The 71,613-nt window shown below is 39.1% G+C and overlaps 3 protein-coding genes and 1 non-coding gene across 4 annotated transcripts; 2 read left to right on the top strand and 2 right to left on the bottom strand.

Moving 5' to 3' along the window:
- Nucleotides 1–11,422: 11,422 nt before the first annotated feature.
- LOC133858208 (small nucleolar RNA snoR74) lies at nucleotides 11,423–11,554 on the bottom strand. The gene has a single exon (XR_009898486.1). It is a non-coding gene; the product is annotated as a small nucleolar RNA snoR74 (small nucleolar RNA).
- A 2,621-nt stretch (nucleotides 11,555–14,175) lies between these two features.
- Nucleotides 14,176–49,731, top strand: LOC133857507 (RNA cytidine acetyltransferase 1). The gene is made up of 26 exons (XM_062292775.1): nucleotides 14,176–14,441; nucleotides 18,302–18,393; nucleotides 19,013–19,184; nucleotides 19,368–19,490; nucleotides 25,302–25,475; nucleotides 25,738–25,848; nucleotides 25,939–26,072; nucleotides 26,190–26,283; nucleotides 26,524–26,622; nucleotides 36,046–36,182; nucleotides 36,600–36,697; nucleotides 37,709–37,832; nucleotides 37,923–38,010; nucleotides 38,098–38,197; nucleotides 38,321–38,373; nucleotides 39,728–39,904; nucleotides 40,000–40,037; nucleotides 42,742–42,838; nucleotides 43,594–43,773; nucleotides 43,921–44,029; nucleotides 44,140–44,209; nucleotides 44,276–44,423; nucleotides 48,159–48,287; nucleotides 48,525–48,650; nucleotides 49,036–49,101; nucleotides 49,229–49,731. The coding sequence occupies exons 1-26, from the start codon at nucleotides 14,337–14,339 to the stop codon at nucleotides 49,481–49,483; spliced, it is 3,099 nt and encodes a 1,032-aa protein (XP_062148759.1). The 5' UTR covers nucleotides 14,176–14,336; the 3' UTR covers nucleotides 49,484–49,731.
- Nucleotides 49,732–54,972: 5,241 nt separating this feature from the next.
- Nucleotides 54,973–64,528, bottom strand: LOC133857600 (probable ATP synthase 24 kDa subunit, mitochondrial). The gene is made up of 7 exons (XM_062292867.1): nucleotides 64,370–64,528; nucleotides 63,138–63,231; nucleotides 62,227–62,371; nucleotides 60,235–60,345; nucleotides 59,927–60,073; nucleotides 56,642–56,764; nucleotides 54,973–55,268 (listed from the first exon to the last, which is right to left on the bottom strand). The coding sequence occupies exons 1-7, from the start codon at nucleotides 64,406–64,408 to the stop codon at nucleotides 55,205–55,207; spliced, it is 723 nt and encodes a 240-aa protein (XP_062148851.1). The 5' UTR covers nucleotides 64,409–64,528; the 3' UTR covers nucleotides 54,973–55,204.
- Nucleotides 64,529–67,205: 2,677 nt separating this feature from the next.
- LOC133856762 (glutathione S-transferase T3-like) lies at nucleotides 67,206–68,297 on the top strand. Its single transcript, XM_062291812.1, has 2 exons — nucleotides 67,206–67,625; nucleotides 67,764–68,297. Exons 1-2 carry the CDS (start codon nucleotides 67,206–67,208, stop codon nucleotides 68,295–68,297), a joined length of 954 nt encoding a protein of 317 aa, XP_062147796.1.
- Nucleotides 68,298–71,613: the final 3,316 nt, after the last annotated feature.

The raw sequence follows: 71,613 nt of genomic DNA on the forward strand, positions 1-71,613 counted from the left end.
TAAGTTAAAGCATTTTCGGTTACCTTCACTCGGATAGGGGGGTAATCCGGCAAAAAATTTCTTATCCTCCTTCGGTTAAGGGGGGGTAAGTTAAAGCATTTTCGGTTACCCTCACTCGGATAGGGGGGTAACCCGGCATAAAACTTTTTCGGTTACCCTCACTCGGATAGGGGGGTAACCCGGCAAAAATTTCTTATCCTCCTTCGGATAAGGGGGGTAAGATAAAACTTTTTCGGTTACCCTCACTCGGATAGGGGGGTAACCCGGCAAAAAATTTCTTATCCTCCTTCGGATAAGGGGGTAAGTTAAAGCATTTTCGGTTACCCTCACTCGGATAGGGGGGTAACCCGGCATAAAACTTTTTCGGTTACCCTCACTCGGATAGGGGGGTAACCCGGCAAAAATTTCTTATCCTCCTTCGGATAAGGGGGGTAAGTTAAAGCATTTTCGGTTACCTTCACTCGGATAGGGGGGTAACCCGGCAAAAAATTTCTTATCCTCCTTCGGTTAAGGGGGGGTAAGTTAAAGCATTTTCGGTTACCCTCACTCGTATAGGGGGGTAACCCGGCATAAAACTTTTTCGGTTACCCTCACTCGGATAGGGGGGTAACCCGGCAACAATTTCTTATCCTCCTTCGGATAAGGGGGGTAAGATAAAACTTTTTCGGTTACCCTCACTCGGATAGGGGGGTAACCCGGCAAAAAATTTCTTATCCTCCTTCGGTTAAGGGGTGGTAAGTTAAAGCATTTTCGGTTACCCTCACTCGGATAGGGGGGTAACCCGGCATAAAACTTTTTCGGTTACCCTCACTCGGATAGGGGGGTAACCCGGCAAAAAATTTCTTATCCTCCTTCGGATAAGGGGGGTAAGTTAAAGCATTTTCGGTTACCCTCACTCGGATAGGGGGGTAACCCGGCATAAAACTTTTTCGGTTACCCTCACTCGGATAGGGGGGTAACCCGGCAAAAATTTCTTATCCTCCTTCGGATAAGGGGGGTAAGTTAAAGCATTTTCGGTTACCTTCACTCAGATAGGGGGGTAACCCGGCAAAAAATTTCTTATCCTCCTTCGGTTAAGGGGGGGTAAGTTAAAGCATTTTCGGTTACCCTCACTCGGATAGGGGGTAACCCGGCATAAAACTTTTTCGGTTACCCTCACTCGGATAGGGGGGTAACCCGGCAAAAATTTCTTATCCTCCTTCGGATAAGGGGGGTAAGTTAAAGCATTTTCGGTTACCTTCACTCGGATAGGGGGGTAACCCGGCAAAAAATTTCTTATCCTCCTTCGGTTAAGGGGGGGTAAGTTAAAGCATTTTCGGTTACCCTCACTCGGATAGGGGGGTAACCCGGCATAAAACTTTTTCGGTTACCCTCACTCGGATAGGGGGGTAACCCGGCAAAAATTTCTTATCCTCCTTCGGATAAGGGGGGTAAGATAAAACTTTTTCGGTTACCCTCACTCGGATAGGGGGGTAACCCGGCAAAAAATTTCTTATCCTCCTTCGGTTAAGGGGTGGTAAGTTAAAGCATTTTCGGTTACCCTCACTCGGATAGGGGGGTAACCCGGCATAAAACTTTTTCGGTTACCCTCACTCGGATAGGGGGGTAACCCGGCAAAAATTTATTATCCTCCTTCGGATAAGGGGGGTAAGTTAAAGCATTTTCGGTTACCCTCACTCGGATAGGGGGGTAACCCGGCATAAAATTTTTTCTTACCCTCCCTCGGATAGGGGGGTAAGCTAAAAGAATTTTCTATTACCCTCGCTCGGATAGGGGGGTAACTCGGTTTAGCGTAAAGATTGCGGAAAAAGACTTGTGAGGCTTGTTCTAATCTTCTTTGTTCTCAGCAATCTCTAGAAAGTGTTAAGCCATCTTTGAAGCAAAATTCGGTTGTCTGAAACAGGAAATTTAGATTTATTGTTGCACCCTTGATAAATAACTTAGACAATTTTCTACAAATTGCCACAGTTATTTAGGGGGGTATATTAGCTAAAGACTTGCTTATCTCAGGCTAACTTGCTAGTTTTCCCTTTGGAAAAAGCACATGTATATATATATATATATATATATATATATATATATATATATATATATATATATATATATATATATATATATATATATATATATATATATATATATATATATACATGCATTATTGGAAATTTGCAGATTCTACGAAAATTTATGCGCCGATATTTCAGCTCCTTTGGTGCCGAGGCAAATTTGCTCAAGAAGTGAAGCTCCATTCAAGCACACCACCTTCTGTGGCTAGGAGGTGGCACTAGAGTTGCAGAGGGGACTAATTGCCCCTGCAAAGTGTCGCACAAACTACCAGTTATGGGACTACTTACAGACATCTCGGCAATTTCTGCTCAGACAATCATTATGCACACAATAGGTTGTTCTCTCTATCGGGTGGAAGCTAAGCAGTCATCCAGCTCTGTGATATCCTAGGGAACCTCACAGGAACCCAGATCAATCACCCTCCCGTGGACCAGGACGATTCTCGTTCGGAAACCTTCCTCGCAAGGCATAAAAAATCAATGAGGAGCATAACCTCGGTAAAAAATCAATGATGAGCTTAACCTCGGTAAAAAAAAAAAAAGAAGAGCACAATAAGGAGCCCAACCTCTGTGACGGACCATCATGGGAAGATGTCCCCTATGGTAAAATTTGAAGACCAGGCACCATTGACATTCAGGCTTTAGTTGTAAAAGCGGCAAAAGGGAGTCTCCCTTAGAGGGGGAGGCGGAAAAACTTCTCCTCGAGTGAGGAGATCTTTGTTGGATAAGAAAAGTGACATGGCCTTCGAAAGACACTTCATGAGGTGATTAACGGAATTGTTCATCCTTGAAAATCTATCACCTCGCTTTGGAACTGCAAATTCTTCTCTCTCGGATAGAAAGGTAACCTCGGGAACTATCCCCTTTTGGGTAAAAAAGGGGGGTGGTTGTGGATCTGGACAGTTATTCCCTCATAGATAAAGAAATAATTTAAACACCTTCCCTCCTCGGACATGGGGGGTAGAGAGGAGATCCGCATGGCATTTCGAGACCACGACAACACTTCGGATTTCTAGTAGCACAGATGATAGGCCGCCCTTGGCCTAAACCGGTGCAGACGAAATCAGCTTGGCTTGATTGTCTCCTTCGGATAAGGGACGGCTCGGATAGGCTAGTCAGCCTCTCCCTCGAATCTCAACTCGCCGAAACTTTTGTTAAAGACGCAAACATTCTCGGAATCAGCAACTTTGGTGTCGGTCGAAAGTCCACAAGACAAGAGACATGGTGGAGGACGCACATTTCCTGATGATAGAAAAACTCTGCGTACTCCCTTAATCATATCAGGACCGAGAGTTGGAGATCACATGTACGTCGGATCCTTGAGCCTGGCATTCTCGAGATGTCCTCTTAACCCGAGGTTATAAAAACGGTTGGGAGTGGTCGAGTAGGGTGGTCGGTCAAGAAGCACACTCAGAGCTCAAGGCACCCCCCCCTTCTACCTAGTGAGAGCGAGCTGATAATAATTTTTCAAGCATTCATGAAGACCACGATAAGCTCTATGCATTCAGCACCCATAAGTCGGTGGATTATCACGAGAAATCTGGGGGAGTTTACAGAAACTGGGGAGACCTGACCAAAGCTCAACAAAAGTCACTTCATCACAAGAGGGACAAGAAGTGCGAAAAGTTGAGATTTTAGAATTTCAAAGCATCGATTTCCGTGATCCCCATGCTTAATTCTCTTTATCTCGAGTAAGAGATAAGCGAATTAGGGGGGTAACTGTTGGGGAATTATTATTCCCCACTCGGGTAGTGCACGTGTCGGACTATACTCAGTCGGGAGTAATTACTCGGGTTGTACGTGTGGTCAGAAATGACCAAGGTCTCGGGAACATATGGGAGGTCGGGATTTTGTGCCATGTCGGTAATGACCACTCGGATTATATGCTTGGTCGGGAGTGACCAAGGTCTCGGGAACATATGGTTGGTCGGGAGTCATCAGGATCCTTAGTATTTATTAGGATCTTAGCACTTGTCAAATCAGGTCAGAAATCGGCAGGTAGCACCATGCCTAGCATCTTCGCACCTTACCGGTCACTGTTCACACTGTACAATAACAAGACTTTTTGCTATTCATCAACAGTAAAGTGGAGTATAAATATATACCTATCATCTAAGAGGTAGGGATGGAACATTTTTTAAGCATTATACCCTCTCCCACAGACACAAAAAACTAACTTGGGCGTCGGAGGAGGCACCGCCGGCCAACCCCCGGCGGGTCTTTGTCTTGTTGCAGGCTACAGGCTAAGGGGCGAATCTGGGGCTGCCACGTCACCGGGATGAAAATCATCATCAACAGACAGCATGTTAGAAAAGATATCATCTTGATTCTGCAATGCTATGGATACATTGTTACAATAACATCAATAAGGAATTATTAAAGAAATGCTAAGATTGGATTATACCCTTTAAGATCTTTTCTTGTATGCTCCATAAAACCTGCTTCTTTTCTTAGTCTTCTAGATGAAACATTCCTCAAATTTTAGATGAAAAATTGCATATCACAAGCATAAACCTTGAGAAAAAAAAAAAAAAAAAAACAACAACAACAACAACGACAACAATAATAGTGACTTTTTATAATTATCATCCTTAAATTTTAATATGAAATTTTATTCATAATAGAAATTTCTTATAAGTTGGGTTATGGAAAAATTCCTTAAATCTAGTCTTTAATAATTTAGTGTGTCGCATGTTTTTTTTAATAGGATGTGCTTTTCACATACTTTTTTAATAATATTAATACAAAAATATGTGTTTCTTACGTACTTAAGGAACACATTACACTTTTAAAGACCGAGTTTGAGGAATTCATACAACACAGTTGGTAAAAAAAATTATATCCTACTTTTATACTTACAAATCGTGAGGAAAATAACATTTTTCTTTTATAATTGATTATTAAATTTTAATGAATTTAATTTTAAAAATGATGTTGTTAGTCCTATCTATTAAAGTTACAAAGTTACCTGTAGTTTCAATCTCTTACTCAAGTCATCACATCTCGACCTCATCTTTTCCATCCCTTGACATTTTGTAGAGAAAATACTTTTGTGACATTTGATTCGTTAAATTTAACTACTAAACTCATGTTTTGTAATGATTAAAAATCTAATACGATTATTTACACAATTAATCACACCTCGACTTCATCTTCTCCCTCCCTTGACAATTGGTAGAGAGAATACTTTTATGGCATTTGATTAGTGGAATTTAACTAAACTTACGTTTGAGAATGATTAGAAATCTAATAGGAGGAGAATGTGATATTCTCTTGTTTGGTTCATTCCTAAGCATTTAATTACTTTGATGTCATAGTCATCTCTTGCTTTATGACAACCCAAATAGAATAAGGCCCCCAATAATTAATACATAATTAAGGTCCCTACTTGTAACGCCCTAAGGAAAACTAAAAAATAATTGATCCCACGACGGGTCACTCCATTCCCATCCGAATGAGCTGGAAATAAAGGGGGACATTGTATTGTGAGTGCACTTGTGAGGTGTCCCACATTGCTAACATGTAAGAAGAGTGAGTGGTTTATATAGCGTAGTTGGGCCCAAACCTATAGGCTTAAGTTTTTGGGTTGTGTGGTGTCTTAACATGTTATATTATGTGTTATGTGAATGCGTAACGGATCTAGTAACTTGACCTTTGGGAAGAATAAAAGCAGAATCCCACTTCTTGTTCTTATCTATTTTGCTAATTTGGGGAAACTAGTGGTAGGAAATTAGAGGATCCTATGACTCTTTGTCAAAAACAAGGTTTGGATTAATTCTTTGATAACCTATTATTCAAGAGTTCATCTCTTTAAATAGATGACATGACCTTTGTAGGATTGATCCATATGCAAGGAGAAGTTGAGTCAACAAGTGTGTATAAACATCCACTCAAACCTATCTATTAGAAAGCATTAACATAGGACTCAAACTAACCTAATTGAGAAAGCAATAGCAGCTAATATAATAGAAAGCAATAATATAACTCTACAAATAATGATAATATATTGCATATATCTTAACCTTCTTAGAGAAAGACTCCTAACTACATATAATGAAATAGACCTAGACTCACTACACTTATCCATAACACACTCATATCCTCCATCACACGTCCATATCATAACATTATGGGCTCACTTAAAAGGACTTCCCTAACAGCTGGTATCAGAGCCATGGTTAGTTTTTTGGGACGAGTGTCTGGACGCTTCTAGTTTGGAGTTGTGCTCAATGGTTCTCGGGACAACTCTTGTACGTGTGACACTCTTGGAAATGTAAAAATATTCATATGCAAGGAGGAGTTGAGTCAATGTGGAGGAAAACTCACAAGTGATGAGGAGATTGTTGTGAGTGCACTTATGAGGTATCCCACATTGTTAAGATGTAAGAAGAGTGAGACGTTTAGATAGCATAGTTGGGCCCAAACCCATAGGCTTAAGTTTTTGAGTTCTGTTGGTGTCTCAACATGTTATATTATGAGCTTACTAAAAAGGACTTCCCTAGGTATTTCCCCAACACATTGAACCTTCAATCAGAGGGTACACATGCCATAGAAGACTTTATTAACAAGTGAATCAAGATAACCACTAATTAAACCACAATATATAATCACCATAATTAAAGTAAAACATCAAAACATAACATAGATATCCATCTAGTGCTACGATCTAAGATCAATCATTAAGTCAGGGAGAAATATTACAAGGCAAGACTAAAGGTACTAAAGCATTAAATAAGTTCAACTAAACCAAAAGTTAAGCTCATCAACCTACACTCTAAACCCATTGAATTATATAAACATCAAGCATATACTCTAAGAAACGATCAATTTCCTCTCCCCGTAGTTGCCTTGACATCAAAAGATCAGGCAAATTAGGATCCAACTCCTCAAAAATAAGAAGGGCCAAGTCCTCTAGAACTCTCGGGAAAAAAGGGTTTTGTCACCTCTATAACCGTCATCCTCAAGCAAACGAGTAATTCTACATGGAGATCAAAATTCCATCAACTGTCCATTAGTGCTAACGTGGCGTGGTGCCGTGTCAGTACTTACTTTTTTTATATAAAAAAAAAAAACACAAAATTATTGAAAAAACCAGTGTTGAAAAGTAAAAGGCCTCCCCTCCCTCTCTCAATCATTTTCCCCCAAAAAACCTTCATCTCTCAATCTCTCGATCTCCTCCCTCAACGCCACCGTTAACCACCTACGAAGCCGCCATTGGTACGTCCAGCTCCATCTCCGGCCAAAAGTGACAGGATCTCCGCCATTATCCATCTCCGGTTCGACTCCGACGATTCTCCATCTCCGGGACGTCCAAGCTCCATCTCCGGCCAAAAGTGACAGGATCTTCGGCTATTCTCCGCACTTTATCACAATGTGCTTCCACACTTTACTGGGTATAAATTTTCTTTAGTTGAATCATACCTAGTATTAGGTTGATTATTGTTTGAAACCCATTTTCCTTTGGAAATCTCTAATTCTTTTGAAACTTGTTCTACTAATTCTTGAAAAAATAAGTTCTTCAGAAAAATTGTCACTTCCTAGCTCAATTCAAACTACCCCGACAATGGTTAAGTTATGTTTGGAAGATATAACTTGTTTCCAAAACAGGAATGCTGAACTGATATGCTAATGTTAATAGTACGAATATTATGGCGAGACTTAGCTCCTTCAGGTAGCAAGAAATATCCTTGTAGGAAAGCACCATTAGAACATTGGAAATAATAGAGTAAATACAGAATACGAAATTAGAGTATATGCAAAAAAATTTCATGAATTGCAAGGAGGAACAAACAAATAAGGTGAACAATTACCTTTTCCATAGTGTATATATAAGTTGGTTCAAAGGCTTTGATTCTCTTCTCAAGCCATTGCACTGAAACAGATGCAAAAACCATTATCAGAAAACAAAGAAATATATATCACAACTAGGAAAATTAGAAGAACAGGAAACTATTCTCATAAGCTCATGAATTCTACAATGACATATATGGTTACATAAACATGTAAAAGAAGAGGGGCAAAAATACAGGCACTTGTGTAGTCAAAAAGACAATGTTCAATGGGGTATATTTAGGACACTACTTTGGAAATCTCTAATACTAAGTCAGCTTTATGCATTTTTTTTTTTTTTATTGTTTTACTTTCCATTCAAATACCATTAATTACAAATCAAATTCGAGTAAAATCCAAGGCAGCCTTTTTTCCCTTAGCAAAGTACCGTATCAAAACAAACCGAAAGCAATATACAAAAGTTTGAAAGCTTTATTTTGTGCAGGAGTTTCTTCTTGTTGAATTGTTCACCCTTACAAAACAAACTCCTTTTTGGCAACTTGTCATAAAGTTTGTATTTTAATTTATTTACTATTTTTTATATTAACTAGTTAGATGTTTCTGTGGAATAACTCCTAAATGGACTTGTCGCCATCTGTATTGAGGAATGAATGTGAAGATGATCATTCATTGACACAACTTTCAATTGATGATGTTTTGCCCCTTGAAATTGACTTTTAAAATGGTATGTTAGGCGTTTCATTCTTCCTTTAATCTTGCTTCAAATATTAATGCATGTTATTATTCATAGTTGTTTCTCTTAACTTTGTTTTATTCATTTTGATATAGATTGAAATGAAACTGCAAATGATATAGAATCTGAAGATAATGATGTCAATTGATGTCAATCTAGGTTGGGCTATTTGTACTTTATAGGAGCATTTTTATGGTTTAGGGTTTAACCTTCATAAAACTAAAAAAGGCGTTCTTGTGTTGTATTTCCATTTACTTGTTAGATATAATTGATATTGGTCCCTATATTGCCCATTCTGATTGGTAAAATGTACTAGCTTTAAGGTGAAATTTTTTCTGACTTGTTATCTTTGCTTTCATTTTCTCTTTTAGGAATAATAATACTCATGACATTCTTTTTTTGTCCAGCATTGGGCGTGTTTATGCCAATCTATATGCTTTAGGTGCTGGTACATTGAACTTGGAGGTGCTGATCCACGGGAAAGAAGAAAAGAGATGTTGTTGTGTTGTGTTGTGAATGTGGATAGATTTTTTATTTTGTGTCATCTTTTGAAACTAATGTATTCACCTTTTGAAACTATGTGCTTGTGGTATAGCTTGAGCTTTTAGTCAAGTGAGCTTTTAGGCAAGTTTGATGTTTGAATCGTTGTTAGGAGGAAGATAAAGATTATCCTTATCTTGCAGTTGAGAATGTTCTCAATTGTAATTTTTATTTGCTGCATAGATGCATAGATGTAAGCTTATTGCATAGACGCATGGATGTAAGCTTTTGATGTCTTATATCTAACTTATAAGCATAGAGGCATGGATGTAAGCTTTTAATGTCTAGCTCATCTTAATATATGTAATTTGATGTTCTTGTTATCAAAGATTTTGATCATGGATATAAGCTTTTGATGATTCATTTCATTAAAAAATCCATTTATTTTTCTTGTTGCATAGATACTTGTATTCTTGCTTGATTGAAATGTCATCTATTATCAGCTATGTGCAGTTTGGAGAGGCTTTGAGATCAATGAAATTTAAGGATATGTTGTTTTCCCTGTAGGGGAATGTACTAATGCTTCTTTTTCGCAGCATGATGGCCACACAATAGAGTAACATATTTTGCCATTGAAAACATATCATTTTCATGTTATGTTTCCCTTTTATTGTAAAAAGTATCTTCCCTTTTGATGGCATTAATATTTTTGGGTTAATTATGCAACATTATATATAATGTCAAGGTGTGCCATTAGTCCAGTGCTTTTGATAATATGTAACAGGGAGCTTCCTGAGAATTGCTTACTTTCCTAAATATTAAGCGTTGTGTTCTTCATCGTCAAAAAAAAAAAGGAACATTCAATCAGTTTTTGTACGTGCTTTTCTCAACTAATACAAATTTCCTCTACTTCCTTCCTAGATTAATTAAATATGTAAAATAGCACAAACCAAATTCGTGCACAAGAACATCACATAAAAACAAGTTCCTAGGTAAGGTAGAAATCAAGTTAGCCATACTTTTACATCTTCCAAAATACATGAATTTAATGGCTTTTTCCTAGAGTAAAAGCTCAAAAATAGCTCATTCCAAAACAATTTTACAATTTTTTGACCCTCTAGAGAGCTCTATCAGCTATTCCCAGTGGTTCTCTTGCTTCTCTATGTTCCAGTTAAAATGATCTTGCTCCTCTATGTACCATGCAAAATATTCTTTGCAGGTTATAACCATTTCTTCCAAGACAACAGAATTCTGGAGCAAAATTTTTATTGCAGAAAGCTCCTTAGATCCATTATACCTACCAACTTTAATGCGCTTGAGGTGTGACAAGAAACATGAAGGCACTGGGTCCAATATCCGATCATCTTCTTCACAATTTGAGGAGAGACTAATACCCTATATGATCATTTCAAAATAAATGTTATATGCATTTTGAAAATCAGCAATAAGATGAAAGATATACAAGATTGAAGACAATGTAGATCAAATGAGATTACCCCAAAAAATTCCAAACTCTCAAGACATGGAGATCCTTGTAACATATTTAGCAGTGCTTCCCAGTCAAGATCTACTGACGAATCGAAAAGTGCCAAATTCGTCAGGTTATTGAACATAGGCAGTGGGAGTTTTGATGCATATTTTAGATTCTACACACAGGATAAAGAAATGAATCATAAGCAGTTGAATTGGGACAAGGTCTCTGCTCTTTTTGCCTCCTATTGTATTTTCAAACGGAGGACAACTGCAACATGAAAACAACATTTTCATCTTGGCTGATCATGCAAATTCATATTTTATGCATAAGTTCAAAGAACACAAATTTTAGCTGAACGAAAAATTAGTAATAATCAAAATAAATAAAAAGGCAGCTTGTTATGCAGTACCAATAAAACAAGCAAAAGAAGAGGATGTCAATGGCAATAAGTGACAGTCAAATCCAAAATTCTGAGCAGCCAATCTTGCTTACATTTACCCTAATTAAGTCAAAACCCACCCATATGATGACCCATTCCTAAAATAACTTTTAGGTTTAGGACAAGTTATTTTATATCAGCCATTTATTATTGCGACTACTCAACCAATCACACTCAAAGTGTGTATACTCCAACAATCCCATGATCAGAATGAAGTAATTTGCTTTACTTTAGGACTGGAGATCGACAAGCATATCTTCCAAAAATAGGGATAACAAAACATAAAAGAAAATAACAAAAACAAATGTAAGCATTTAGTCATTCTGTTTGTCAAAATTTAAACCAAGTAAAAGTTGATTTTTTTTTCTTTATCTTTTCCTGCATTTTCTCCGCAGCCAAACGGAAAACCCTCAAAGAATTTTCCTACATTTTCAGTAATGTGATGTGGCATCATTTATTGAACCTTCAAGTCACAAACAAGTACAAAGATTCACCCAAAAATAATGCAAGAAATTTTCCTGACATTTACGGGAGCCCTCTTCACAAAAAATGCAAAAGGGCACTGCTTTTTAATCAGGTTCAATTTATCATATTATAAAATCCTTTATTTACTAGTGAATCCAAATTCCCAGCATTAAATCTTCAATTCAAGTCAACAAATCAACCTAAGAAAACACTTGTAAAAAAAAAAAAGCAAACAAACTTCTGCTAATTAAATCGAACTTAGTTCAAAGTGTCAGATCTCATCTAAAAAGAAGCACACTCAATAGAAGATGCACACACAGACTATGGCAGCTATCAGAAAAATAGGACTAGCAGATTCATACCCAAAAATCTCATCTAAAAAGAAGCACACTCAAAGATTTGAACCAACGGAAAAATAGTACTAGCAGATTCATACCCAAAAAGGAAAATCAAAAGAACAAGATAAGCAGATTTCAACAAATAAGAGAGAGACAGATAAAGAAACTGATGACGAGAGTTGAGAAGGGCCCAAATCTCACCCAAAAACAACTAAAAAAACCGGATCTGTAGAGAAAATCAAAAGGAAGATCGAAAAAAAAAAAAACTAAGAAAACCTTATGGTGGATGGGCTCGTCGGCAGTGGTGGTGTTTCGGCTAGGGCTACTCGTGGCGGTATGGTGGTTGGGTCGTCGGATCCATCAGAGCCGAATCGGAGATGGAGAACGCACGATGACTTTTGGCCGGAGATGGAGCTGGATGTATCGATGGTGGGCTTGCATGGTTGATTTCACGGTGGGGTTGAGGGAGGAGATGGAGTGAGGGAGGGAAAGATTTTGGGGGGGGGGGGGGGGAATGATTTTGGGGAAGAAAATGGCTCGGTTCACTCCATTTCAACACTGGTTTTTCAATTTTTTTTTTTTAAGTGCTGATGTGGCACCACGCCACATCAGCACTGATGGACAAGTGATGGACTTTTGATCGCCGTGTAGAATTACTCCAAGCAAACCGAATATAAAAGGACACATGTTTCATAGGTGGCTCACACGGAAAATTAGCAATTTTTTATTTTATTTTTATTTTTTATATAAATATTATCATTCAAATTAACCTATAACTATCAACTTTTATTCACAATATAAAACAACTAAAAAAACAACCTAGAAATTATATTTAATTAAAATATACCCACTGTAACTAAGGATGACCAATAAAAAATTATAAATATATAAACCTATAAACCATATAGTTATTAGATTGCATGTATTTTTATTTTTTTATGAATAAAGTTATTGAATTGCATGTATGGAAGAACATATGATTATTTTGGCAAATCTTGATTATAATATTTTATGGTTGAACTTGAATAATAATGTAATTATAATTGAATTTTTATTGGTCATCATTAGTTAATATAAGAAACATTGTATTTAATACTCCGTTTGTTTCGGCGTAAAATGTTTTCTATTGTAAAATATTTTTAGAAACATCATTTTTTTCGGGCGTTTGGCGCGTACGGAAAATCACAGATATTTTTTATTTTTTATTTTGTTATATTTTCATTCAATTATATTAACCTATAGAAATAAATTTTTATTTATAACATAAAAATATTAATATAAAATAATGCTTCATGGTGGTTCGAGGGTGGTCTAGGGGTGTCTCAGTAGTGGTACATTGGTGGTCTGGGGATCGCTTGGTGGTGGCCCAACGGTGGTTTAGGGGTGGCTCAGTGATGGTCCGACGTGGCTCGGTAGTGGTCCGGGGGTGGTTTGGCAGTGGTTCAGGGGTGTCTCTGTGGTGGTCTGGGGTGGCTCGACAAGTGGTCTAGGGGTGGCTTGGCGGCGGTTCAGTGGTGGCTTGTTGATGGTCTAGGGTGGCTCAAGAGTGGTCCGGGGGTGGCTCGGTAATGGTCCGGGGGTGGCTCGATGATGGTCCAGGGTGGCTTGGTGATGGTCCGAGGGTGGCTCGGTGATGGTCTAGGGTGGCTTAACTGTGGTTCAGGAGTGACTCGATGATGTTCTGAGGGTGGCTCGGTGATAGTCCAATGTGGCTCGGTAGTGGTCCGAGTTGGTTTGGCGATGGTTCAAGGTGGCTTGATGGTAGTTCAGGGGTTGCTCAATGATGGTCTGGTGGTAGTTCGGGGTGGCTTTGGTGATGGTCTAAGGTGGCTTGACTGTTGTCCATCCGTGGGTGGCTCGAAGGTGGTCATGGGGTGACTCGATGGTGGTCATGGGGTGGCTTGGTGGTAGTTTGGGGGTGGCTTTGTGATGGTCCAGAGTAGCTCGATAGTGGTTTGGGGTGGCTCGATGGTGGTTTGGGAATGGCTGAGTGGTGGTCTGGGGAGGCTCGATGGTGGTATGTTGGTAGTCCAACGGTAATCCAATGGTGGCTCAGTGATGGTTCGGAGTGATTTGGTAGTAACCCAGTGGTGGCCCAGGTCTATCTTGGTGGTGGTCCAATAATGATCTAGCGGTTTGAATAGGAGAAACTTAAATTGGAAAAATAATTTATGAAATTTAAAAATGTAAATCATTTTCTGAAACTAAAAGAATCTTTTTAGTCAAAACAAAAATATTTTTAATTTGACTATTATTTTTGATCGCACCACCAAACACTAAAAAATGCGATGGGTACAGTTTGATAGGCAGCAAAACAGAACCTTGCTATTCATCCTCGAACACTGCAAAGTTACTTGCTCAAAACGATATCGCTTCATTAAAAACATTACTGTCAGTGTCTGTTACATTTCATAACCCCTCAGATAAACCCTAGGCAAAGCTCAGAAAAGCAACATAAACCCTAGCCAAGAGCAGAGAGGGAGTAGCCAACCAAGCCTTGCTGCAACTGAGAAGGAAACTGATCAAACAGTAGCGCAAAAGCAAAAAGAGAATGAGGAAGAAGGTAGACGAGCGCATCAGAACCCTCATCGAAAATGGCGTCAAAACCCGCCATCGCTCCATGTTCGTCATCATCGGCGACAAGTCACGCGACCAGGCACTATTTCTTCTCTTTCCTCTCATATATAGATATATGAGTTTATATAATTAGCAATTGGAGGTTTGCTTTGACCTTTCCTTAATTATTGTTTGGCTGCTGAGAAATATAAGGGAGGGAAAAAAGTGAAGTGAAATTTTCAGCCTTGTTTTAGTATCAATTTTTTTTTTTTTATTTTTTTGGGTGGGAAAGCGGAAAGTTTGTTCTGAATTGAGCCAAATTGTATTCTGGAAACGGTCTTACATTTAAGTTTTCGAGGAAGAATTAGGGGGAATCAGTACTAGGATTCTCGTTTTTGTTGGATAATAGGCTCAGACAGTGTTCTCTTACTCTTATAAATCTTCTTTATTTATTTTTTTGTAAGTTTTAATTTCTTTGCCCTCTGGTTGGTTGCTGAGTAAAACTGAGGGAAAGAAGAAAGTAGAAAGTTAAGAATTAGGGTTAATTACCTTTTTCCCCATATGCTATTTTAAGTTGCGCGGTAAACTAACAATTGTCACACTAAGCCACATTAAACTATCATTTTGTTACAAGAACTCCATAGTCAGAATCGTTAAAAAAAAATGTAAAATGACGACAATACCATAAGTTTAGATATTAAATTTACATAAATACCCTTAAAATTATTGTTTTTTTAAAAAATAAAAATAAAAAAGTTTTTAAAAAATAGATACAAAAAAAATAAAATCATGGGGTGGCCAAACCACCCCCACGGGGTGGCTTGGCCACACCTGAAACTCACAGGGGGTGGTTCGACGACCACCCCTTCTCTCTCTCTAATTTTAATTTTGTAAGTTCAAGTTTTTTTTTTGGTATTTTTTTATTGAGTAATGCTATATACCACACAAACATCCTACAAATATCCCATAAAGTTGATGTCACAAGGTCTAATAGTCATTGGATATATATATATATATATATATATATATATATATATATATATATATATATATATATATATTATTTCGGCTAGAGCTCCCGTTTGAGGAGATGGAGGTTTTAGAGGTGGTTAAGGGTATGAATAGAGATAAGTCCCTAGGCCTTGATGGCTTCTCTATGGCTTTTCTTCAAGACTGCTAGGATGTAATCAAATCTAATCTCATGAAGGTTTTCCTAGATTTCCATGCTCACAGCTATTTCGAGAAAAGCCTTAATGCCTCCTTCAAAACTTTAGTTTTGAAGAAAGCTGGGGCGATCGATATCTCTGACTTTCGGCCTATTAGTCTTATTAGTGGGGTTTATAAGATCATCGCTAAAGTCCTGTTGATAGAATGAGTTCTATTATGGAAAATATTGTCTCTAAGCCTCAGAACACTTTTGTTAAAGGTAGGCAAATTCTGGATTCGGTCCTCATAGCTAGTGAATGTTTGGACAGTCGTCTCAAGCCCGGCGATCCTGGGTTACTTTGCAAGCTGGATATTGCAAAGGCTTTTGACAATGTCAACTGGAATTTCCTTTTGTACATGATGAGGAGGTGTGGTTTCGGGGAGAAATAGTGCTCTTGGATAGCGCATTGTATATCTTCGGTTCGCTTCTCCGTTTTGGTAAATGGCTCTCCAGTTGGCTTTTCAGTAGCTCTTGTGGGTTGAGGCAGGGTGACTCACTATCTCTTTTTCTCTTCGTTATAGTCATGGAGGCTTTGTGCAAAATGATCACTGCTACTGTTGATAGAGGCTTCTTTGTGGGTTCTAGGCCTCCAGCCGTAAATATCTCACACTTGTTGTTTGTGGATGATACTTTGATTTTTTGTGGGCCCAATCCTAGTTATCTCCGTCATCTCTGAGTTTTACTCTTAATTTTCGAAGCTGTTTCTGGTTTAAAGGTTAATCTGGCAAAGTTTGTTTTGGTTCCTATGGGTAATGTGGACAACATGGGTGAGTTGATTGGCATTTTAGGTTGTGGGACCTCCTCTTTGCTCCTGAAGTATCTTGGCCTCCCGCTATGGGCTTCTTACAAGGCAAAGTCTATTTGGATTGTCATTGTGGAAAAGATGGAGCGTCAGTTAGCCAGTTGGAAACGGATGTATCTTTCCAAAGGCGGCAGGGTCACCCCTATTAAGAGCACAATTTCCAACCTACCTACGTACTTTTTGTCCCTCTTCCCCATCTTTGCTAGTGTGGCTAATTGCATTGAGAAGCTCCTACGAGACTTTCTATGGGGAGGTATTGGTGAAGAATTTAAATATCACCTTGTTAGTTGGGCTAAGGTTCGCTCTCCGATCTCTGAGGGAGGGTTGGGTATCCGTAGCGCTTTGGTATTGAGAGTGATGCTTGGTGGAGAACTGTGGTGGAATCCAAATTTGGCTGTTTGCAGGGCGGATGGTGCTCCCACGTTCCTACAGGATCTTTTGAGTGGGATTATGTAAGAATGTTAGAAAACGTTAGGAGACTTTTTCAGGCTACACCAGATTTGAAGTGGGAGATGGGACCATGTGGGTCGGGAATATGACTCTCAAGGCAGCTTTTCCAGCTCTGTTTGGTATAGCCACTGCGAAGGACGCCTTTGTTGTAAATAACCTAGAGTTATTGGGTGGTTCCAACCATAGAGAAGCGTATGATTGAACGGTGAATATTTTTGCTTCTTTCTTCCAAATGCTGCATTCAGTTATAGTTAGAAGAGGCGGCGAAGACAAGTTTTGTTGGGTCCCTTTCGAAAAAGGCCTTTTCAAGGTCAAGTCTTTTTTCCACTCCTTGACTTGTCCTATAAGTACTTGCTTTCCCTGGAAGTGCGTGTGGTGGACCCAAGCCCTCTCAAGGGCGGCCTTCTTTTCGTGGTCGGTGGCTCTTGGGAAGATCCTCACCTTGGACAATCTCAGGAAGCGCCATGTTATTGTGATAAACAGATGCTACATGTGCAAGAAGACAAAGGAGTTCGTGGACCACCATCTTCTTCTCCATTGCGATGTGGCTTTTGCCTTGTAGTACTATCTTTTCAGTCGCTTTGGGTTGTCTTGGATTATGCCACGACGGGTTATTGATCTGCTTGCTTGTTGGTGGTCTTCGAGCCGGTCGAGGAGTGCTACGGTGTGGAAAATGACACCCACTTGCCTCTTTTGGTGCTTATGGAGGGAAATAAATAACCGTAGCTTTGAGGACGTGGAGAAGACCCCTGAGGAACTTTTATCCTCTTTCTATCATACTCTGTATCTTTGGACTACGGATTATGTATTTTCCTTATCTTTTAGCTTTCTTGATTTGCTTACTCGTTTCTTTAGTTAGGCGTTTCCTTTTGTATACTCCTAGTGTACTAAAGGGCGCTTCACGCTTTTAATGAAATTGGCTTATATATATATATATATATATATATTTATTTATTTATTTTTTTTAACAAGGTCTATGAGACCTTGTCGTGTTATCTTGTAGGATATTTGTGAGATGTTTATAACTTTATATGTATGTAGCATTACCTTTATTATTTGAGGGTATTTCTGTCCTTTAACGAGATTTAACGTCTAAAATGAATATTTTATCTGATTTAACGAGATTACCTAACTGCTGGTTTTTTTTTTGGTAACAAAATGAGAGTTCAATGCAGTTGAGTGTGACAGTTGTCAGTTCATGGGGTAGCTTATAAATGAGTGCTAGTTCATGGGGAAAAATGTAATTAACCAAAGAATTACTATGAGTTTTGGTTTGGGTTCAAAGAGTGAAAATTTAACACGAAATCTTGTTAGGTGTGGTGGAATGGAGGCTTTTTTTTTTTTTTTTTTTTTTTTTTTGGTCCTTTCATTTTCCTGTTGGACACAAGTAAGATAAAATTTGGATTTTTTTTTTGTTTTGTTTTTTGTGCAAATTGAAAACTTTATCCACAGTCAAATAATGCCTAATTGGTTGCTAATCCCATGTTTTAATGTTGTGCAGATTGTGAATCTCCATTACATGCTAAGTAAGGCAGTTATTAAAGCGAAGCCTACTGTTTTGTGGTGCTACAAGGATAAACTTGAACTCAGCAGGTTAGTTTTACCCATTCCTTTTATTTTTTTGTTCCCATGGGGGGTGGGGGACTGTTAAATAAATGTTACTCGTTAGCAGATTTCCAATGCATTGGATACCGTCTTGAGTTCATGTTTATGTGTTTCTTACAGCAGTACACAATGCAATCATTGATATCCCATGTACCATATGGGGAAAGTTCATACATTGATACTCAATGTTGCTGCGTGGTTTAATTACCCTATTGGGAAGTAGATTTATGTGTACATGCTTTCTCATAGGATGTGGATGTTGTCTGAGAGCATATGATGAGCACTCTCAAAAGTGACATTTACTTCTTAAAGAAATGTATATTTGGTTTTCAGAATGGGACATTTGCTGCGTGCATGCACCTCCACATATCTACCCACAGAAATTGTAATCATTGGACCAAAATTTTAATACCTTATTATATTTCCCCTTTACATTGGTTGACAAGCATCGAGTCTTTAAGAAGTTTGACTTATTGATGAAATATACTTCCGTTTTACACAAGTTCAGTCTTGTGTTTGCAGTAGGTTTTTCTCTTGTATTTTCTCTATTGGGAGAGTTTCTTAGAGGTGCCTGCAGAATTTTTGCTGAGTTAATTATTTAATGCAGTCACAAGAAAAAACGTGCAAAGCAGATAAAAAAGCTAATGCAGAGGGGGCTTCTGGATCCTGAGAAGGTTGATCCTTTTTCACTTTTTGTTGAAACCGGAGGATTGACATATTGCTTGTATAAGGATTCAGAAAGAGTTCTTGGTAATACCTTTGGGATGTGTGTGCTTCAGGTAAGCTTGCCTATTGTATTGCCATGTAATTGAATTGTAGTTCAAACCTTTTAGTGGTTAATTATTGGTACCTTCATGGTTTCTCTCTCTCTCTCTCTCTCTCTCTCTCTCTCTCACACACACACACACACACACACACACGCACAGACATATGTTAAAGTTTACTCTTTGTATTTTTATCAGGATTTTGAAGCTTTGACGCCAAATCTACTAGCAAGAACAATTGAAACAGTAGAGGGTGGTGGGTTAATTGTTTTGCTGCTTCGTTCTCTGTCCTCACTGACCAATCTGTATACCATGGTTATGGTATGAAATATAAGCCCAATTGCTATAATAGCTTGTTTCTATTATCTTTCTCTTTTCACGTTTGTCTGAAATTAGCCATCAACTCTCTCTCTCTCTCTCTCTCTCTCTCTCTCTCTCTCTCTCTCTCCATATATATATATACATCTTTTATCTGTATGCTAGTAATATATCTTGTATTTGTAACTTATAACCCTTATGACGTTATTTTAAGTCTACCTGACTTGTCTGATAAGTTGCCTTATGGGAGCCAATCTAGCTAATGGTCATGTTTTTTGATCTATGGTCAGCTTGGGTTGGGGTGACAAATAATTTGAGCCCCTAATTGATTTGGCTGACATGCCAAACTGTACCTGCTTTTTAGATAATAATTGCCACCCCCAGGTTGCCCTTGAATGAAACATAATTTATACCTTGTGAACAGTGAAACACGTAAAACGTTTTCAAATGAACTGAGTCTTAAGGCTAAAATTGCCGACCTTACTATTCTCTCACTTGATTTGATTTCGTTTTTTATGGTATTGGATGTTTTAAGTACTGAAGTGGTAAGATTTTCTGTTTGAATTAATTGATTAGGGCTTGTTGAATGAATAAGGGATAAATTTGCTTGCTTATATTACTGTGAGGTACAAGATGAGTTTTTGTAATTTTTAAAGGTAAAGCCCCTCTGGTTCACCCCAACTTTCGGCTCAAGCTCATTTTTAAAGCAAAGGTTCGTTCGGGCCCTGTTTCTTGCGACCCAGGGGCTTCTTCTTCCTCTCTGGATTCATCTTCTCTGCCCCTTGCCGGTCGAGCGCCCATGTCACCCTGGCCCGACTCTTCTCTCCCTAACTCAGATGGCTCTTCTCTGGAGATTCCTTCACCAGAACCTCTCTCCGGTCCGGGGACCCCAGTCAGTTGTGCTCCTTGTTTAGCTCCGGCCCCCTCTGTGTTGCCGCCTCTTGCTTCTCCGGTGGTCTTCCCTTTGACGTGTCTTCAACACCTCTTCTCCCCCTTGGAGGCGCCGTTGGCTGGGTCTCTCAAGTTCCAGCTCAGGAGTTCACCCTCTTCCTTTGATGGCTCCCCCTCTCCCCTTTGGGTCCTCCGGTGCTGCTTCTGCTGTTCCTGGCCCTGGCCCTCTCCCTCTTGCACTGATCTCTGAGGAGGCAGCCCCCCCCTCCCTTTCGGTGGCTGGTGGATTAGAGTTGGATTTCCCTGCAGAGGTCTATCCCACCCCTCTGGCTTGCTGCCCTCCATCATAGCCCATGCGGAAGACTGGGAACAGCTCTCTAGACTGGCTTTCGCAGATGTTAGAGGATTCCTGGTACTCTGTGGGCCTCTCTTGTGATGGTTCTGATCACAATATTATGCCCCTGTTTTCAAATTTGCTGTCCAAACATGAAGATCAAGGGAAGTGCTCCAGTTCGAAGGTGGATAAAAAAGGTGTTAGAGAAATTAATGGCCTTTTTTGCTCTATAAACTACGATACTCGCAGCGGCAGTGTCTCTCGTGGTAGGAACAAGAGGAGGTTTCTTAGTGATTCCTCATGAATCCCAGGTTGATCTCTTGGAATGTTAGAGGGCTAAATCAAAGAAGCAAGCGGTTAAAAATCAGGAACCTCCTCAAACAGTGGAAGGCTGACATCATTTGTTTGCAAGAAACCAAATTAGATCTTATCTCTATCCATATTGTGAAAGCTTGTGGGGTTCTCAGTTTGCAGATTGGTGCTATCTTCCTTCTAGCGGGGCCTCTGGTGGTATCTTATTGATGTGGGATAGGAGGGTTGTGGAAAAACTTGAGGCTCACGTGGGGGAATACGTCGTGGCTTGCAGCTTTAGAAATTGTGCAGATAACTTCATTTGGGCTCTTGCTGGGGTATATGGCCCCAACCTCGATCCCTTTCAGAGGAGTTTATGGGATGAATTGGCTGGTTTGCTCAGTTTGTAGGATCTCCCTTGGTGCATTGGTGGCGACTTCAATGTCATCCGCTTTCCCTGTGAGCGTTCAGGTGCCGCGCGTATTTCTTCCGCGATGACGGAATTCTCGGACTTTATCTTAGAGCATGAGCTCATGGATCTTCCCCTTACAGGAGGGTTGTTCACTTGGACCAATCTCTCCTCTTGGTCTAGGCTTGACAGATTTCTAGTCTCTCCGGGTTGGGAAGCTAAATATCCTGGTCTCATCCAGAAGAGGCTTCCTCGCTTGTGCTCTGATCACTTCCCCATCCTCCTTGTTTGAGGAGGAATTCTTAGGGGGAAAAGACCTTTTAAGTTTGAGAATATGTGGCTTCAAGAAGATGGCTTCGTGGAGAGGGTGAGGCTTTGGTGGGAGTCTTACTCCTTTCAAGGCTCCCCTAGCATTGTCGTTGCTCATGAGTTGAAGGCTTTAAAGGTTGATCTCAATTCTTGGAACGAACAAGTGTTTGGAAATGTGGAATCCCTTAAATTGGCTTGTCTTGAAGAATTGCGTGCGCTTGACAGTCTTGAGGTAGAGAGAGGCTTAGACTCTGAGGATCTTTTGAGGAGAAACTCAATTGCTAGTGAGCTGGAAAGAACTATTCTCCAAGAAGAAATCAGCTGGAGACAAAAATCCAGGGTCCTTTGGCTTAAAGCGGGCGACAAATGCACTAAGTTCTTTCATCAGATCGCTAACTCGAATAGAAGATCCAACTCCATTGAATCCTTGTCTATTAATGGCTCAGTCACTTTTGACCATCAGGCCATCAGAGACCACATTGTTCAATTCTGTGAGTATCTTTTTTCTGAGCAACACAATTGGAGGCCCAAGTTGGATGGTATTACTTTCAACTCCTTATCCTCAGAGGAGGCTGCTCAGTTGGAGCTTCCTTTTGAGGAAAGGGAGGTTCTAGAGGTGATAAAATCTATGAACCGAGACAAGGCTCCTGGTCCTGATGGCTACCCCTTGGCCTTTTTTCAAGACTGCTGGGATGTGTTCAAAGTTGATATCATGGGGGTCTTCATAGATTTTCATGCTCATAGCAAATTTGTGAAAAGCCTCAACGCCTCTTTCATTGCATTAATCCCCTGGGGCAACCGATCTTGCAAACTTTCGGCCCATTAGCCTGGTGAGTGGTATTTACAAGATCATTGCTAAAGTTCTCGCTAATAGGATGAGCCGTATTTTGGAGAAGATTATTTCAGTGCCTCAGAACGCTTTTGTCAAAGGTAGACACATTTTGGATTCGGTCCTCATAGCCAGTGAATGCTTGGATAGCCGTATCAAGTCTGGTATCCCAGGGATTCTTTGCAAACTGGATATTACGAAGGCTTTTGACCACGTTAACTGGAAGTTCTTATTGTACATGCTGAAAAGATGCGGCTTTGGGGATAAATGGGTCTCTTGGATTTCTCATTGCATCTCTTCGGCGCGCCACTCTGTGTTGGTCAATGGTTCGCCGGCTGGCTTCTTCAATAGTTCTAGAGGGCTGAGACAGGGTGATCCTCTTTTTCCCCTCCTGTTTATAGTTGTCATGGAGGCTTTGAGCAAAATGCTCTCTGGTGCTGTTGATTGTGGTCGCCTCGCAGGCTTTTCGGTGGGTTCTAGGCCTACCGTGATCAACATTTCTCACTTGTTGTTTGCAGATGACATCTTGGTCTTTTGTGAGGCTAATCCTGACCATCTTCGCTATCTGCGTGTTCTCCTAGTTTGTTTTGAAGCTGTCTCTGGTTTAAAGGTCAATTTGGCTAAATCTCTCTTGGTCCCTATTGGCAATGTGGACAATGTTGCCGAGTTGGCTTTTATCTTGGGTTGCGGGACTTCCTCTCTACCCTTGAAGTATCTTGGCATGCCGCTTGGGGCGCGCCACAAGGCTACATCTTCTTGGGATGATATCGTGGTTAATATAGAGCGTCGTTTGGCTAGTTGGCAAAGGATGTATTTGTCCAAGGGTGATAGAGTTACCCTTATCAAGATTGCACTTTCCAACCTCCCTACGTACTTCCTGTCTCTCTTCCCCATTCCTATTCGTGTGGCCAACCGTTTTGAGAAGCTTCAAAGAGACTTTCTTTGGGGAGGGATAGGTGAAGAATTCAAATATCATTTGGTCAGATGGGATAAGGTTTGCTCTTCGATCTCTGAGGGAGGATTGGGTATCAGAAACTTGAGGACTTTCAATCAAGTCCTACTAGGCAAATGGTTGTGGCGTTATGGGTCTGAGCGAGATGCTTGGTGGAGAGTTGTGGTGGACTCTAAATATGGCAGCCTTAGGGGCGGATGGTGCTCTCTCGAGCCGTCAGGTGCCTTTGGGGTGGGGGTTTGGAAAAACATCAGGAAAGGCTGTATTTCGTTCTCTCGTTTCACTAGATTTGTCGTGGGGGATGGCTCCAAGATAAGTTTTTGGCATGATTTGTGGTGTGGAGACACAACCCTCAAAGAAGCTTTTCCAACTTTATTCAGCATTGCACGTCTTAAGGACGCTGTTGTTGCGGATAATCTAGAGCTATTGGGCGACTCGCTCCAGTGGAATGTGAGCTTCATCAGGGAGGCTCATGACTGGGAGGTGGATGTCTTTGCTTCTTTCTTTCAATTGCTTCACTCAGTCAAAGTGAATCGAGACAATGAAGACAGTTTGTGGTGGGTCCCCTCCAAAAAAGGAGTTTTCAAAGTCAAGACCTTTTTTTACTCCTTAACTAGCGCTTTCCCTAGAAAAGCGTTTGGCGTACTCAAGCTCCTCCTAGGGCTGCTTTCTTTGTGTGGACTGCGGCACTCGGTAAGATACTCACCCAGGGCAACCTTAGGAAACGACATGTCATTGTGATCAATCGATGCTGCATGTGTAAGAAGACCGAGGAAACTGTGGATCATCTTCTTCTCCACTGCGACGTGGCTTCTGTGTTGTGGTATTCTCTCTTCAGCCGTTTCAGAATGTCTTGGGTTATGACGAGACAGGTTATTGACTTGCTTGCATGTTGGTGGTCATCTGGTAGATCAAGGAGTGCTGCTGTTTGGAAAATGGCGTCTATTTGTATCTTTTGGTGCTTATGGTGGGAAAGAAACAATAGGAGTTTTGAAAGATCCTTAGAAGAGATCCTTTCTTTGCTCTATCACTCTTTGTATTGTTGGACTTCGGCTTATGTCCATCCTTTGTATGTTTCTTTTTCTGACTTCCTCACTAGCTTTTCTATTTCTAGATAGGTGTTTTCCCTGTATACTTCCAGTGTACTAAGGGGCGCCTTACGCTTTTTATATAAAATTGATCTCTTACCTATCAAAATTTTTTTTTATTTGCTTACTTTAAGTTTTTTTAATTTTATTTATATATTTCTGTTGGATTATATCTGCTTCTGATTTTAAATTCATCACTTTTCTCGTTCACTTAAAATAGTATACAAATATAATTCTTTTCTTATTACAGAAAGTCCTTTCAGAATTTTTTGCTCTACCCAAAATTGCCTTTTAGATGTATTGTTTGCATTGTGTTTCTGTAATTCTAATCTTTGTAATAAAGATGGCAAGTGAAATTTATCACAAATTATCTTATAACAAGCCCGCCAATTAGTTAACCATAGACATATTTTAGTTAATAGTCATATAGTAGATAGACCAAGTTATCTCTGCAAACTTGGACATACAGGTCCATCATTTAAAAGCTTGCTGCGCCATTTGACAACTATGTCAACAGCTTTTCCGGCTTGTGATCCCCTTAAATGATGGATCAATGTATCAGGTTAACCATGATGAGATATCTGGCCTATGGCTATGACTGACATTGTTATGCATCAAATGCTGATACTTATGACACAACTGATTTCCATATTTCTCTCTTGTGCTTAAACAATCATTATAAACGGTTTATATGAGGCTTACTGATTTCAGGATGTTCATGAGAGGTTTCGAACTGAATCTCATTCTGAGGCTGCTGGACGCTTCAATGAGCGTTTCTTATTATCACTTGCTTCATGTAAAGCATGTGTAATCATGGATGATGAACTGAATATTTTACCAATTTCATCACATCTAAGGTCTATCACTCCTGTTCCAGTTAAAGAGGTAACTTTTGGCATCTTCAACTTTGTGGTTTGAAGGAGACTTGAAATTTTAAAGATGTTTTCAACTCCTGTAGCATCCAAAGCAAAACTGCAAAAGCTTATGCTGTATTCTATTTCAGTGTGTGATTGACAGTGTCCTTATTTATTCGATATATTAAAGGGATTAGTATAATAATGTGTAACTATAGTAGTGATTGATCATTATGCACTCTGGTTTCACTGCTGTATAAATATTTTCTCTTTCTCCTTATTCGTTATTGAAGGACTCCGAAGGGCTTTCAGTGGCAGAACGAGACCTGAAGAATCTCAAAGAACAACTAAATGATGATATTCCTGTTGGTCCTTTAATTAAGAAGTGTTGTACATTGGACCAGGTAGAGATTTGCTGAGATGTTATAAGCTCCTAATTTGCTGTCATGTAGTCGAATGATTTGAGTTGGTAACTATTTCTCATGCTTGAATAGGGAAAAGCTGTGATTACATTTTTAGATGCAATTTTGGACAAAACGCTTCGTAGTACTGTTGCCTTGCTTGCTGCTCGTGGCCGTGGGAAATCTGCTGCACTTGGTTTAGCAATTGCTGGAGCTATTGCTGCAGGGTAATACACTTGATCTATATGGGGATAGAATTAGTTAATTCTTGATTTTATATCTATTTGTTTATTTTCCTTATTGACAATTGCTAGATTTCTTACAAGAGAAACTTATCTTGATAGGTATTCAAATATCTTTGTAACTGCACCAAGCCCTGAAAACTTGAAAACCTTGTTTGAATTTGTTTGCAAAGGTTTTGATGCACTCGAATATAAGGTACAGTCATTATCTATTCATTTTTATGATCTGATGTATAGTCTTGCTAATATTATTTACCATCATTAATATGTTTTTCTGAAGTTCTTGTGGTAGATAGTAGTTGCTGGTATTCCTCTTAGGTTTTAATGCATTTCGGAAAACATGTTATGCCCCTCCTTGTTTGTTTAGTTTTACTGTTCATGTAATGCAAATGGTATACTAAATATATCAAGTATAACTCTGTAACCCTGTTTTCAGGAACATATAGATTTTGATGTGGTGAGAAGTAGTAATCCTGAGTTCAAGAAAGCAACTGTGCGGATCAATATTTTCAAGCAGCATAGGCAAACAATTCAGGTTATTGACTTCTATGGACTTTTATTGTGTAATGTGTTTGCCTTGCATGAGTGTCTTGTTGGTTGTGTGAGAATGGTTTTACATAATTATGGTCATCATAATGTTACATGCAATACTTTTCCATTTGCATGCCTCGGCAGCCGATCACTTTAAATTGATTGTACAATATGTAAGCAATTGTAGTTTATGCCCTTCCTTTTTATTTTCTTCAGTAAAAGTTATCTCATTCTTCCAAAAAACAAAAACTTTATGCTCTTTCTGTTTTTTTTGATAGTATGAGTCACAATCAAGAAACACATATATTAGTTACTTGGGTAGTCTGGAAAACATGGGGTTCTCGAGTAGCTGGTCGGTGGAAGCTAAAGAGTTTGAAGTGGTGGTTGTAGGAGGGGAATCAGGGGTTCGAATTAGGGAGAGCTGTAAGGGAAGACACAGGTCGATCATGCTGGATAGATCGGAGTTAGCCTGGCTGATTAAAACCTTCGAGTCTTTGGTGTGCGTGGAAGACTCTCGGGTGTTTTGGGATCAGTCTCGGTATGGACTCCCGCGGATCATTGCGCAACGGCATTTCAACAGATATGGCGGTTTCATGGTTATAGAAGAATTTACTGGGAATCGGAGGAAGGATTCGATCTTCATACCGGAGGGAATAGCCGGGAAAGGCTGGATAAGCTTTCGAGAGGAATTGCGCCTGGTTTCTGAGTATCTAAGAGCCGGTTCCAGAGCTAGGGAGGTTGATTCGGAGGTCCCCGCGATTCAAAGAGGGAGGAGGAGTTATGCTGAGGTGTTGGCCAAGACTGCTTCCTCGCTGGAAGCACCTTTTGGAGAGATTACCGGCCCTGTAGCTAGAGTGCCGAGATGGGTTAGAGAACGCTCGGTGGGGTATAAGGGTGATCATTACCCGGCGAAGAGTGATGTTTTTTGTCTGGCGAAAGAGCATCACGCTTTGGAGTCTCTTCCGGCGAAGCGGATTTGTACTGAGGAGAAGAATTCCCATGCATGGGCTCCTGAGATTCGGCAACGTGTGCCCATGCAGACGGTTCCGAAGGTCATAGCGAGGAAAGGAACAGCGGCGGGTGAGATAGCTTCAGTTCCGGATACGGCTCCGACTCCGACAGCGGCTCAAGCTGGACCCTCTGTTGCGTTGGGAAGGTCGTTTGACACTAGGTATGGTGTAGCCGAAGCTACGTTTCTCCCTGCAGCATGCAACAACCATTCTGGTGAAAGCTTCGATGTGGGTGCCCTCAGAGAGTCGTTAGAAAGGATGCAAAAGGAGATTGACTTTTGGCTAAAAGGTTTGGCCTTGGTTGATGGTGGTGGTCTGGGTCGTGCAGCTTCTTCTAGGGCCCGGATGGTGGGTTTCAAGGTGGCTCGGCCCAAATCTAAACCTAAGCCCAAATCGAAAACTATTGCATTTTCCAAATCAGCCAGGGCCTCCAAAGGAAAAGGTATCTTGGATTGTCCAGACCAGGCTATGGAGTGGAGGGCTAAGGTGGATCCAGTCTTCCGCCCCCCTTGGGCCCATGCGAGTTCGGTGCATAATCATGGGGCTGTTTCGACTTCGGGCTTGGACGCCGGTATCCTGACGCCTGGTGCCTCTTCCTCTTCGTGGGATCCGGCTTTGGGACATGTCGTCGCATCCTCTTCTCTCGACGGCCAGCTTCGTTCGCCGGTGAGGGAGTCATCTGCGCTGGTTTCGGTAGGCACAGATCCAGCTGCACGGGGGAATGATTCTCAGTACAGTCCTCAGAGCCTAGTCGCCGACTGTCAGAAATCGACTCCATCTCTGGGTGTAGGTGAAGGGCAGCTCCAAGGACAGTCCAGGCTCTTGGATAGATGCTTCTCTCCCCTTTGTAGCTCTGAGGTGCAGGTGGAGGTAGAGGCGGTGCAGAGGGAGGAGTCGGGTCTGCAGAGGGAGGGGGAGCTGGTAGTTGGGTCCGGTGTAGCAGGGGATGAGTTTTTTTCGGAGCAGGAGCAGTTGAATTGTAGTGAGATCCCTGTCTTGTGCTTAGAGGGTAGTTTAGTGAGGGTGAAAGACTCGGCACTTTCGCAGTTGAGGAGTGTGGATATGCTGAGTGTGCCTCGGGAGTTGACAGGGAACGTGTTTGGGCATCAATCGGTGGATATGGAGATTGTTCCATGCTTTGGCAGTGCTGGAGGGGAAGGGTGTGAGTGGATGGGGGGGCCAGTGGTGGACTCAGTGTCCCCTGGTCTGCAGGTTGGATTGTTGGGTGAGGCCTCTAGTAGCATTTCTCCCGGGGAAGTTGGTTTGGTGGAGTTCAAGGAGGGGGGAGGGGCTGTTGTTGTGGGTTCTCCTCTCAATGCCTACTCTCTAGACTTGGGTGGCTTGGGGTACTCGGACTGGGTGATGCAGAGTGCTAACGAGATTTATCCCATTGTTGGAATGACGTTCGTGGGGCATAAATTGCAATTGTTAGCATTTCTGACTTGTATAGAAGAGGAGAGAAAAGAGGAGCGTCGCTTGGGTAAAGGACGCACGAAGGGTAAGAGGGAGATTAAGAATTTGGAGAGCTCTATTAACTATGATGCCAAAGGTTCCGGAGTGAGGAGCGGTAAGAGGAGGGCAAGGGGGCTAGTAGTAGTGCCATGAAGCCGAAGATTCTTTCTTGGAACGTAAGGGGGCTGAATAATAGGCGTAAACGCTTAAGGATCTGCAATTTGCTCAGAGATTGGAAGGTGGATCTTATTTGTCTCCAAGAAACAAAAGTTAAGGATCCCTCTAGGAAGTTTGTGCGTAGTCTTTGGGGGTGGAATTATGTGGATTGGTGTTGTTTGGATGCTAGTGGGGCCTCAGGGGGTATCCTTATCTTGTGGGATAAGAGGGTGGTGGAAAAGGTGGATGTGTGCGTGGGGAGTTTCACACTTGCAGTTTCTTTAAGGAATGTTGTTGATCACTTTGAGTGGGGTTTTGTGGGCGTGTATGGTCCGAATTGCAGGGTTGATCGGAGGGGTCTTTGGGATGAGCTGGCTGGGATTATGAGTTGGTGGAGTTTGCCTTGGTGTATAGGGGGAGATTTCAATACTACTAGGTTCCCTAGCAAAAGATCTGGAGATGGTAGTGTGTCTGCCATGAGGGACTTTTGTGATTTCATCTCTGACCAGGGTCTTATGGATTTTCCGCTCGTTGGAGGGTCTTATACGTGGTCGATTTCCTGTGATCCTCCTGTTTGGTCCAGAATTGATCGTTTTCTTGTCTCTCCTGATTGGGAAGATAGGTTTCCTGAGGCGTCTCAGAAGAGGCTTCCCCGCCTTTTCTCTGACCACTTTCCTATTCTCCTCGATTGTGCTCACTCTTCTGCAAGAAGTAGGCCGTTCAAGTTTGAGAATATGTGGCTCAAGGTGGATGGTTTTGTGGGGTTGGTGAAACAATGGTGGGACTCATTCTCTTTTCATGGCTCTCCTAGCTTTGTGCTTGCATGTAAATTAAAGGCCCTCAAGTCTAATTTGAAGACGTGGAATGTAGAGGCCTTTGGTAATGTGGAGAGGAACAAGAGAAAGCTTCTTGAGGAGCTTCAGGCGAATACAGTGGAAGGCAGTAGGGCTTTGGTTGAGGGGGAAATTCAAAAGAAGCTGAAGGTTGTCAGTGAGTTAGAGAGATGCTCACTGTTGGAGGAGGTCTGCTGGAGGCAAAAGTCCAGGGTGACGTGGTTGAAAGAAGGAGATAAATGCACAAAATTCTTCCATTCTATAGCCAATTCAAACAGAAGGTATAACTCTATTGATTCCTTATTGATCGGAGATTCCATTTCTTCTAATCCGGCAGAGATAGGGGAGCATGTGGTTCAGTTCTATCACGATCTCTTCTCTGAGAAGCATAGTTGGAGGCCTCGGTTGGATGATCTTTCCTTTGATGCCATTTTAGAGTCAGAAGCAAGGTGGTTGGAGAGAGCCTTCGAGGAGGAGGAAGTTAGAAAGGTAGTGTTTGCTTTTAATGGTGATAAAGCGTCAGGTCCGGATGGCTTCTCTATGGCTTTTTTCCAAGCTTGTTAGGAGGTGGTGCGCTTGGACATTATGGAGGTTTTTTCTGAGTTTCATGCTAGAGAAGTTTTTGAGAAGAGTTTGAACGCTTCTTTTATTTCTCTTATTCCTAAGATTCCAGGAGCTTTGTCTCTCAAAGATTTCCGGCCCATAAGCCTTGTAGGAGGTATCTACAAGATTATTGCTAAAGTCTTGGCCAACAGATTGAAGACGGTTATGGACAAGGTTATCTCCAAATCCCAGAGTGCTTTCATCAAAGGGAGGCAGATTCTTGATCCAATCCTTATTGCGAATGAATGCCTTGATAGTCGTATTATATCAAGGGAGCCGGGAGTCGTTTGCAAAATGGATTTAGAAAAAGCTTATGATCACGTTAATTGGGATTTTCTGTTGTATATGTTGAGGAGATGCGGCTTTGGGGGAAAATGGTGTTCGTGGATAGCTCGGTGCATTTCTTCTGCAAAGTTTTCGGTGCTTGTTAATGGCTCACCATACGGCTTTTTCAGCAGCTCTCGAGGCCTAAGGCAAGGAGACCCGTTGTCTCCCCTTTTGTTTGTGTTTGTTATGGAGGCGCTGAGTCGCATGTTTAATGCGGCAGTGAGTGGGGGTGTGTAGGATGGTTTCAGAGTGGGCGATGCTTCTTGTTCCCACCTTTTGTTCGCTGATGACACTTTGATTTTCTGTGATGCTAGCTCCTCCAAGATTCGGTCTTTGCGAGTTCTTTTTGATAAGTAATTTAAAATTCAATAAAAAAGCGCAGAGGGGCGCAACCCTAATACACGGGAAGTATACAAGAGAGCCCCTAAACAGGAGGAACAACTAATAAATTAAGAAAGTCTACAAAAGTAGAAACACCTAGGTGGCAAAGATGGGGAGCTATCCATAGATATAACGTGTTAAGAAGACGCTTCCTTAAAACCACCATTACCGTCTCGACATCTTCAAAAAGCCTCGCATTCCGCTCCCTCCAAATGCTCCACAAAACACAGTGAGGAACTAAACGCCAAACATTTTTTGCTAGGCCATGCCCTCGAAAAGCACCCCAAGTAGTCAACAAACCCATCACCGATTGTGGCATGACCCATTCAACTCCAAACAAAGAAAACACAAAACTCCAAAGCTCACGGGCGGTGTCGCAATGAAGTAACAGATGATCAATAGACTCCCCCTTCTTTTTACACATACAATACCACTCAATAACCACAATATTCCTCTTTCGTAGATTGTCATGAGTCAAAATTTTTCCTAAAGCTGCAGTCCATACAAAGAACGCCACCCTTGTCGGAGCCTTAGCACACCATATCTTCTTCCACGGGAATGATGGACCTTCTTTCCGACTAAGTGCTTCATAATATGACCTTACTTCAAAATAGCTCCTTGAAGAGAGGTTCCAAACTAACTTGTCACCCTCTCCTTGTCGAATCGGAGTGGAGTACAACCGCTCGAAGAAAGAGAGCACCATCTCCAACTCCCAGTCCTGTAACTCCCACTGGAATAATGCTGGCTAGTTGGAAAAGGTTATACCTCTCTAAGGGAGGGAGAGTGACCCTTATCAAGAGTACGCTCTCTAACTTACCTATGTACTACATGTCTCTGTTCCCTATTCCGGTGAGTGTTGCTTCTCGTATTGAGAAGTTGCAACGCGATTTTCTTTGGGGTGGCATGGGTGAAGTTTTTAAATACCATTTGGTGAGTTGGGAGAAGGTTTGTACTCCAATGTCGAATGGGGGGCTTGGCATAAGGAAGTTGGTTCAGTTTAATCGCGCATTGCTAAGTAAATGGTTATGGCGATTTGGTATGGATAGAGATGCTTGGTGGCGAGTCGCGGTGGAATCCAAGTATGGAAGTTTGTGGGGTGGGTGGTGCTCCCGAGAGGTTGCTGGGGCGTTTGGAGTAGGGTTGTGGAAGTTTATAAGGAAAGGTTGGGAGGATTTCTCCAAATTCCTTAGATTTGAGGTGGGGGATGGGAGTAGGATTAGATTTTGGCATGACTTGTGGTGTGGAGATTCGATTCTGAAAGAAGTGTTTCCTGATCTCTTTGGCATTGCTCGGGTGAAGGATGCGTCAGTGGCTGAAAATTTGGAGAGTTTGGGCGGGTCCATTCAATGGAACGTAAGCTTTATTAGAGAGGCTCATAATTGGGAAGTCGATGTTTTTGCCTCTTTCTTCCAGATGCTGGGCTCTACCAAGGTGAATATGGAGAGGGCAGATTGTCTTAAATGGGTCCCGTCCAAGAAAGGTGTGTTCAGGGTGAAGTCATTTTTTGGTTCTATGATGTGTGCTGGAGGTACTCGGTTCCCATGGAAGTGTGTGTGGCGGTCTCAGGCTCCCCCGAGGGCAGCTTTCTTCACTTGGTCTGCAGCTCTAGGCAGAATTTTGACCTTGGACAATCTTAGGAAGAGGAACTTAATTATTGTGGATAGATGCTGTCTTTGCAAGCGGGACGGGGAATCAGTGGACCATATTCTTCTGCATTGCGATCTGGCCTCAGCTCTATGGAACAACATTTTCTCCCGCTTTGGTATTTCGTGGGTCATGCCTAGGAGCGTGCTTGACTTAGTTGCTTGTTGGTGGAAGTCTGGGAGATCGGAGAGCGCTACTTCTTGGAAGATGGTGCCTATTTGCCTTTTTTGGTGTATTTGGAGAGAAAGAAACCTTAGGTGTTTTGAGAATCTAGAAAGCTCCCTAGAGGAGGTGCTAGAGTTGTTTCTCCATACCTTGTATGTCTGGTCGATGGCTTATTTGTACCCTTTATCTATCAGCTTTGCTGAATTTCTTGCTTCTTTTTCGCTTTCTAGTTAGGTGTTTCCTGTTGTATACTTCTAGTGTACGTAGGGGCGCCTTACGCTTTCAATAAAACTATCATTACTTATCAAAAAAAAAATGAGTCACAATCATCCACATTAAGAAGAAACATAATATATCTATACACAAGCTACAGATGGGCTAGTTCTCACTCTAGAATGGTATATTTAACTCAGTTCAAGGGCTTTGATTGGTTGTTAGTGATAAGGTTATCCGCCGTGAGGATTCTACTCATTGCTATTGTCATTAAGAAGAAAGTAATGCTAGGAGGGGCCTTAACCTTCCAAATAGTTTTCCAAGGGAATGAACTATGATCACCTGACTGTAACATATTATAAAAGCTCTTCACTGCAAAGCCGTGCCTGCTAGATGGTGTCCACAATATACTATCCACTTCTCCTGGATGAGTAATCGAAGAGTATAATAGATTGAGAAAGGAGTCGAGATTCTAGTTTCCAATCATGGTCTGTCCCAATGAAGCTTGGATTCCAATGGATAGAGGAACTGGAGAGGTCCAAATAGTCTAACACTAAGGCCTCCTTATTACGGGCTATGGAATAGAATTATGAAAAGGAATACTTAAGAGCCCCTTCTCGGCACCACACGTCATGCCAAAAACGAATGCAAGAACTGTCCCCAACCTTGTTGGAAACAAATTTGGAAAAAGAACTCCAACTATTTCTAATATTCCTCCAAGGTGTCACCCCGTAAGGTCCTTGAGCTTCCCCTAAACCCAACCCCCTCTCTGGATCCCGTACTTCATAACAATCACCTGTCTCCATAAAGAATTTTCGTCATGCCTGAATCTCCAAAGCCATTTACTGAGGAGAGCTTTGTTGAGAAGCACGCACCCCCCCCCCCCCCCCCCAACAACAACTAGGAATTGGGGAGCAAACAATCTTCCAATTCACCAGGTGCAATTTGGGTTCCCCGCCGGGACCATTCCAAAGAAAATCTCTCTGAAGGCACTCCAATCTCCTAGCTATGCCTATTGGTAAAGGGAAGAAGAGGGATAAGAAGTATGAAGGAATACTGGATAGCGTACTCTTGATGAGAGTAAAGCGCCCCCCTTTAGACAAGTAGATCTTCTTCCAACTAGCCAAGCTTTTTTTCATTTTCTCGACTACCCCATCCTAAATGGCTTTTGATTTGAAAGGAGCACCTAGAGGGAGACCCAAGTATCTCAGAGGAAGAGAAGAGATGCTACAATAGAGAATACGAGCCAGCTCCTCTATATGAGGAACCTCCTCTATATGCGGAACCTCCCCTATGATGACTAACTCAGATATTTGGAGGTTGGCCTTCAAACCCGAAATGGCCTCAAAACACAGGAAAATAGGATCCAAATTAAGAATTTGATCATTTGTCCGCTTCACACATAATAAGTGTATCATATGCAAAGAGGAGATGAGATATTTCCAGAGGGGTATTGTTTTGGCTGTCTACTCGGAATCCTAATAAAAAAACCCCAACCATCGCTCTAGAGAGGTCTTAACGATCTAGTTAACTGGTGTTGCCTTTGTAAAAAGAATGAGGAAATTATTAATTATCTTTTCATCCATTGCGAGTATATTGTTGATCTTTGACACTTGGTTTTTAACATTTCCGGAGTTTCTTGGGTCATGCCTAGTAACATCCTAGAGCTTCTTCATTGCTGGAAATTAAGGAATCGGCGTCTCTTTGAGATAGCGAGTTCAAAGTATTTTTTTAAAAAAATCCTCATTTATGAGATTTCTTTTGGATTGGGTTATTGTATTATTCCTAATTTTGACTCAGAATCTGATAGATTTGATTTACTTTTTTTTTTTTTTTGATAAGTAATTGCAATTTATTAAAAAGCGCAAAGGGGCGCAACCCTTATACACGAGAAGTATACAAGAGAACTCCTAAAAGGGACGAACAGAGAATAAATTTAAAAAGTCTACATAAGTAAAAACACTCAAACTATGATGGGGCGCTATCCAAAAATATAATGTATTGATTTGATTTACTTTTTAAATTATAGTAGCCTTTTAGGATATTTGGTTCTCTTGTATACTTCTTTTCATGAACGAGGGCTTTGCCCTTTTCTTTCAATAAAATTATTATTATTCATTAAAAAAAAAACTTTATGATACTTTTTTTCTTCGTATACAATGTATACCGCACACATTTGAATCTTCTTTCTAAGGGGAGCTGCCAGCAAAACTTTGAAGGATGGCACTGTGCTGTGGCAAACATACACTAGAGCCATAAGCATCATTCCTGTTGTCATTAAGAATGTTTGCTCGCATTTAGACATCACTGTTCTGCTCTTCACTAATATGGGTTTCTGTTAATTTAATTTTCCAGTACTTTCTTGATCACCCTTTTTTCTTCATCTCATCTGTGGTACTTAGTACTATCCTGGGATGGATTAAGCTTGTGGGGATTATTCCCTTTTTGGGCTTTTAAGCTAGTGGGGACTACTCCCCTTTTGGTAAATTACTTCACAATTGAAAAGAAAGCTGCAGTTCTCAAATGCATCCTTGTTGGTTATTCTGGAGATTGCATTAAACAGATTCTAATCAGTTTACTCTGTAATACTCGATTCTCTTAAATGCTCAGACATCTAGTTGTTTTTCTCATTGGTCCTTGCAGTATATACAGCCACATGAGCATGAAAAGCTTTCCCAGGTTGAACTGCTGGTTGTTGATGAAGCAGCAGCTATTCCATTGCCAGTTGTGAAGTCGTTGCTTGGTCCTTATTTAGTTTTCCTTTCATCCACAGTAAATGGGTATGACCTGTCTCATATTTAATTTTATGTTTTGTATACAGAAGCTATTGCTTTACTAGTAGAACATTCCAATTCCTTTTCCAATGATCTTAGTGTTCCATGTTCTCCTTCAATTTTGCTTAATGCGCTTCCATGTTCTTTTGCAGTGATCTTAACTGTTTATTAATTTTCTTTTGAATTTTAATGCAATATAAATGCTCAAACACTTTTTTTTTTTTTTTCTGTATTTTAAACATGTTTATTTGTATGTCATGACCAGATTTATGTTTAGTCATGAAAGAAACTCCCATTTTATGTTTCAATGATGTCTTCTGTTTCTTATCTTTTTAATCATGCTTAATGTGCTCTTTTGATTTTTGTAGTGAATCTTAGTGTAATTTAATTACTGAAATACATTCCCTCTTAATCTACTTAAAGTTATGAAGGTACTGGTCGGTCTTTGTCGCTAAAACTTCTGCAGCAATTGGAAGGGCAAAACAGGGAGTCTGCTAACAGTGTGGGGGGCTTTCTTTCTGGTATGACCATGCATCACTTTTCTTTTAGTTCTGTAAATCAACAGTATGCATGTAAATCTCTTAAGATAGGGTACTTCTGTAGCACGGAGAAAGCAGTTTGGTCATATATTTTTGGAAGTTTATAGTTGTGCCTGTCCAATTTAATGAGGGTCATCGTCCAAAATCATATTTTTTTTTGTTCTTCCCTTTCTTTCTTTACCTTTTCCCCTTTTCTATAAAAAAAATGAAGAATGGTTTTGGGCATTGGTAAGTTCTCTTTGGATCTGTATGCAAGAATTTAACCTTGCTGCTCAGGCTTCAAACTTGCATTTTACATGTATGGAATGAACGATGGCATCTTTTTACCATTGCTCCTCTTATCTCTTGAGTAATTAATCCTTTTTGTTATCTAGATGACCCACAGAAATGTTTTTATTGTTAAACATGACAGGAATACTAAGCAGAAGTTCACAAAGTTAAAAACTCATTAAGCCAACTCACAACTTAGCCTAGTTGAAATGACTTACTGGAACAACGATTAAACTCATATGATAAAATTGAGTAAATATGTTTCCTTGAGTAACTTAATTTAAGGCAACTCAAGAAACTTATGAGTCACTCATTGCCTCTAGATTATAAGAAATTGGTTCAGTTCTTTAAACAATTATTATACTTAAAATGCCAAGATTTAGAGACCATATCTTAAGATAAACTTTCTCAATGGTATTGCTAGTTTTCAAAATGTTTAAGGTATATTTTCCTAACGAAGTTTACTGTAAGTGGTGTCTCATATGTATGATTGTATAGCTCACGAGTCATCACTAGACTCTTTTGACTAGGTAATCTCGAGACGACTTATAAACCTTCACTCAGTCACATCAATTATCTTTTTTTGCAATACTTGGATCTTTGGCTTGTGGGCCATTATTGTTTCTTTTACTATTATTGTTACTATTATTATTATTATTATTATTTTGTTCTTTTTACCTTTTGGGGCATATTTGCTAAGTTCTCAAACAACTGTGATTATAGGCCGTCTTTTCAAAAAGATAGAATTGAGTGAATCTATCAGATATGCTTCTGGGGACCCAATTGAATCCTGGCTTCATGCTTTACTTTGCTTGGATGTTACAAATTCCATCCCTAATATTAACAGGTTAGAAAATTATTTGTAGAACCTGCGGGAGAGGAATCCATCTCCATAATATTTGTATCTTCACTAATGTCCTTTCTTTTCTGTAACTAGGATACCTCAACCCGATGAGTGTGATCTATACTATGTTAATCGGGATACACTTTTTTCCTATCACAATGATAGTGAGGTTTTTTTGCAGGTATTTAGATATTATTGAATGTTGATATTTAATGTTTTCATCTCTTATCAATATATATTTGGAATTTATATTTTCTATCATGTGCAGCGTATGATGGCTTTATATGTTGCTTCTCACTACAAAAACTCTCCAAATGATTTACAACTAATGGCGGATGCTCCAGCGCACCACTTGTTTGTATTGCTTGGTATATCTATTCTCCTTTTGACTAGTTTTATTGTATATTCGATGTTACAGGGACTTCTTTTTATTTATTTATTTTTATTTTCCTTGGCCATGAGCTGAACTTCTAGTAACTATTGATATGCAGGTCCTGTTGATGAGTCAAAAAATCAACTTCCTGATATCTTGTGCGTCATCCAGGTTTGTATCTATCATCATTATGTGGGACACTAGAATAAGTACTCCTAAAAAAAAATGGAAAGTTTTTATTAAAAGCAAAAGGCACTCCTATGTACACATGAAGTATATAACAAGAAACATCTAACTAGAACGAGCAAACCCCCCCGCTAAAAAAACCCCCAAAACCAAACAGAAACCAACCAAGGAAAACCCCACAAACACCACCCTACAGACCCACGAATCACCACAATGGGGGATAGATACCCAGAGGGGAATCCCCATCCAGGAGACACAACGCAACCTCCCCATCTTTCCCTTTCTCTCCCATATGCTGTTCATCTCCGTTGTCCCTCACAACCAAAGCCACCGGCGAAACTAGACCTACCAGTGAGTCTTGGGTACGAGCCAAACATGTTGGCAAAAGTTCACTTCCCTTACCCTTATCCATCGCAACCAAAGCCACCGGCAAAAACTGACGGTGAGTCCTGGATATCACCTCCCTTGTCCCTCACAACTAGAGCTGCCGGCGTGAATTGACCTATCATTGAGTCAAACCCAATCCCAACGCTTCCGGCAAAGGCTGAAAAACACCATCAACGGCCAACAAAGACTCCGCAACAGCGCCCGAGATTGCAAGACTCGGGATAAAGCTGACAATGGACTTACACGACCTAGCCCGCAAATTCACTCCTTTCTTACGAAGCTTAATGGGCTTGCACGGACCAGCCCGCAGCTTCACTCCTTTCTTGAGATTACTGGACATGATGGGCTTGGAAGGTTTAGATAACCTCTGACCTTAGGAGACTTAAGGTTAGAACCGTTGGGCTTGGAATCTTTTGAGCAGGCCTTAGGAGATGTAATGTTAATACTGTTGGGCTTGGAATCCGGCCCAAAAGTCTCCAACCTTTCACTCACTCAAACAATAACCTGGTCCACCTTTTCTGTCTAAGTTTATGTGTTGTTATTAAAGCTTAGACTGCCTGCTAAAAGCCTTTGAATTTATTTTTATGTTCTTAGTGAAATTTTTTCCTTTTGTTTGCTGCTTAACATGGTATATTTCTGTCAATTTAAAGGGAGTAGAGAGGTTAAGAACTTAGAATGTTCGATTAACTTTGACGCTAGGGGTGTTCGTCCTAGTCGGGGTAAAGGCAAAAGGACTATTGATGTAATGTAGTCTAGGTGTTTTTGGCGGGTTTAGGGTTTGGGCTTTGGGTCTTGGTTTCTCGGCTGTTTGTGGGTTTTCTCTTTTGTTTTTCTTTTTGATTGCTCGTGTTTGGTTTCCTTTGTATACTTCCTGTATGCTTAGGGGCGCCTTATGCTTTTTTAATTTATTTCTTTGCTTACCTATCAAAAAAAAAAAAAAAATTATTTACAGGTTTCTCTTGAGGGACAGATTTCCCGTAAATCTGCAATCAGAAGTTTAAGTGATGGTTATCAACCTTCTGGAGACCAAATACCATGGAAATTCTGTGAGCAATTCCAGGACACCAATTTCCCTAGTCTTTCAGGTGTTCGCATTGTCCGCATTGCTACCCATCCAAGTGTCATGAGGGTTAGTCTGTGTTTAAAGCAAGGGAAATTGAGTTGGTTCACCCAGATTCTTGTCACATTTAATTAATTTTATATTTTTGTGTTTATCTATTGCAGTCTGGATATGGTTCAAAAGCAGTGGAACTTTTATCAAGGTATGCTATGTTTGATTTCCTGCCCGCTTTGTCATCTATAAGGTGTTAGAGAGAATATGACTGTAATGCTCATTTACCTAATATGTATAGAATGAAATAGGAGAAAAGTTGTTTTTGCAGGCCTTGGTCATGTTTAAGATAGTTTTCAATTATACATGATGCATCTGATGTTGTTTTTCCTGTTGATTATTTATGTTGTTTATGGGATATTAGTCATTACTCAGCCTCTGTCCCTACCTTCTTTTCTATTTGCAAACAAAGATATCAATGGCACCATTCTCTTAGTTCATGTGCTTGCAAACTCAGGTCTGAACCTAAGGATGGGTCTTGGGAAATTGTGTAAATTTGCCACGTGACAATTCCCCTCTTTCTAATAAAATCTCATATGCATGATGTGTGGTGTGGGGACCAGCCCCAGAAGGTAGCTTTTCCGAAATTGTTTAGTACTGCATGATTTAAGGAGTCGTGGGTGGCAGATCATATGCAGTTCTTTAACGGAAATCTTCAATGGAATATATCTTTTTCCAGACCAATGCATGATTGGGAGGTGGACATGGTCACTTCTTTCTTTCAGCTTCGCTGCCCTCCTGGCTATCTATTTTCCAATGTGTTTTTGCCCAATTCATTGGGTTCCACATTTAGGTCACAAACAACACCACTATGCTGCTCATACTATGTGGAAGGTTTCCTAATCATAATTGTTGTGCGAGGTTGAATTGGACCGTTGGTTTTATCAAGAATCTTGCAGTGTCTCATGGCTCGCTGTCTATCTATTATATTTTGAGTGATTGGCTATAAAGCTCGACATGGAGAAAGCCTACGATAGAATGGAGTTGAATTTTATCTTTAAAATAAGGGTAAATGTATAATAAATCTCTGAGTTGACACGCGATTTGAAATTAATTCATCACTTTCTAAAACTCAATTTTTCCTCCTTCAGTTTGTCACGGATTTGAATATAGTCATTTCGTGATTTTTCCGTTCAATTTTTTTGACTTCCGTTAGCCACCCCTTACTCTGGGATGGCTCCCGAGCCACCCCCAAAACCCCCATTTTCATTTTTTTTAAATAAAAAATAAAATTTTAAGTTTTTAAATTTATTATATAAAAAAATAAAATGATATTTTATGATGATGTGGCGAAAAGGCTGATGTGGCACTAATGAAAGTCAAAAAATTGGTCGGAAAAATCACGGAAGTTCTGATTTCAAATCTACGACAAACTGAAGGAGTAAAAATTGATTTTTAGAAAGTGAGACTAATTTCAAATCACGCGTCGACTTAGGGATTTATTATACATTTACCCTTAAAATAATGGAGAAATTGGGCTTTCATTGCAAAGGGATAAATTTGGTTCGGCAGTGCATCACAACAACTTTTTTTCTTCTCCTTAATGGGAGTCCTTATGGGCTCTTTCGGCCCACACGAGGTCTTAGACAGGAAGACCCATTATCGCCATTTCTTTTTATTATGGGCTTGGAAATATTGGCCAGGATGCTGCGGAAAGAAGAATTAAATGGGCTTCCTCATGGGATTAAACTTTCTCGGGCCAACCCATCTATCTCGCTCTTGTTGTTTGCAGACAATACAATAATATTTGCCAGAGCTAAACACATAGAAGCTGCTGTATCAGATTGAGAGAAGGTGGTGAGGATAAAATATGTTGGATCCCGTCTAAAAAGCAGAAGTTTGAAGTAAGGTCCTTTTGTCATTTGTTTTTCATTCCTGTTGGTTCCCCATTTCCTTGGAAGAGTATTTGGAGAGTAAAGTTCCCTTCGAGGGTGGTGTTCTTTGGGTGGATGGCGGCTCTTGGGAAGATCTTGATATTGGATAATCTGAGCAAGAGGAACCCTATAGTGGTGGAGTGGTGTTGTATGTGCAAGAGGAATCTAGAGTCTATAAATCATCTTCTTCTTCATTGTGAATTGGCAAGAGAAATTATGAGTATCGATTTCCCTTTTTTTGGTGTAGAATGGGTCATGCTTGGAAAGGTAATTGAATTGATGGCAAGTTGGAGAGGTCAGATGGAAGACGTAACATCTTTAAAGTTTGGATGATGGCACATTTATGCTTAATGTGGTGCATTTGGAGAGCGGAATGCCATGAGCTTTCAAGATTGTGAGATTTTGGTGGTTGAGCTAAAGAACATTATGTTTAGATCCCTTATACATGGACATCGGCATACAATAGTGTGCATTTTTCTAGTTTTTCTGAATTTTTGGATTTTTCTTTTTCTTTTTCTCTATATTAGGGGGTCTCTCTTGTATATTTTCTATGTATTTGGGTTGTGCCCCTCTGCACTTTCTAATGAGATTGAATCACTTAAAAAATATTTATTTAAAAATGAATTTGTAACATGAGTTGTGTTCACTTTCCTTGTTTGCAAAATAATGATTTTAGTTTTGAGACTTATCAAGCATTTTATAACTAATTGCTCAACCTGGTTCATAAAGAAAGTTGGAATTCCTTATGAAGAAGCACGATTTGGGCATGATTTTAGAGTCATAGGTCTACATACATGCACACTGTTATTTTGGGATTTTGACTATATTGTTATACTGTTATATTTTTGGATATCTAATATCTCTGCTTCACTTGCTGCAAGGGAAAGTGATTTTAACTGAGTATTTGCTTTGGAACATTTTGTGACACTTTTACTGTTTAAGAATCTTAATGACAAAAGCATTTGCATTAACTATTCACAGTTATTTCGAAGGACTGATTCGTCCTATTTCCGAAGTGGATGATGTCACGAATTTTACAGAGACACCACATGCCAGAGTTACTGAAGCTGCGGAGAAGGTCCATTCCCATTATATTGACTTGGTTTCATTTGAACAATTTCTTTTTACAAATAAGATTAAAAAAATTATGCTTAGCTCAGAGTATTCTGTAAATGATTTCTTCCATTTATATCTCTACAGTAATTGATAATGTTTTAATATTTTTTTCCCCATTAATTCAGTCTTCGTTGAGTATTTTAAAATTTGAAAAAACTTTAAATAGATAGATATTGAATTCTCAATATGAGTCGGACATCGGAGTCCTACTTATCTTCGGCAGATTATTATACACCTTTTTTTTTTTTTGGGCTTTTTAGATAATTACAAATCGCTTTATATATGGACAGGCGTATAGTATCTCACATTTTTCTAGCTTTTCTGAATTTGTGAATTTTTGTTCTTCTTTTAATTATTAATGTGGGTTATCTCTTGTATGCATTTTGTGTTCTAGAGTTGCATCTCTCTGTGCTTATTAATAAAATGCGCTACTTATCAAAAAAAGTGGGTTTGGATCCATTATATGGAATCAAAACCTTGTTTTGAATTCGAAAGTCCTGACAGACTTGAGTGGTTCATAATTTCTTCCACCTTTTAAAGCAAAATGACAATTTGTTACTTCATAAATGTCAAAGAACCTACCACTGTAGTCGAATGATTGTTGGGCATTACTAAGTCTGTAGAAAAGCATTTCTTCAATTTATAGTTTTGTCTAGAATCATATTTTTTTTTGGAATATTTTGGTTACATCTGACTTTAATAATACCATATTTGCAGGCTTCATTGCTAGAAGAAAATATAAAGCCTAGAACTAATCTTCCTCCTTTGCTAGTCCATCTTCGTGATAGGCAACCTGAGAAGCTACATTATATTGGTGTCTCTTTTGGGCTTACCCAGGACCTTTTTCGCTTTTGGAGGAAACGTGGCTTTGCTCCATTCTACATTGGCCAGATTCCAGTTAAGATTCTTTTTTATTTTTATTTATACCTCCCTGCATGAACTATGTAAATAATATAACCTGGTATAGATGATTTAATTGTAGCTTTACGTATCAAAAAATGAGGATTTAATTGTAGTGTGAATATTTGTTTTTTGATGATTTAGAGTGCTGTGACTGGCGAGCATACATGTATGGTCCTTAAACCTTTAAACAATGATGATATTGAAGACAGTGGATCGGATCAATGGGGATTTTTTGGTCCGTTTTACGAAGGTGGGTCCACTCTTTCTAAGAACTTTGTACTGATGTTTATGATTTAATCCATATATATGTGTATATATATATATTCAGTTCATAGCTTGATAATTTGTTTCTGTAACTAGATTTCAGGCAAAGATTTACCAGATTACTGCATCTTAGTTTCCGTGAAATGGAGTATAAGCTTGCTATGAGGTGGGTATTTTAAATTTACACTTTTCAGATATGCTGTCAAATATTCTCATACTAACAATCTTTCAGCATCCTGGAGCCGAAAATCAATTTCGAGGAGCGGGAAGCTACACCATCCAGCTCAGATGGATTATTGAGTTCAATTAAACAAGTTTTATCTCCACATGATATGAAGCGACTGGAAGCTTATACCAACAATCTTGCTGACTTTCATCTGGTGAGATATCTAAACAATAGTTTTGACAGCATTACCATGTAGTGTTTTGGGGGTTTTCATGGGAGCAGACAATATCATATTGATACTTGTTGGTAAAAACTGATATATGCACTAAGCTCGTGTATGTGTCTATTAAAAGTGGCTGCCTTCCAAAAATGATTGTCTGTCAATTGTTGGCAGTTGTGGGTTTGGCAATAAATTACTAAAGTCTAATCACAAACAATCCCCATGACCTCCAAATTCCAACCCGATGACAATAACACATTTTGACAACCTATTTGTACTTACTTACCTGCATTCTTGCCTCACCAAATGGCCATACCAAACATAGGATAAATCATTATGCAAGCTGACCTCAACATGATCTAGGTTCTCTTTGATCCTCCTTGAAGCTCAAAAGTACCTCTTTCCGCTGCCCATCTCACCACCTCGAAAGCCTCCAGTAAATTAATCCTTGCTCAATATCGATTATGTTCCTTGGCTTTCGCTTTCTGGCACAATTTGTATCAAAGTGTATTGATTTCAACAGCCAACCAATCATAAGAATCTGATTTGGTCTTTGGAGGTGATTTAAGATGAGAAAATTCTAGGACTCTCTCTCTCTCTCTCTCTCTCCCCTAGTGGCAGTGCGTGAGAGTGCGTTGCGTAGGAGTTTGCCTTGATTCGCCTATCAGACGTCCGGTTGCTATTCGGGGATAGTGTGTTGAGCATCAGGTGTTTGTGGGTCGCGCTAGTTGCTCGCGTAGGGGCGTCAGCCAGTGGGTCTCGTGACTGTGTGGCTCCTTTTTGTCGAAAATGTGATCATTCTCTGGGACGGCCGCTTGGGTTATGGGTGTTTTTTGAGATGGAGTTAAGTTTTATTGTGGAGTCGAAGACTTTTGTCTTCTCGGTTCTGGATGGGGCGTCGACGCTGAGGGTGGGGGAGAAGAGAAAAAGCTTCTCTGAAGAAATTTTCATTAGTTCTTCGTGCTCTGAGTGGTTGGCTTCGACGTTGGAGTGTCTTGTGGATTTTCCAGAAGATCAAGTTTTCATCAAATCTTTCAGGGAAGGATCGAGAATCTTGATTGCTCGAAGAGGGTGTAACTAAGCCGGCTGTTTCTTAGAGGCAGCTTCATTCGGGATGGGTGGCCAGAAAAGGGTTTATTCTGATCCCTGAGGGACGTGGAGGGTGGGGTTGGATCAAATTCTCCGACGAGCTGAGAAAGGCCGCTGTTTCCTTCTCTGCTTCAGTGGGCTGGGGGTTTGGGTTATGGCATGAGTCGGTGGAGAATAAGGGGAAGAAAGTAGAGGCTTGGCCGGGTTTGGTTCCTTTCACGAAAGGGCCCTCCTTTGTGGAGGTGTTGAAGGCAGGCTCGGCCGCTGTTGTGAAGAAGGCGCCTATCGTGGGGGGTCGTTTGACCGGGAGTAGGGTTATGCCAGTGGATCAGTGTGAGCTTGACCTTCTTCCGGCGGTGAGGGTGATAGATGTAGATCTGAGGTCGGCGTTGGACTGTTCTACCTTTGAGTCTTCTTCGTTTGATCTGTTGGGTAAGGACCAGCCTCACCGTCCGATGGGTAAGACTTTTCTTCCACATGCGAGTTTGAAATTTGAAATTTCAAAGTTGCGCACGTGGAGTAAGCGGGTCATAGGTTTCAACTTGGCTTTGGGCCGGGCTGCTAAGAAGCTTCTGGGCCGGCTTGCAAGGAATGGACTGAGACGAAAGGGATTGCGTTTGGGTCGCTTCTTGCGAAAACCTAATCCCTTCCGATCGTCGAGCTTCTCGACGGAGACGACGCTGGTGGCTTCTTCTGGGCCATGCGATCTCAATCTGTCGGAGATTTCCGTTGGGGATCCGTTGTGCGAAGACCGATCTGGGGGTGGGTCGTCTCTGGTTAAGTCGGTTCCTCCGTTCGTCTTCCCACCTCTGCCGACTTTAGAGTTGCCTTCGCCAGCGACTTTGGCTGCTCCTCCGGCGTTGACTGGGCTTCTATGTTGTGCAGAACTCTCCGTCTCTTCTGTTCCTTCTCTCTCAGGGGCCTCTGAGTTGGGGAAGAAGATTCGTTATTCCCCCTCCCCCTTGCTGCATAGTCGCCCATTTCAGCATTATTTCAGGAGGGCTAGGGAGCTTAGGGCAGGGCATTCGGTGTTATGGAATGATGAGTTTCTTTCTGACTCTTTGGAAGCCTCGAAGCTGTCCGCAGAACCTGTTCTTTTTAAGGATACAGGTGGAGAGTTTCATGCGAAAAAAAAAGACAGAAATTCTAGCGAAAAATGGTCTTTTTAGGAAGGGTTTTCTTAATCTTCCCCCGATTGTTTTTGTCCCCCCCGTTTTGCCGCGGGAGGTTAAGGACGTCGGGGTGGTTCGACCTTCCTCTCCTCCGTGTGACTGCATCTCTCTTTGTTCCGTTGAGGGAAATGGATTCTCCCAATCTCGAAATTGGCCTGTCGGTTTTGACCACAACGGGGAGATTGTAGTTTGGGAGGAGAAGGAAGATGATTATTGAGATGGATTGCCCTTGGATTGGGCATTGGAAGGGGATTTTGGGGAGGAGGCCTTGGCAATTAGGGATGCCATGAAAGAAGATTTTCAGCGGGAGAAGATGATTGCGCGCCAAAAGTCTAAAGGAAAAAGGGAGCTACTAAATCTGCATTGCTCCATCAATTATGGTGATGCTAAAGGTCCCTCTAGTAGTAGGAAAGGCAAGGCACACATGATGTAGGTTTGTGTGCTTTGGTGGGTGGGTGGTGGGTTGTTTTGTTCTTAGTTGGGTGCTATTGTAGTTTGTTTCGGGGTTTTTCTTTGATTTCGGGGGTTCGGGTTTTATTGGTTCTATTGGGTTTTTGCAGGTTAGTTTTGGTTGTTCTTGTGTATACTTCATATGTACTTAGAAGTGCCTTACGCTTTCATTAATAAAGTCTTCTTACTCATCAAAAAAAAGAAAAAGAAAAAGAAAAAGATGAGGCTCTTCTATATTGCTATTGATCATAGGTGTAGTACATATTACCACTCCTTGCTTCCTATATTTCTTGTCAGTCTTTCCTTTTGTGGATGTCCCAAAAATGATATCCACTTTTTTTTTTTGGTAAGTAAAAAAAAAAATGATATCCACTTTTTATAATGACTGTATACAATAATTTAACTTTCTTAAAATTACCCTTAAAAGAGTTGTATTTTTAAAATGCTGTTAACTTTTTTTTTTCTTATCAAAAAAAATAAAAAAATAAAATGCTGTTAACTTTTCAAGGATGGTTCCTAAAACTTACATTTGAGGAAGAGACAAAGAAATATATGATGTATTCTTCGAAAGTTTGGTTTACGACGATGGCAACTAATATTGGGATGGAGTATCGAATAAAGGGATGGTGGATGTGGTGGCCAGAGGTGAGCAAAGGGAAAGTTTGATGCTTCTAAGAAAAAGGAAGAAATGATGTCTCAGGTGTATTCATGGATTAGAATCTGTTAAATGATGTGACTATGAGGGACAATTTGATTCCGGTAACTCAATTCAAGGGGACATGACTAAAGTGAGTAGTTTAAAGGGAGATTGAGAATTGTTCAAAATTTCCCAGTGGTAGTCATATGCCTCTATATGGTTACGAATGGTGGCTTGAGACTGTTCAGATGATTTGGTCAGTTTGATACACGAGACTGCCCGTCAGGTGTTAGGAGAATTATCCCATGATTTTACAAAGTCTGAAAATTTTCTATGTAAACTTTTAATGTCTATGTTGCTAATCTTTGTATTCTTTTACAGATTCTTGATCTTGTTCCGATTCTCACACGTCTATATTTCGAAGGGAAACTTCCAGTAACAATGTCATATGCACAGGCTTCTGTTTTGCTCTGCATTGGCTTGCAGGGTCAAAGCTTCACCTATGTTGAGGTTTGTTTCTCAAGTTGTCCATGTAGTCATTTGTGGAATAGATAATTCATTTTAGTATTTTATCATTGTGCTCGAGTCATGCTCTGGTACACTTTCACATAAGGGCCTTAGATACTTAGTCCAATGTTCAAAAAGGAGACACTCCTCTCTAATGTTGAAGTTTTGGACATCTTGATTTCATTCCAGTCTTATTTCTGTATTGATGGAGTCATGTTTGCTTAAACTTACATTTTGCAGGGACAGATCAAGCTAGAAAGGCAACAGATATTGTCACTGTTTATAAAAGTTATGAAGAAGTTCCACAAATATTTATACAGTATTGCTTCCAAAGAGATTGAATCAACCCTGCCTCAACGAAAAGAAGTAAGTTGAGCAACCGAGGAATTATCTCAATGGAGAACATGAATGTTTGTTACTAGTGTACTTTCTGCTTTCTCATCTATAGTTTCTATCTATAATTTATTTTATTAGTGAGCCTGTATCTTTTAAATTTATGTGGATAGATGCTTCAGTTAGAAGCATTTAGCAAGTATAACTGGGTACCTATCCACATGTATTGTCTGTTTATTAGTCTGTTGCAAAGGCTTAAGGGGATACCTTAATTATCAGTAGGTTTATCAATAATTCAGATTATGATATGTAGAAATTTGCATTTTTCCTTGTATACACCATTAGCAAGTCCACTTCTGTATATTATGTGAGCTGCCAAAGTAATAATGCAACTCTCGGTTTTTCACATTTCATGCAGATTGTGATGAAACCTCAGAGTGTATCTGTGGACGAGGATCTCAAGAATGCAGCAAAGCAAGTTGAGGTATTCGCAATTTCTTTCTACCTCTTTCTTTCTTTCACATTTTTTCCCCCTTCTCCCTGCTCCCTCCTCTCCCCCACTACCTACTTTCATTTCTGAGAGCGCTGAAAGTTACTCTGTCCATTTATAGGATGAGAGGAAATCCGAGACGGACGGTTTGTTGAATCCCGAGCTTCTCCAACAATATGCCATTGGGGACAGAGAAGCTGATTTTGAGAATGCTTTGAAGAGTAGAGGTAAGATACCATCGGGTGGTCTCATTAGTTTGAAATCCAGTAAAAATAAAATTGAGAAGCATGGAAATCAGAAAGAAAGTCAGAAGAGTGGGAAAAAGCGTAGTAAAGATGACCATAGATCTAAATCAAACAAAAAGAAGAGATCCTAATTATACTGACTCTGAGAAATATCAAGATGCAAGCATTTTTTGTGGATTGCCTATGGAGGCAGCTGAAGAGGCACCCTTAAAGTCCTTTTCTTGCTTGTTCTTGATAAACCAGCATTTATATATAGATGTAGGGAGATCTGTTTGGGAAGTAAGAAGCCCATTATTCTCATGAGCGATCACATCATTCTTGTACTTCTTGTTAACTGCTTTATGTTAGAATTAGTATATAATTATACGGAGTTTTGACATTTGAGCAGGCCTAATTCATTTTGCTTTATGATTAATAATTTTGCCGTTGTGCTTCAACAACTATGTAATAATAGTTTTTTTATTTACTTCTTTTTTATGTAACAATATAGAATGAGAAAACATGGCCTTATGTCTAGAGGGTGTAGCCAATTGATTGCCTTTGCCATCTGGTTTATGGATGGTTCAAGATGTAAGTTAGTGGTGTTCAGCATGTTGGCAGTTAAAATAATGCATTTGGCACTGTGACTTTGCAAATATAAAGTGTTAAAAGCTAAGTTGTTGAAATGGTATCATTTGAGAGTTCATTTTTAAAAAAATTGTGATTTGAAAACGTAGAAAAATCTACGATCTGAGAGATGCATATTCTTTTTAAAACGTACGATTTTAAAGGTTAAACTGTAATTTTCCAATACATTTAGCTGAGTTTTTAAAAATTGAGTGTTCAAAAAATGCACATTTTGAAATTGCTAGTTTAGATCGCAAACTCAACAGAACTCTAATTTAAATGTCTGTACAAGTCATTTCTCAAGTTACCAGTCATATCTACGTCCCCGCATCTAAATCTTACCAAAGATGGTAACGAAAATAGGCTCCATGGCTATGATAAGGAAATGGGTAACCTAAAATTTAGTTGTACATTTATAGACAAGATTTAGGAAGCTATTGAGGTGTCAAAAATAGGAGGAATCAAGAGAATCTACGAAACTAAATACTGTAGATGTTAATTACAAGCATGATTTATTGTTGCTTTTTTTTTTTTCTTTTTTTTTTTTTACAGAAATTGTTATTCTAATGGATATAAACTAAAATGTTAGAGATAGGATATCGTAATACTGATGCTTAGAACTATAATTGATGAAATGAAGGTGAAAAGAAATGGATTTGGATTTTATTAAATTCAGAAATGTGGTGTTACTTGGTCACGAGTTTTCCAAACAAGAGAACTTCTAGTTATGCAAACGTGTGAGAGAAATGTAGGACGTAGTCAAAAGCTCTTATAGGCAAGGGCTAGGGGTCAAAAAAATTTATTCGTAGAGGTAATAGGCTAAATTTTTATTTTTTACCTTTTATATATGTGTGTATATATATATATATATATATATATACACCTAATTTATTTTTTCTTTTTTGGGGGGACTCGGCCTATAACCCCCTAAATCCGTGCCTGGAGATATGATTGCTTGAGCATGCAAGAAGCTCTGGAAATATTTTAAAAGAAATGTCCCCTACGTTGCATAGTAGTGTATATGTGGATGCGGTTATTTGCAATTTCTACAACTGCATCCGCAAAATGCGGATATCAATTTTAGATATTTATATCCGTGTGGTTGTTGCGGTTATTATTCGATATCTACATATTAGGTATTGGGTATTTTGTGCATATTTTAGTCTTATGGGCCTTATTCGAGTCTCTATTAGGGTACATTTTAAATGATTTTAAAAATGATTTAGGCCGGTTTTTAATGTTTTTGGCTTGTTTTAATTTTTAATTTTTTTTTTTAAAAAGTTTTAATCTTTTGAAAATATATTGATTTCACATTGCTTTTACCTTTTTGCTCAAGTGTTACATGAGAAAACAATAGTCAACTAAATCAATGTAAACATAATCTATACATTATCCAAAACAACGCAAAAAATCATTTCGTAGATAAAAAGTGATTTTAAACCAAATCATAGAAAATGAATCGTTTTATTATTATTTATTATTATTTTTTATTATTTTTTTTTCTTTTTTGTCTTTTGCGATTTGAAAATGCAAAAGGGATACTTTTTTAAAAGCGGACAATTTTAAAAGTTATACTGCGATTTTAAAAGTTAAATTACGATTTTTGCCAAACCCTTAACTGTATTTTTAAAAATCATGTTTTCAAATCGCGTATTTTTAAATCATTATTTTTAAGTCACACTTTTTAAAAATTGCAAATCCAAACGAATCCTTATAAAAACCTTTTTGTTGTTCTACATTATACTAAAATACATTTTAAAAATCACGTTTTCAAATCGCGTATTTTAAAATTATTATTTTAAAATTACACTTTTTTAAAATCACAAATCTAAACGAATCCTTATAAAGACCTTTTTGTCGTTCAACATTATACTAAAATATATTTGGTGGGGGGTTAGAGAAGATAAGAAGATGAATTTTACCCTCAGGATTCTATCGATGCTCCAAAATTTGTAGGTAGGCTCCGCTGGACAAAAATGATTGATATCAACACAACTCTCAAAGCAAAGCTTGGATGGCTAAGAAAAGTCTAATCGTCTTAGGGGACCCCCCCCCCCCCCCCCCCCCCCCCCCCCTCCCCAAGCCACCATGTAGCTCCGCCATTGGTTTCAGGCTTTAAGAAGAAAATATCTAGTAAATGATACATATCACGAAGCTCGATCTACTGGTTTTGAAATCTAGATCTCTATTGAATAAGCATGCTGAGGGTAAATTTTTTACCCTCAATCCACATGGCACCATCGTCTTAGAGACCAACTTAAACTGAACCATGATTTTGGGCCAAAGTTATATTAAAAAGAGCCAACGAAATCTCCATCAACAATGCTCACATCTTATTGGGCTTATTGCTAGGGGTGAATCATGATATTTTGTGTGGAGTTTGAACTTACGCAAATAAATAAGTATATAGATGCAATAGTCTCTCTATGTGTGTGCTTGAATATTTATGTAAAATAAAAATATATCAGTCTTAAATCATAAGTCATAACTGTATATAATATTTGTAACATGCTTATAAAATCATCTTAAAAATAAATTTCGTTTCAAATACAATAGTTTCCTAGTTTGCTATAAACATTTTTAAAAAAAAAACACCAAAAAATAATTTATCATCTCCTTCGAATTATGCTCGACAAAGACCTTTCATGGAATAAAATTCATCCATTATCATCTCTATAGTGAAATTCTTAACAATTTCGTTTTCGATATAAATAATAAATGATTTGTCAAAAACTCATATTTCATTCTAGCCCATAATCTAGTTTTTACAAGTTTCATGGCATAAATGCTCATTCAATAGTGGCAATAGAAATACGACAGGTAAACACTAGACGAATCAACCTATCAATCGAAGAATAAATCTTTGACTTTTTCGAAATTGCTAAATCCTCTACATAACTCATATGAATAGATATATTTTGAAAATCCTGATGCTTTGGCACATCAAGCTTATAATGTTGTAATTAAAATCTCAAATAGATTTTTTTTCTTACTCAATGAAATCTCAAGGATTAGACTTCTCAACTAAGTTGCATATATCATCAATCTTGAATGATTTGTATGCATCTTTAAGGCTTAAAGCGGCACTAAGAATAAGAATTTTCACTACATGCTCTCTAAATCTATTATTCAGTTCTTTTAATTGGAAATCTATTGCAGCGGCAAATACTTCAACTTTAAAATGATGTTTCATTGTTGTCGAAGATTCTTCATCTTGAGGATGGAATCTACCTTGAGCTCTAGTGGAATGAAAACATTGAAAAAAGAAAGCCGATGAGCCATAAAATGATAACTCTAGAAAAAAACAAGAAGGAATAGAAAGAGAACTCACAGCGGCCACTGGCCAGTCACCGGCGTGTGGGTGGTTGGGCTGTTGTGTTCCCATGGAAAAATGCCTAAGCTGCAGGGCAGAACAATATTTTCTTCTCTCTCTCTCTTTTCAACAAAAGAGTTGAATAATAAAGCTTTTAATTAATGGATTTTTTAAGTACGATTTTCGCATTCCCTTGATTAAATCCACCCACATTAAGATTACTCGTTAATGGTTGATCAAGTTTGATAGATTTGCCCTATGAAACAAGAAGTTCCAGTCCCCGAGGGATAATATCAACCATTTGATGTTCATTTGATGCATTGTTACATACCGCCTTACCCCTTTTGCAGTGTGAAGAACTGTTTGGCAAATCAAATCAGTGTAATTGCGTTTTTTTAAAACTCAAGTTTATGCCTCTTTTGCTTCCAAACCGAAAGATCCCACGTTTATAATTAAAAAGATCTAACATAAGAGTAGAAAATATGTCATATGAGGGGTGAAAAATTATACATTTGACGGGGCCATAGTAAAAAAAGTAGTACCTTTATAAGAGTTATAATTTTTTTTTTTTTTTTTTTGATTGCCGAAGCCCCCCCAACGACCAACGTAGGTCTTCCCTTGCCTATTGCCCATATCATATTTTATTGGGCTCAAGGCCCACAAGGAATGCGACTCAAAGTTGAGCATCAACCCATGATTCATCTTCTCTACACTAGCTAGTCCAAAAAACCACAGGAGGACCAAGCAGTCTTCAACCATGCGGTAATGGGCCAACACAACTCCTTAAGGCTAAGCTGCAAGGAACAGTTTACGTGGCCAACATTCACGGAAGCCTATTTTAAGGTTTTTCATTCCATTTGCCTCAACTCAAGTGAAACTCCATTAAAAAAGGGCCCAACCAAAGTGCAAGCTTAGTGCTTACAGCCAATCCAGTAAAGAGAGACCAAGTCATCTTCTTCCTCGAAGAGGTCAAAGCGATGTCAATGCACCTACAAATGTGACATGCACATGTTCACATGGGTTGCATCAAGGACAATTTTTTTTTTTTTTTGCCAAATTCCACCTACCTATGGCTTATTTCAGCTCTCAACTGGAGAGAAAATTGTAGTATGAAATGCATGGATGTAGTCTAACAACTCTGCCGTCAGGCTATGACCCTTATCTACCGCCTGTCTCCAGATTTCCAATGGTCACCTTTGTTTTTGTAAGTATTTTTTAAAAATAAAAAAATAATTAAGTGTCCAGCTGAGGTGACATTTTGTACACGTGACAAAAAATTCTATTAGGTTTAATATGATAAATGGATGAAAGTATCCTATTCATAAATTTGTAAAGTACAAATATCAATTGTGTTATTTTTAAAATCCAAATACCTTTTTAATAAGATAAACTACATGTAGCATTTAACCCCTTCTGTTTCTTTTCTTTTCTTTTTTTTTTAAAAAAATAAAAAAATAAATAAATAAGAGACCACCATTACCAAGCTATGTGGTTTTGGCCAGAACTCCCAATCTCATAAAAAAGCATAGATTACTTAACCCTTTACTAACGGGATTAATGAATGAGTAATGCAGCAATTCCTCCAGGACTTATTCTGCAGGAAATTTCTGAAATGCTTTCTGGAGTTCCTACCCAGTAGTTGTGCACCTGAAATATCAGGTTCAGAAGAAAGAGTAATTACAAATCATGGGATTCGGATCCTTGGGTCTCAGATTTTGTCATTTTCATTAATCTTGCAATACCTACAGAGACTTATTTCGAATCCACTGATCAGATAATCAATATCCAGGTATACAACACAGTTACAAATGAAAAAGACAAAAGGGAGATGTACTCGCCAATCTCCATTTTCCAAACGAAAAATTGTTGGTTCCCACTCTGTCCAGACGATTATTAAACCTCAAACAAACAAGTGAAGAGCGAATCCCAATCTTTAGATGAAGTTCCGGATGTCCAAAGACTTCACATCAGTCATTTGCTCATCCTTGAACTCCTCCCTGAAATAAACCAAGACCATGTATTAATAATTCCATGTCAGCATAGGCTAAGAGGATAGTGATGTCAACCAATCAAACAAATCAAATGCATAACCTGCAGTGGGAAAGAATCCACCTTTGTTACTAATTCTACTTGGCCACAAATAAGATGGTCCATTGCTAAGACCAGTGAAAACTCACCTTTCACTGGCCTCTGATTTTGAACAATATCAAATAATAAGAAGCCACCTTAGGTTGGACCAGTCTCACCCAATTTTAACATAGTCATCAATCAGCATCATGTCCCAAGAACTAGGGTGTTATTGGGTTAACAATTTTTGACATGACCCATAAACCCAACATAAAATTAGCGTAATAGTGTTAAGGGGTCTAACTCGTTTAATTAAATTGGTCGGATTAGGGTTGACCTATATAATCTTATACCTATACTTCGACACGACTCGAATCCGACATGCAACATTTAAGGCTAACATTTTTTAACTTGACCCATAAATCCAACACGAAATTAACAGTTTAAGATTGAGAGATCTAACCCATTAACCTCGACAAGACCCAAACCCGACAAGCAAATACAAATTGCCACCACTACCAAGAATTCCCTCCTCCCAGTCCATTTTTCAACAAATAATTTTTCCCCAGCACAAGTGGTAGTTTATATATATAGTGAACACTAACTAATTCTGTATCACCGTGATTTCATACCATTACTAATTCTTCTATGACACATATTAGGTAGTCCCTCGCTAAGACCAGTGAAAACTCACCTTTAACCCTGGATCTAAACAATGTACCACCAAAGATTTTGCACCTTGTTTGAGGCCTCCAAATTGCACTGGCCTCTGCATTTGGAGGCCTAAAGTAGGATTAGCTCACCCAAATTTGAACACGGTCAACAATTAGCATCACATCCCAAGAACCCCCTCCTCTTGGTCCCTTTTCAAAGAAATGAGTTTCCCCCAACATACATGTTCGTCCATATACAAAGAGTACAGTTAACATTTGATTATAGTCTGTTCATACTTACAATCCTTAGAAGGAGATCAGATCAATGCATTGCCAGAAACTCCAACATTTAAACCCCCTGGCACCCCTACCAAGAGACCAGACACTCTTGCACATATCTCCTTTGTTAAACATCTATGTTTACACAACCATATTTCTATCTAGTCATTTTTTTTCCTGGGCCTAGCTAGTCATTTATCAAAATCAAGAAAGGGATTGATCTGAATTTTATCCTAAGAGTCATGGCTCATAGAAATCCCAGACCTTTGACCTCCCAATCATGTAGCTAATTCAGAATGGCCTCCCAGAAATTAATATCTCTAAAAGGAAAGTGGTTAGAATACGATGGCAAGCAAGCATCAACAACATACCGCTTCTTTTGAGTTTCCATTGCCTCAAGAGCATCTTTCTTCAATTCCTCCAGTTGCGCCTTGGAAATTTTGAGTTCTAGCTGTTCTTCATGCTTGGGCAAATCTTCCCTTCGAATTCCAAGCCTGTAAAGATGAAAAAAATAATATGAAAGAGAGATAAGACCAAAGCCACAAAGTCCACATCTCATCTCAACTACAGAAGCAACAAAAAAGTAAAATGGAAATACCATATCCACAATCTGAGAGCAGCTACCACTCACAATTCAATAGGGTAGGGAAAGAAAGAAATGGCAACAGCCAGTCTGACACATGGCCCAGAGGTCAGACAAGTCATCAAACAAAACATTTTTTTTTAATAAGTAATCAAAATATTATTAAAAGCGTAAAGCGCTCATAAGTACACCGTAAATATACAAGAAAACCCCCACCTAGCTAGTCGAGGCAAAAAGAACAAGAAAATTATGACAACTAATCACTAAAGCAGAAACAAAAGCAGCTCTTCAAAGATACAATGTGTTGAAAAATAAAGACTTAACCTCCTCCAAAGTCCTCTCATGGTCCTCAAAACTTCTATCGATCTTTTCCCTCCATAGACACCACAAAAGACACGAAGGCACAATCTTCCGTACAACACTACTCTGAGTGTTGCCAATAGTCTATCAACAAGCATACCAATCAACAATCATCTAGGCATGACCTATGACAACCCAAATCGACTAAAGAAAACATTCCAAATGGCAAAAAGCCACCTCACAATGAAACATAAGATGGTCCACAGACTCCCCATTCCTTTTACATAAACAACACCAATCAACCACAATGACATGCCGCTTTAGGAGATTATCCGTGGTAAAGATCTTTCCTGGGGCTGCGGACCAACCAAAAAAGGCCTGTCAATGGAACGTTAGTAGGCCAAACACTTTTCCAAGGGAAACACACCATCATGACAACCTATGAAACTATAGAAGGATTTAGCACCAAACAACCCATTTTTGGAAGGGATCCACCAAAACAATCTGAGATCAGCTACCACTCACAATTCAATAGGGTAGGGAAAAAATAAAAGGCAGCAACCTGTCTAACACATCGCCCAGAAGTCAGACAAGTCATCAAACAAAACATTAGAATGGTTAACATGGTAAATCAAGTTCACTCAACTAAACTTTTTCTCTTACATCTACAATAATAATTTTTTTCTTTTCATTTTCCTTTTTTGTGGGGCAGGCTTTGTGGGGAGGAGTGGCAAGAGGATGGAGACATTTTGAAAAGAAAATCCAGGAAATCTAGCAAGAGATTCTACTCCCTCCATCCTCCGTAAAATTCCAAAAAATTTGTAACATCAACCACAAGAAGCCCACAATATTAAGAGTCACTTCACTCATTTTGTTGTTTCTCTACTCCAGAATAATTTGTACAGCAAGTAAATGTGACATTATTATAATTTGCAGGCAAGCAAAAACCACACTTAGCATAAGAATAGCATCATGTAAACCACAACTACCAGTAGATCTGAACAATCCCTGCATCAATAAGTGGAAGACTAAAAAACTTAGAAAAAGGACCAAGCAATTTCACTTATATTTCCACACAACCATTGAAAGTCCTCAAAGGAGAAAGAAGTTAAATTAAATAAACAAATTTAACAGAAATAGCAACAATTTTTTTTTATAAGTAATCAAAATTCATTAAAAACAGAGGCCAGATCCTAGTACACAAGTATACAAGAGCAACATTTAACCAAAAGAGTAAAAAAGAGCAAAACAAAGTCATGAAAACTAGAATTATGAGAAGAATCATAGACAGCCATACAATGGAACAAGGTAAGGGCCTTTAACTCTGCCACCGTCTTCTCACTATCTTTGAAGCTTCGTTTCTTTCCAAATACAACACATCTAGCAAAGCGGAATCATCCTCCAAACAACTTCGCTTTGAGGACTACCAAACTGCCCTCCCCAAGAAGTAAAGAGGAACTCTCACTTGACAAGGCATAGCCCAAACTAAATCGAATAAGCAGAAGATGGAGTTCCATAAGGCACTATCTATTTTGCAGTGAAGTAAAAGGTGGTCAACGGCTTATCCGCTCTTCTTACACAAGCAACACTAATCCACCAAATTGATATGCCACTTCCTCAAGTTATCTAAAGTAAGGATCTTACCTAAAGCGGCCAACCAAGCAAACGAAGCCACTCTCAAAGGGACCAACCAAGCAAACAAAGCCACTCTCAAAGGGACCTTACTCCGCCAAGTACACCTTCAAGGGAAAGGAGTGTTGTTATGGGGGATTGACACTATAGAATGATTCTTCATCAAATAAACTTTTCTTGAAGGGGTTCCAACAAAGCCTATTCACACCGTCCTGTTTCAAACTACTAACGGAATACAATTGATCGAAGAATGAAGTCAAGAATTCAAACTCCTAATCATGTGCTGCTCTTACAAAATTAACATTCTACTGAGAGCCATTAAGGAACTAAAGATGATCTACCACGGAAGCATCCCTTAAGCAAGCAATGCTAAACAACTCTGGAAACGCTTCCTTAGGTATTGCTCCTCACACCACACATCATGCTAAAAACTAATCTTGAAGCCGTCACTCACCTCAAATCTAGTAAAGCTAGAAAACTCCTCCTAAGCTCTCCTAATGAATTTCTAGAGACTCACCCCATAAGACTCATTGACTTCATTAGAGCACCACCCATCCCACTGAAGAAGAGATGCCTTGTGCCCAATAGGTTGGGGTCCAAAACAGGTAATCGCATATAGCAAGCCCATGCTATAACATGCTGGGGTCATGAACAGGTGATCGCATCTAGTAAGCACACTATATCATACAAAAACTCCACTTCCATTAGTCAACCTATAACATTTTTATTCATTCTCTTGCCACCTGCCACCCACACACATTTTTTATCCATTCTTTTCCTTATTTTCTAGACAATCTTATCAAATCCATAATACATAATTTCTGACAGATTAGGGAATAGATTGACTTGGAGGGAAAAAAAAAAAAAAAAAAAAAAAATTAGAACTTCCCACAAAGAATGATAGCTTCTTATTGTTTTCTTAAAAGAGTGAGCTGCACACATACATAGACTGCAAAAGCTATATTTTTGAACCACTAACAGATTTCGATGTTGCATAAGACACTGATTTAGCTAGTAATTGCTACAGATATGCCAACTCTCCAACTCCACAACAAAAAAAACCCGAAAAAAAGGGGGCTTGAAACTCAATAGGTTAAGATGACACTTCTTTTTTTTCTTTCTGAGCTAACATGACACTTACTTCTTATTGATTTTATCAAACTCTGCCACAAGAACAGCCATTCCTCTCTTGTCATTCCTCATAAGGGGCTTTTTGAGTTCTTTTTCAACTTTTTCCAGTGCATCAAACATCATAGTCTCCACACCCTGATCATCTGTGAGACCCCTCCTGCACAAGGAAAAAGGAAAAAAGGCACTCAGATGTGAGAAAATACAAGTGAAGTATAAGTTCAATCATTTAGAATCACAATTGTGAGCTGCAACATTAAATAGCCACACTGACCATATCTAAAATAGAGAATTCAACAAGTTGAACAGAGTAGCACATACTTGATCCGTATTTCCTTCAATGCCAACAGATATGATCGAGCATCTGGAATATCTTGCGTTCGTGTCTGTATGGTGTACTGGATCCTTTGGGACTCCGAGAACAAGCCGGCCCTGCAGGAAGCACAATGGCAGAATAGCCAAATGCATCATAACTTAAAGGTGTTAATTGCACTAATAACAGGATGCTTACCAATATCATCAATCGTATATAATGTGTTATTGCATACAATTATGGCTTGCATAACTATGTGGTTCAATCATTGTAGCCAAGCCTAGAAGGTTCAAGTAATTTAACATGATGTCAATCACAAAATCTAACTTTTACTTTTTTTGGTTTGACACAACATGTAACAACCAAGGAAAGCGCTGGCCACATCTGCGCTATCACTCCAAAAAAACTAATCAAATTGCAATTAGAGTTCCCAAGAATCACTTGTAATGTTTAGTCTCATTTAGTAAGAAACCAATGTGGGACTTAACACTCATGAGCTCCTTTATAATCTATTAACTCCATGTAGGAAACTCATCTTCCAAATGTAGAACTAACTTTCTAAGGTGTCACAATCTCTCACACTCAAATCTCTGGCGTCCATGTCCGGTCCGGCACCATGAGGTATCTTAGTGCCACATGGTGTTACTAGGTTGCTCCGATACAATTTATAACCCAGGAAAGTGCTAACTACATCTGCGTTATTACTCCAAAAGAAATAGTAAAGTTGCAATTTGAGCTCCCTAGAATCACTTATAAAGCTCTGTCTCACTTAATAAGAAACTAATGTAGGACTTAACCCATGAACTCCTTTATAATATATCCACTCCATGTAGGAAACTCATCCTTCCAATGTAAGGCTAACCTTTTGGGGTGTCGCGTAACATCAATTGAGACCCTCCCTCCCTTTCTTCCTCTATGTGCGTGTGGCTGTGTGTGAGAGAGAGAGAGAGAGACAAAGGTTTAACATCATTATTTCAAGAGAGGTATAATAATGTCTTAATCAGTGAATAGCTGCACCATCATGAACAAATTCATAAGTTAACCATGAAATGAAGGCTTCTCAATCAAATGAAACAAAATTCTAATTTTCCTTCATTAATTTCCAGGACAGGAAATGAAAAGAAAAAAAGGGCAAGGGCGGGGGCGGGGGCGGGGCGGGGGCGGGGCCGGGGGGGGGGGGGGGGGGGGGGGGGGGGGGGGGAGATAAGGTAAGATGACAAAAGAGGAAGAAGCTACTATATAAATATATGCCACTACAAATTATCTTGCCAACAACCATGCCATAGACTAATGAGGAACAATCCCTAGGACCTCATTAAACTTTTGCATGTTTCGGAATTTACAATGGAGATGTCAAGTAGAAAACTTGAGCAAGATTTAGGTCTGGCATGAAACACTAAGAGACTGGCAAAATATAAGCACAATGAAGGAAATCACTAAAATGCTTATGATGTTAGTAATTTTGACTACTTTGGAAAACGTTTATATCATAAAGGTCATTTAAATCAACTTCCAGAAGCATCCTGTCAACATTCTAGAATTGGTTACACCTTTTTCACTAGATGTTTCATAATACTTCTCAGTGCTGCCATTGTTTGCCCAACACCCCCGCCCCTCCCAAAAAAAGAAAAAAAGTTATTACTTTCCTTTTCTACCAGCTTCTTTTGCATTTACTTGCTCCTCATTTCATCTGTTTTTCCTTGAAGTCTGCAGTATACAGCTTAACTTGCATAATTATTTGAATAATGGTGACAAACAAAACATTTGTTTGTCACCATGACACCATTATATATACATATTCCCTTCAAATTTGTAAAATAGACATTTAAATATATTTTTGTTGATAAGTCATTTAAATATATTTCAGCATGCATACACATATTTAGATACTTTTCGGCATGCATACACATACACTGGCATAATACCTGTTTCACTATAACAGTAAGAGATACATATTACAATCACAGTGCAAAAAATAAAGGGTAAAAGAAGACATTTACTTTTCCCTTATCGTCTTCATGACATTGGCATACTGAGCAACTGCAGCTGGATCTTCTGGATCAATGGTGATCTTCTCCTTCCTAAGTATCCCCATGGCTGTCTCAAACTTCTTCTTAACCTCTAAAAAGATGCCCTTCAACATTTCTTTTAGGCAAATGTAAATGATTTGTCAGTAAAGAAAAACATATCATGAAGGAAAAAATTCATTGATTAAAAAAAACTACACATACAAAAAAGTTAAACAAAAATCTGATGGTAATGTATCATTAATGCATCAACATATAATGGCAATCATTCCTGTGTAATTAGTTATCATGATTTTCTTGTTATTTTTGCCCCTACTACCTAGGTGACTTCTCTTGTATACTCCATGTGTACATGGGGGCGCCTTGCGCTTTTAATGATATTTTGATTAATTATAAAATAATAATAATGGAAATCATCAACTATTTTGTATCTTGCAAAAGGGGGGAGAAGGAGGACGAGAGAAGAAATCTCGATGGGTCTATAACAATACTAGAGTCAACCTCATAGGATCTCAGATGGAAGCAAATATTAGATAGAACCATCAAAAGTACGTTTCCAACCATTCAATGCCTCATAATGATTTAGGAGATAATGGTTGAACTCCCTATGGTAACCATTATTCTATATCAAGGATATTTATGACATGCAAGAACCCATTGTGTTCACAATTTACAACAAAAACCCAACAAGTCACAACATACCTATGTTATAAGCGTACACTGAAAATCAAGACTTATGCATGAAATTTGTGCGCACAGGCGAGAATGCCATGTGATGAAAAGCTATCTCATGTATATATACACACCTGTAGGATGAGTATGGACAATGCAATTGAGGCACTACTGATTGATGAAAACAATGAGAAACCTTCACATTCACTTACCATCTCCCTTAAGAGCAGGGGGATCAGCTTGTTTGGCGAAGAAACGGGCTGGAATAGCATGTGTCTGTTGAAAGGTGAGTTGACTACCACAAAACTGTATGTGCAAGAACAAAAAAGAAGAAGAATAGAGTGAGAGAGAAAAAGAAAAAGAACCAGAGAACACAAAATTAAAATTGGTTGCATGGACAATATCCTGAAATAATGTAAGCAGATGTACATTGTTACTCACACACATATGTAAGATTTAATTCTGAAATTTACATACCATAGAGCTTTCTACAATTTAAATACCATGACATGAACAAACTTAATTTTGCTCAATATGCTGCCAAAGCCTACTGGGGGCTGTTCACTTGTATCACAACACACCATGTTATAGTTATTATCACCTTAAATGTTTCAATCAAACAATTGCTCGCATAAACATATTTTGTTTCTCATACCACCTAATCAAACTAAGATGAACACACACATTACCGCTTGTATGACCATCCTCCACATTGCCTGTTGTTGTTTACTTCAAAAGCATTTATAACGAACACCCTTTCTATTTCTTTTCATTCCCGTAACACCTCATACATATTTTACAAAAAGATGAATCCACCTATACTTTTCAAGCTCCACATTATTGTTTCCATGCTGCTTGCTTTACTTACCCATTTGTTCAAGCTCCGACTGGTTGGTACAAAATTGTGGTAAAATATAACAGAGCTTTGAATTTCTAACACAAATAAACCCACCGACTCACGTAAAACTCTTCAATCAAACATTTTCATTCTTTTACCGAACATTCTTACTACACAAGCAAAACAAGAAATAAAAGCCCCAGCCATCAATCATTTGCTACGCTAAGAAAACCCTAAACTTCTACATCTCCAACAGATCCACCATTAACATCCAACACTCACCCAAAAAATCGAACATTTTCAAACCAAACAAACTAACCCCAAAAATCATTTCCCTTCTCAAAAGCATAAAAAATACAGAAAACTCTAACCCACTGTTTGGTTGCCTAGAAAATGTGGGTAATGAAAAGAAACTAAGCCACAGAATCCCAAAATATTCACCATTTCAGATCTAAGAAAATATTATGTTTGACTTCCATCAAAAACTGCATTTCCAGGGTAACCAAGCAAACAGATTCTAAAGGAATCGGAAATGAGAGCGCTAAATCGGTCAACGAATCGAAGAGGAGCAAAATAACACGGACGATCAGGAATTGTAGGAAGTACCTGTTTGGATTTGGAGAGTAGGCGGGACGAGAAAGCCATGATCGGAGGCTCAGCGGCGTCGGGCTTGGTTTGTAGGGCGGGCTTGGTTTGTGTCTTCGAGGCGTCTATCTAAATGAGAGAGTGAGAGACCCTGTGCGAGGAGAGGGGAGATCCCTGTGTGTTTGCTGAGTGGGTTCGCCTTGATTATGTGCCGTTCGATCTTCCCGTACGCCGTGCAGTTGATTAGTCTCAAATCAACGGTGGAAACTTCTTTAGACGAATATAAAAGGTTTTTTTTTTTTTTTTTTTTTTTTTCCTTTTTCTCTCCGAGACATAGATTTTGGGGAAAAATGCTTCATTGGTTCATGAGATATGACATTTTATTAAATTGCTCCATAAGGTTTTTATCAAAGAGATGATTCTCCACTACTTAAATATACAACTTTTTACTACCTTATCTATGTGCACCTTACCATATAGATAAGGTGGTAAAAAGTTGTATATTTAGGTGGTGGAGAATCCCTTTATCAAATCACTTAAAATTGTTATAAAATAAATCATTATGTTCTCTCCGTCCATTGAATTTTAAATAATAATGTCACGTCGTGTCTAATAAATAAATAAAAAGATAATACGTAGACATAGGCCACGCTAGATTGCCATGCCATTAGAGCATCCACATCAAAGTCGGTAATTCAAACATTTCACCAAATAATAGAGAAATTCCTCAAAACCTGTCGTGCATCGAGCTGGCCATAATTTCCTCAAAATAACTCTTGTCAGAAAGTCTCTCTAAATCTAACGCACATCTGCTCTCACGCCATTCATTTTATATCATTTTATTTCCTTTCTCCCGCTTCTTTCACTTTCCTCCGCGCCTTCCAGTTTCTTTTCCAGCTCTCTTTGGCGCCTTCTTCTCACTGTGTGCTTTGCTTTGTGCGATTTCTTCACTGAGGGCGATTTCTTCACTTCGTGCGATTTCAACGGAGACTCCAGCTTGCGCATTCCAGCTCCACCGTTGCTTCAGGACCGCTCTCTCTCCCTCTCTCTCTCTCTCTCGATTGCTTGGGTTCTTGGGGTTCAGTTCAAAGGGGGATGGGGCTATGAATGGGTTTAGTTCAAAGGGGTATGGGTTTTCTTTTATCCCCATTTGCAGCTTGATGAGTTTGTTGATGTTTCTTTGTATGGGTTTCTTAGATTAAGTTTTATTTGTTTGCTTTGAGTAGCCTCTATTTGGTACCAACCCAGTTTGTATCTTCCTGGTTCAATGCATGAAAATCTTGTGGCATTTCTCTCATTTGTGTTGTTTTGAGTAGCCTCTGTTGCTTATTTCTCTCTACTGTTAAAAAGTTCTCCTTTGCCTTTTTCTCTCTACTTGTGTTGCTTACTCCTTTCTTAAAACAAATTGTGCATTCTTGATTTTGGGAAGTGGATTTGTTATTTAGATGAACAGTTCCTGTTTATGGGAGCAAAGATGGAACATAACTCCTTTTGGCTTTTCAATTTTTTTAATATCATCTTAATACACACATATGTATTGCACGACACCTTGTTCTCTTGATCACCAGTGCATTCCTGAATCTGAAATTTCAGCAAATATACATGGTTACTAAAGAGGACGAAAGCAAGAAATCAATCAAGCACATTTGGTTTGATAAGGAGCAAGATATCATAAGGAGAACTGCATATTTACAAATGGGGCAAACTGCAATTTGGGGGGTTTTGGAGCTTTTGCTGGTTTTCTTGGCTTTGTGCCAGAGCATTATGATCACCATGTTTATAAACACTAGGGGAAGAGGGGTTGGATTATTTATAATGAATACTTAATTAGATTAGGTCCCATTGCCTTAATGGGCTACAGTTTTCATTATTTCTCCATTTTTATACTTCAAGAGCCGTTGATTGCACTAACACTTGAGGCTTTAACATATAAAATGAAATTACAGATCGAACTACATAAATATTTGTATTCCTAGCCTCCTCCCTCTCTGAATTTCATTTCATCATTGATTTCTTCCATGTTTACTACTAGACTATAATTGGACTCATTGATGATATTCCATTAAATCATTCTAGCTAGCCTTCCCATCCCATCGTGTTATTCCATTAAAGGTTGACAGCTGCTTGTACCCTTCCTCTTTCTGGTTTTTGTTTTTCATTTGGTAAAAGAAAGGTGTTTGTTTAATGGTTTAGATTTAATTTAATTTTCGTTCTTCTTGCAAACAATTTGATTGCACATCTCTTGGTCCTCTTTCTTTCCTTTCATAGTGTGATGTGCTGCATAATTGGCGGGGTGTGGTGTTGACATCATCGGCTATTGGCAAATTGTCTCCATGCATGTCTTGGGAAATTCCTTTGCTGACAGTGTGTGATATTGTGGCATGATATGCTGCATAATCAGTGTCTACATCATCAATGGTTGGCTGATTGTTTCCATGTAGCTCTTGAAGCTTTGCTGGCAGTGTTTGATATTACAGCATTAAGTGCTGCAATATCGACAGATGTTGTTTCCTTAGGCAGCTTAGTGGTAGTTGTTTTTGGTGCAACGTGTGCTGCCTCAGTGGCAGTGTCTTAGTGGTAGTTTCTTGGGCTACTGTGTTGACAGCAGCATCTTGGGCTACATCGTGGGCTGCTGTCAACACATTTGCAGAGTTAGATATAAAGACATCCTAACTCTATTATAAATTGGTTTGATAAGAAGAAATCAATCAATCACATTTATTGTTTAATATTTCTAGAGTTCATGCTAAAGCTACTTGTGTTGCTTATTCCTTTCTTAAATTGGTAATTTTGTTTTATTGTTTAAGGTTTTAACTAAATTTTGGTGTGTGGTTTGGATTATGGGGGTTGATTAGTGATGGATTCACAAACTCCTCAATCCGGTTACTACACCAATCTTATAATTGGAGATGATCTTGGGTTTAAATGCACAAATGAAATCAGTCAACACCAAGAGGCTTCACCCCAAGTTGAGGTTGAACTTACTATTAAAAAATCGTGTCGGGGTAGCAACTTCACCATTGCCGAGGACAATTTGCTTGTGGAGGCGTGGCTTTATGTTTCTATGGATGCCGTTCAAGGAAATCAGCAAAAACATAAGGTTTATTGGGAAAGAATTTGTGACTACTTTCACGAATACAAGACACTTGGAGCCAACCGTAATCAGACCTCTCTAATGAATCGGTGGTCAACGATTCAACTTGCGGTAAACAAGTTTTGTGGCTTCTTAGCCCAAATTGAAAAGAGGTCACAAAGTGGCTTGACTGAGCAAGACAAGGTATGTTCTAATTATGGTCTTGAGTGTGTTAAGTGGTAGATACATTGAGCACGTAAGGCACATATACTGTCACATTATCATGTTTAGTGTGCCTATTGTAAAGATTCTAATTATGTTGTATTTGCTAATGAATTTCAGATTGGCCAGGCAAGACTAATGTATTTAGATATTCAAAAATCACCCTTTCACTTTGAACATTCGTGGCTTATTTTGAGGTTTCATCCAAAATGGATGGCTCACATGGACAATGTCAAATTGAAGAAAAAACCAGTTGTGATAAATCTAGGTGATGAGGAAGCCTCTCAAAAAAGTTTTGAAGACATAGAGCGACCAATAGGCCGGAAAGCCGAAAAGGAGAAACGAAAGAGCAAAGAAAAATCGAATCCAAGTGTTATTGCAATACTAAGTGACATAAATGAAGACAAGAAGAAGAAAATGAAACTGTTTGAGGAAGCACGTGAGCAAGACAAAGAGATGTTTCTTCTTAAGCAAGAGGAAGTGCGACTTAGAGATGAGGAATTGCGCCTTAGAGAAAAAGCACTTCGAATGGAAGAACAAAGAGAGATAAAAGAATTTATGTTGATGGATATAAGTCAATTGGATGAAGATGGCCAAGAATATGTTCGCCGACGCAAAAAGGCAATCCTTAAAGGTCAAATTCACAATCCTTGAAGGTTGCAGTGGCCCATGCTTTTAGTGTAAGCACCACACAAAATTATGTCCTATTTTGCTAGGCTAGGACTTTTGACTAGGATTATGCTTAGAAATTAATATCCATGACTGCTTTGAATAGGTTTTTGATAATCCTCATGTAATTTAAATGATATGGGTGGAATATGGTGGTGTTGTTGAACATTAGTTTTTTGGTGGGTGGAATATGGTCATGTTGTTGAACATTAGTTTTTTGGTGGGTGGAATATAGTCATGTTGTTGAGCATTAGTTTTTTGGTATTTGAAGTTTGTTGCAACAAGAATATGTTGGACAATTATGAGAATGGGAAGGTTGGTTATGCAAGGACTGTGTTTGATATGATGTTGGAAAAGAATGTGATATGCTCAACGTCGATGATTTCTGGGTATATGAATCAAGGCTCTGTTGATGATGCTGAAGATATATTCAAACTCCCATGCCTGCTTTAAACTCCCTGCACGACCTAAGAGATCAACCATGCAAGCATAATGCTCCATTTTTGGTTTCATTGAGTAATCTCTCTCCATACTCTCAAAGATCTCCTGGCCCTTCTCAACAAGCCCAGCATGTCCACAAGCTGATAGAGCTCCAAGGAATGTAACATAATTGGGTTCAATGAGGTATTCCTTTTTCATCTTGCTAAAGAGCTCAAGTGCTTCACCCGGATATCCATTCTTCCCATATCCATCAATCATGGAAGTCCATGAAAATACATTCTTTTCAGGCATGTGGTCGAAAACTCTTCTTGCATCCTCTATTCGTCCACATTTAGAGTACATATCTACCAGAGCACTTCCCAGCCTAACGTCAGTGAAATATTCAGTCTTCATAAGTTGACTTTGGACTTGTTGGCCAATTTCAAATGTTGTCAACATAGAGCAAGCCCCAATCAGACTAGCAAATGTAGAGATACTAGGCCGAAAGTTTGATTGTTGCATGTCAACATAAACCTCAAGTGATCTCCTAGCATATTTAATTGATTTGCTGTAACCTTCAATCATCGCATTATATACCACGACATCTTTTTCCACTGTCCTCCTGAATATATCTTCAGCATCATCAACAGAGCCTTGATTCATATACCCAGAAATCATCGACGTTGAGCATATCACATTCTTTTCCAACATCATATCAAACACAGTCCTTGCATAACCAACCTTCCCATTCTTAATATACGAGTCAACAAGTGCAATTAATTCTTCATTCAATACTAGAATCAATTCTATTCGGTGGGCTTACTCGATCCAATAGCCTCTTTTTGGTTTCCTCTCATCTAATAACCCCAATCAATGCTTATTTTCAAGTATAAATGCAGCTACACTTTAATACGTGACCCATGAAGAGCAAAGTACATCATAAGTAATAATCTTGGACAATTACAAGAATCTTCCAGTGTCCAGAGTAAATTATCCAGCTTATTTTAAATTCACATTGGTACTTACAAGATTCACATTACAACAGAGTAATTTGTTTACGAGATTGCATTTTTCTATAATAAAACCATTAGTTTGGTACCCATCAATAGAAGGTATTCAAGCAAAAGAACTTCAAAAACACATGTTAAGCAAAAGCTTTGTCTTTTCAATCCTGTCATTGGTTGGAGTTATTTGTAAAACTAAACCAAAAAACCGTAGGTACACCATGGTTGGTAGACAATGAGTTTTGAGTTAGAGTTAGGAAATGACACCCATAATAACATTATAAACATATTTAGTCATTACAACACATAATACCAAAAATAAAAAAAAAAAAATAAAAAATAATAAAAACATAACATGCAAACATAACATGCTAATATTAATAACTAGTACAAAATATCCATAACTAATATGTAGTTCTTATGCCTCGCTATGTAGTTGCCATAAGTGCTCGACAAGGTCCAACTGGAGTTGAGAATGAGTTTCCTTGTCTCTAATGGAATGATGACGTTGAATGAACTCACTAAAGTCATTTGTAGCCCCGAGTGTCACTGGTTCAAGTGGTTCATTGAGTTGTTCATATTCAAAGTCTTCGTCTCTGTTATTAGTCCGCTCATCTTCAACGATCATGTTATGTAGAATTACACATGCCATCATAATGTCTTTGAGCATTTTAAGTTTCCAAAATCGTGCAGGTCCACGTACTATTGCAAATCGTGCTTGAAGTACTCCAAATGCCCGCTCCACATCTTTCCTTGCCAACTCTTGGGCTGCAGCAAAGTGTTTTCTCTTATTTCCTTGTGGAGATGAAATTGTTTTCACAAATGTCGCCCACTGTGGATATATGCCATCAGCAAGGTAGTATCCCATATTATAGTTATGACCGTTAACGGTGTAGTTAACAGGAGGAGCACGCCCTTGAGCAAGGTCAGAAAATATAAATGACCTTTCCAGTACGTTTATATCATTATGAGATCCAGGTAAACCAAAAAAAGCGTGCCATATCCAAAGATCATATGAAGCCACTGCTTCCAAAATAATAGTTGGTTCGTGATAATGACCAGAATACATACCTTGCCATGAAGTTGGGCAGTTTTTCCATTTCCAGTGCATGCAATCAATGCTCCCCAACATGCCTGAAAATCCACGGTTTTTGCCTTCCGCTAGCAATCTAGCGATGTCTTTATTGTTTGGTGACCTTAAGTATTCTTCTGAAAAAACTGAAATCACTGCTTGAACAAACCTTTTAAGACTCTTAACGACAGTGGTTTCTCCAATCTTCAAGTATTCATCCATAAAGTCAGCTGTAACACCATATGCAAGCATCCTAAGTGCGGCGGTAATCTTTTGAAGGGAAGTATGACCGAGCCTTTGGGAACCATCTCTTTTTTGGACAAAATATGGATCGTTGGCTTTAACCGCGTATTGAATACGGCAAAAAAGATCACGACTCATTCGAAATCTCCTTCGAAAATATTTGTGAGGATATATTGGTAGTTCAGCAAAATAGTCACGAAAAAGATCTTCCCCGGCTTGCAAGCGGTCACGCCGAATGAATGTGCGACATTTTTTAGGACGACCATGTGATGTTGATATTTCTTCTTCCATAGCAAGATTTGCAATTATCTCTAACTCTTCATCAGAGTCTGATTCCATAAGAAGCATTTTGTAAAAAGAAGAACGAGCCATAACAAGAAAACAAATATTGAGAGTCAAGATGAGTTCTACTGAGTTCTTCAAGAAGGTTGAGTTGAAGAACTCTCTATGAGTTTTGCTACGTTTAAAATTCAGACTTCAATCAACTTTGGTTGGTATTTGTCATGTCTTCTTTACTATCAATAAATTCATCTTCTGCTTTGTTGTCTACAAGCAACGTCCA

Source organism: Alnus glutinosa, chromosome 14 (genome assembly GCF_958979055.1).
Source record: "Alnus glutinosa chromosome 14, dhAlnGlut1.1, whole genome shotgun sequence".
NCBI classification, from domain to species: Eukaryota; Viridiplantae; Streptophyta; class Magnoliopsida; order Fagales; family Betulaceae; genus Alnus; species Alnus glutinosa.

Bases quoted from the DNA above. Each gene is read 5' to 3' on its own strand.
- LOC133856762 (XM_062291812.1), top strand. From the start codon at position 67,206: ATGGATTCACAAACTCCTCAATCCGGTTACTACACCAATCTTATAATT. The intron at 67,626-67,763 runs GTATGTTCTAAT...AATGAATTTCAG, and splicing joins GCTTGACTGAGCAAGACAAG to ATTGGCCAGGCAAGACTAAT.
- LOC133857600 (XM_062292867.1), bottom strand. From the start codon at position 64,408: ATGGCTTTCTCGTCCCGCCTACTCTCCAAATCCAAACAG. The intron at 60,346-62,226 runs GTAAATGTCTTC...TGCTTCCTGCAG, and splicing joins ATGAAGACGATAAGGGAAAA to GGCCGGCTTGTTCTCGGAGT. The intron at 56,765-59,926 runs GTAAGTGTCATG...TCATCTTTACAG, and splicing joins TTTGATAAAATCAATAAGAA to GCTTGGAATTCGAAGGGAAG.
- LOC133857507 (XM_062292775.1), top strand. From the start codon at position 14,337: ATGAGGAAGAAGGTAGACGAGCGCATCAGAACCCTCATCGAAAATGGC. The intron at 19,491-25,301 runs GTATGAAATATA...TACTGATTTCAG, and splicing joins ATCTGTATACCATGGTTATG to GATGTTCATGAGAGGTTTCG. The intron at 26,284-26,523 runs GTACAGTCATTA...CCCTGTTTTCAG, and splicing joins TTGATGCACTCGAATATAAG to GAACATATAGATTTTGATGT.